This window comes from Idiotropiscis lumnitzeri, chromosome 22 (genome assembly GCF_059441095.1).
Source record: "Idiotropiscis lumnitzeri isolate Australia: NSW breed Sydney's pygmy pipehorse chromosome 22, RoL_Ilum_1.0, whole genome shotgun sequence".
NCBI lineage: Eukaryota > Metazoa > Chordata > Actinopteri > Syngnathiformes > Syngnathidae > Idiotropiscis > Idiotropiscis lumnitzeri.
In genome coordinates, this window is record NC_142412.1 from 861,710 (window position 1) to 932,185 (window position 70,476).

Genomic DNA, 70,476 nt, shown 5'->3' on the forward strand with positions numbered 1-70,476 from the left:
AAAGCAAACACATTCAAGAGAGCATTACCAGTTGCCAGGATGGCAAAGCGGTCTAAGGCGTTGCGTTCAGGTCGCAGTCTCCCCAGGAGGCGTGGGTTCGAATCCCACCTCAGACAGTGCCCATTGAAAGTACCAAGCAAGAACAAAGCAAACACATTCAAGAGAGCATTACCAGTTGCCAGGATGGCGGAGCGGTCTAAGGCGTTGCGTTGAGGTCGCAGTCTCCCCAGGAGGCGTGGGTTCGAATCCCACCTCAGACAGAGCCCATTGAAAGTACCAAGCAAGAACAAAGCAAACACATTCAAGAGAGCATTACCAGGTGCCAGGATGGCGGAGCGGTCTAAGGCGTTGCGTTCAGGTCGCAGTCTCCCCAGGAGGCGTGGGTTCGAATCCCACATCAGACAGAGCCCATTGAAAGTACCAAGCAAGAACAAAGCAAACACATTCAAGAGAGCATTACCAGGTGCCAGGATGGCGGAGCGGTCTAAGGCGTTGCGTTCAGGTCGCAGTCTCCCCAGGAGGCGTGGGTTCGAATCCCGCCTCAGAAAGAGCCCATTGAAAGTACCAAGCAAGAACAAAGCAAACACAGTCAAGAGAGCATTACCAGTTGCCAGGATTGCAGAGCGGTCTAAGGCGTTGCGTTCAGGTCGCAGTCTCCCCTGGAAGCGTGGGTTCGAATCCCGCCTCAGACAGAGCCCATTGAAAGTACCAAGCAAAAACAAAGCAAACACATTCAAGAGAGCATTACCAGTTGCCAGGATGGCGGAGCAGTCTAAGGCGTTGCGTTCAGGTCGCAGTCTCCCCAGGAGGCGTGGGTTCGAATCCCACCTCAGACAGAGCCCATTGAAAGTACCAAGCAATAACAAAGGAAACACGGTCATGAGAGCATTACCAGTTGCCAGGATGGCGGAGCGGTCTAAGGCGTTGCGTTCAGGTCGCAGTCTCCCCAGGAGGCGTGGGTTCGAATCCCACCTCAGACAGTGCCCATTGAACTACCAAGCAAGAACAAAGCAAACACAGTCAAGAGAGCATTACAAGTTGCCAGGATGGCGGAGCGGTCTAAGGCGTTGCGTTCAGGTCGCAGTCTCCCCAGGAGGCGTGGGTTCGAATCCCACCTCAGACAGAGCCAATTGAAAGTACCAAGCAAGAACAAAGCAAACACATTCAAGAGAGCATTACCAGGTGCCAGGATGGCGGAGCGGTCTAAGGCGTTGCGTTCAGGTCGCAGTCTCCCCAGGATGCGTGGGTTCGAATCCCACCTCAGACAGAGCCCATTGAAAGTACCAAGCAAGAACAAAGCAAACACATTCAAGAGAGCATTACCAGGTGCCAGGATGGCGGAGCGGTCTAAGGCGTTGCGTTCAGGTCGCAGTCTCCCCAGGAGGCGTGGGTTCGAATCCCACCTCAGACAGAGCCCATTGAAAGTACCAAGCAAGAACAAAGCAAACACATTCAAGAGAGCATTACCAGGTGCCAGGATGGCGGAGCGGTCTAAGGCGTTGCGTTCAGGTCGCAGTCTCCCCAGGAGGCGTGGGTTCGAATCCCACCTCAGACAGAGCCCATTGAAAGTACCAAGCAAGAACAAAGCAAACACATTCAAGTGAGCATTACCAGGTGCCAGGATGGCGGAGCGGTCTAAGGCGTTGCGTTCAGGTCGCAGTCTCCCCAGGATGCGTGGGTTCGAATCCCACCTCAGACAGAGCCCATTGAAAGTACCAAGCAAGAACAAAGCAAACACATTCAAGAGAGCATTACCAGGTGCCAGGATGGCGGAGCGGTCTACGGCGTTGCGTTCAGGTCGCAGTCTCCCCAGGAGGCGTGGGTTCGAATCCCACCTCAGACAGTGCCCATTGAAACTACCAAGCAAGAACAAAGCAAACACAGTCAAGAGAGCATTACCAGTTGCCAGGATGGCAAAGCGGTCTAAGGCGTTGCGTTCAGGTCGCAGTCTCCCCAGGAGGCGTGGGTTCGAATCCCACCTCAGACAGAGCCCATTGAAAGTACCAAGCAAGAACAAAGCAAACACATTCAAGAGAGCATTACCAGGTGCCAGGATGGCGGAGCGGTCTAAGGCGTTGCGTTCAGGTCGCAGTCTCCCCTGGAAGCGTGGGTTCGAATCCCGCCTCAGACAGAGCCCATTGAAAGTACCAAGCAAAAACAAAGCAAACACATTCAAGAGAGCATTACCAGTTGCCAGGATGGCGGAGCAGTCTAAGGCGTTGCGTTCAGGTCGCAGTCTCCCCAGGAGGCGTGGGTTCGAATCCCACCTCAGACAGAGCCCATTGAAAGTACCAAGCAATAACAAAGGAAACACGGTCATGAGAGCATTACCAGTTGCCAGGATGGCGGAGCGGTCTAAGGCGTTGCGTTCAGGTCGCAGTCTCCCCAGGAGGCGTGGGTTCGAATCCCACCTCAGACAGTGCCCATTGAAACTACCAAGCAAGAACAAAGCAAACACAGTCAAGAGAGCATTACAAGTTGCCAGGATGGCGGAGCGGTCTAAGGCGTTGCGTTCAGGTCGCAGTCTCCCCAGGAGGCGTGGGTTCGAATCCCACCTCAGACAGAGCCCATTGAAAGTACCAAGCAAGAACAAAGCAAACACATTCAAGAGAGCATTACCAGGTGCCAGGATGGCGGAGCGGTCTAAGGCGTTGCGTTCAGGTCGCAGTCTCCCCAGGATGCGTGGGTTCGAATCCCACCTCAGACAGAGCCCATTGAAAGTACCAAGCAAGAACAAAGCAAACACATTCAAGAGAGCATTACCAGGTGCCAGGATGGCGGAGCGGTCTAAGGCGTTGCGTTCAGGTCGCAGTCTCCCCAGGAGGCGTGGGTTCGAATCCCACCTCAGACAGTGCCCATTGAAACTACCAAGCAAGAACAAAGCAAACACAGTCAAGAGAGCATTACCAGTTGCCAGGATGGCAAAGCGGTCTAAGGCGTTGCGTTCAGGTCGCAGTCTCCCCAGGAGGCGTGGGTTCGAATCCCACCTCAGACAGAGCCCATTGAAAGTACCAAGCAAGAACAAAGCAAACACATTCAAGAGAGCATTACCAGTTGCCAGGATGGCAAAGCGGTCTAAGGCGTTGCGTTCAGGTCGCAGTCTCCCCAGGAGGCGTGGGTTCGAATCCCACCTCAGACAGTGCCCATTGAAAGTACCAAGCAAGAACAAAGCAAACACATTCAAGAGAGCATTACCAGTTGCCAGGATGGCGGAGCGGTCTAATGCGTTGCGTTGAGGTCGCAGTCTCCCCAGGAGGCGTGGGTTCGAATCCCACCTCAGACAGAGCCCATTGAAAGTACCAAGCAAGAACAAAGGAAACACGGTCATGAGAGCATTACCAGTTGCCAGGATGGCGGAGCGGTCTAAGGCGTTGCGTTCAGGTCGCAGTCTCCCCAGGAGGCGTGGGTTCGAATCCCACCTCAGACAGTGCCCATTGAAACTACCAAGCAAGAACAAAGCAAACACATTCAAGAGAGCATTACCAGGTGCCAGGATGGCGGAGCGGTCTAAGGCGTTGCGTTCAGGTCGCAGTCTCCCCAGGAGGCGTGGGTTCGAATCCCACATCAGACAGAGCCCATTGAAAGTACCAAGCAATAACAAAGGAAACACGGTCATGAGAGCATTACCAGTTGCCAGGATGGCGGAGCGGTCTAAGGCGTTGCGTTCAGGTCGCAGTCTCCCCAGGAGGCGTGGGTTCGAATCCCACCTCAGACAGTGCCCATTGAAACTACCAAGCAAGAACAAAGCAAACACAGTCAAGAGAGCATTACAAGTTGCCAGGATGGCGGAGCGGTCTAAGGCGTTGCGTTCAGGTCGCAGTCTCCCCAGGAGGCGTGGGTTCGAATCCCACCTCAGACAGAGCCCATTGAAAGTACCAAGCAAGAACAAAGCAAACACATTCAAGAGAGCATTACCAGGTGCCAGGATGGCGGAGCGGTCTAAGGCGTTGCGTTCAGGTCGCAGTCTCCCCAGGATGCGTGGGTTCGAATCCCACCTCAGACAGAGCCCATTGAAAGTACCAAGCAAGAACAAAGCAAACACATTCAAGAGAGCATTACCAGGTGCCAGGATGGCGGAGCGGTCTACGGCGTTGCGTTCAGGTCGCAGTCTCCCCAGGAGGCGTGGGTTCGAATCCCACCTCAGACAGTGCCCATTGAAACTACCAAGCAAGAACAAAGCAAACACAGTCAAGAGAGCATTACCAGTTGCCAGGATGGCAAAGCGGTCTAAGGCGTTGCGTTCAGGTCGCAGTCTCCCCAGGAGGCGTGGGTTCGAATCCCACCTCAGACAGAGCCCATTGAAAGTACCAAGCAAAAACAAAGCAAACACATTCAAGAGAGCATTACCAGTTGCCAGGATGGCGGAGCAGTCTAAGGCGTTGCGTTCAGGTCGCAGTCTCCCCAGGAGGCGTGGGTTCGAATCCCACCTCAGACAGAGCCCATTGAAAGTACCAAGCAATAACAAAGGAAACACGGTCATGAGAGCATTACCAGTTGCCAGGATGGCGGAGCGGTCTAAGGCGTTGCGTTCAGGTCGCAGTCTCCCCAGGAGGCGTGGGTTCGAATCCCACCTCAGACAGTGCCCATTGAAACTACCAAGCAAGAACAAAGCAAACACAGTCAAGAGAGCATTACAAGTTGCCAGGATGGCGGAGTGGTCTAAGGCGTTGCGTTCAGGTCGCAGTCTCCCCAGGAGGCGTGGGTTCGAATCCCACCTCAGACAGAGCCCATTGAAAGTACCAAGCAAGAACAAAGCAAACACATTCAAGAGAGCATTACCAGGTGCCAGGATGGCGGAGCGGTCTAAGGCGTTGCGTTCAGGTCGCAGTCTCCCCAGGATGCGTGGGTTCGAATCCCACCTCAGACAGAGCCCATTGAAAGTACCAAGCAAGAACAAAGCAAACACATTCAAGAGAGCATTACCAGGTGCCAGGATGGCGGAGCGGTCTAAGGCGTTGCGTTCAGGTCGCAGTCTCCCCAGGAGGCGTGGGTTCGAATCCCACCTCAGACAGTGCCCATTGAAACTACCAAGCAAGAACAAAGCAAACACAGTCAAGAGAGCATTACCAGTTGCCAGGATGGCAAAGCGGTCTAAGGCGTTGCGTTCAGGTCGCAGTCTCCCCAGGAGGCGTGGGTTCGAATCCCACCTCAGACAGAGCCCATTGAAAGTACCAAGCAAGAACAAAGCAAACACATTCAAGAGAGCATTACCAGTTGCCAGGATGGCAAAGCGGTCTAAGGCGTTGCGTTCAGGTCGCAGTCTCCCCAGGAGGCGTGGGTTCGAATCCCACCTCAGACAGTGCCCATTGAAAGTACCAAGCAAGAACAAAGCAAACACATTCAAGAGAGCATTACCAGTTGCCAGGATGGCGGAGCGGTCTAAGGCGTTGCGTTGAGGTCGCAGTCTCCCCAGGAGGCGTGGGTTCGAATCCCACCTCAGACAGAGCCCATTGAAAGTACCAAGCAAGAACAAAGCAAACACATTCAAGAGAGCATTACCAGGTGCCAGGATGGCGGAGCGGTCTAAGGCGTTGCGTTCAGGTCGCAGTCTCCCCAGGAGGCGTGGGTTCGAATCCCACATCAGACAGAGCCCATTGAAAGTACCAAGCAAGAACAAAGCAAACACATTCAAGAGAGCATTACCAGGTGCCAGGATGGCGGAGCGGTCTAAGGCGTTGCGTTCAGGTCGCAGTCTCCCCAGGAGGCGTGGGTTCGAATCCCACATCAGACAGAGCCCATTGAAAGTACCAAGCAAGAACAAAGCAAACACATTCAAGAGAGCATTACCAGTTGCCAGGATGGCGGAGCAGTCTAAGGCGTTGCGTTCAGGTCGCAGTCTCCCCAGGAGGCGTGGGTTCGAATCCCACCTCAGACAGTGCCCATTGAAACTACCAAGCAAGAACAAAGCAAACACAGTCAAGAGAGCATTACAAGTTGCCAGGATGGCGGAGCGGTCTAAGGCGTTGCGTTCAGGTCGCAGTCTCCCCAGGAGGCGTGGGTTCGAATCCCACCTCAGACAGAGCCCATTGAAAGTACCAAGCAAGAACAAAGCAAACACATTCAAGAGAGCATTACCAGGTGCCAGGATGGCGGAGCGGTCTAAGGCGTTGCGTTCAGGTCGCAGTCTCCCCAGGATGCGTGGGTTCGAATCCCACCTCAGACAGAGCCCATTGAAAGTACCAAGCAAGAACAAAGCAAACACATTCAAGAGAGCATTACCAGGTGCCAGGATGGCGGAGCGGTCTAAGGCGTTGCGTTCAGGTCGCAGTCTCCCCAGGAGGCGTGGGTTCGAATCCCACCTCAGACAGTGCCCATTGAAACTACCAAGCAAGAACAAAGCAAACACAGTCAAGAGAGCATTACCAGTTGCCAGGATGGCAAAGCGGTCTAAGGCGTTGCGTTCAGGTCGCAGTCTCCCCAGGAGGCGTGGGTTCGAATCCCACCTCAGACAGAGCCCATTGAAAGTACCAAGCAAGAACAAAGCAAACACATTCAAGAGAGCATTACCAGTTGCCAGGATGGCAAAGCGGTCTAAGGCGTTGCGTTCAGGTCGCAGTCTCCCCAGGAGGCGTGGGTTCGAATCCCACCTCAGACAGTGCCCATTGAAAGTACCAAGCAAGAACAAAGCAAACACATTCAAGAGAGCATTACCAGTTGCCAGGATGGCGGAGCGGTCTAATGCGTTGCGTTGAGGTCGCAGTCTCCCCAGGAGGCGTGGGTTCGAATCCCACCTCAGACAGAGCCCATTGAAAGTACCAAGCAAGAACAAAGGAAACACGGTCATGAGAGCATTACCAGTTGCCAGGATGGCGGAGCGGTCTAAGGCGTTGCGTTCAGGTCGCAGTCTCCCCAGGAGGCGTGGGTTCGAATCCCACCTCAGACAGTGCCCATTGAAACTACCAAGCAAGAACAAAGCAAACACATTCAAGAGAGCATTACCAGGTGCCAGGATGGCGGAGCGGTCTAAGGCGTTGCGTTCAGGTCGCAGTCTCCCCAGGAGGCGTGGGTTCGAATCCCACATCAGACAGAGCCCATTGAAAGTACCAAGCAATAACAAAGGAAACACGGTCATGAGAGCATTACCAGTTGCCAGGATGGCGGAGCGGTCTAAGGCGTTGCGTTCAGGTCGCAGTCTCCCCAGGAGGCGTGGGTTCGAATCCCACCTCAGACAGTGCCCATTGAAACTACCAAGCAAGAACAAAGCAAACACAGTCAAGAGAGCATTACAAGTTGCCAGGATGGCGGAGCGGTCTAAGGCGTTGCGTTCAGGTCGCAGTCTCCCCAGGAGGCGTGGGTTCGAATCCCACCTCAGACAGAGCCCATTGAAAGTACCAAGCAAGAACAAAGCAAACACATTCAAGAGAGCATTACCAGGTGCCAGGATGGCGGAGCGGTCTAAGGCGTTGCGTTCAGGTCGCAGTCTCCCCAGGATGCGTGGGTTCGAATCCCACCTCAGACAGAGCCCATTGAAAGTACCAAGCAAGAACAAAGCAAACACATTCAAGAGAGCATTACCAGGTGCCAGGATGGCGGAGCGGTCTACGGCGTTGCGTTCAGGTCGCAGTCTCCCCAGGAGGCGTGGGTTCGAATCCCACCTCAGACAGTGCCCATTGAAACTACCAAGCAAGAACAAAGCAAACACAGTCAAGAGAGCATTACCAGTTGCCAGGATGGCAAAGCGGTCTAAGGCGTTGCGTTCAGGTCGCAGTCTCCCCAGGAGGCGTGGGTTCGAATCCCACCTCAGACAGAGCCCATTGAAAGTACCAAGCAAAAACAAAGCAAACACATTCAAGAGAGCATTACCAGTTGCCAGGATGGCGGAGCAGTCTAAGGCGTTGCGTTCAGGTCGCAGTCTCCCCAGGAGGCGTGGGTTCGAATCCCACCTCAGACAGAGCCCATTGAAAGTACCAAGCAATAACAAAGGAAACACGGTCATGAGAGCATTACCAGTTGCCAGGATGGCGGAGCGGTCTAAGGCGTTGCGTTCAGGTCGCAGTCTCCCCAGGAGGCGTGGGTTCGAATCCCACCTCAGACAGTGCCCATTGAAACTACCAAGCAAGAACAAAGCAAACACAGTCAAGAGAGCATTACAAGTTGCCAGGATGGCGGAGTGGTCTAAGGCGTTGCGTTCAGGTCGCAGTCTCCCCAGGAGGCGTGGGTTCGAATCCCACCTCAGACAGAGCCCATTGAAAGTACCAAGCAAGAACAAAGCAAACACATTCAAGAGAGCATTACCAGGTGCCAGGATGGCGGAGCGGTCTAAGGCGTTGCGTTCAGGTCGCAGTCTCCCCAGGATGCGTGGGTTCGAATCCCACCTCAGACAGAGCCCATTGAAAGTACCAAGCAAGAACAAAGCAAACACATTCAAGAGAGCATTACCAGGTGCCAGGATGGCGGAGCGGTCTAAGGCGTTGCGTTCAGGTCGCAGTCTCCCCAGGAGGCGTGGGTTCGAATCCCACCTCAGACAGTGCCCATTGAAACTACCAAGCAAGAACAAAGCAAACACAGTCAAGAGAGCATTACCAGTTGCCAGGATGGCAAAGCGGTCTAAGGCGTTGCGTTCAGGTCGCAGTCTCCCCAGGAGGCGTGGGTTCGAATCCCACCTCAGACAGAGCCCATTGAAAGTACCAAGCAAGAACAAAGCAAACACATTCAAGAGAGCATTACCAGTTGCCAGGATGGCAAAGCGGTCTAAGGCGTTGCGTTCAGGTCGCAGTCTCCCCAGGAGGCGTGGGTTCGAATCCCACCTCAGACAGTGCCCATTGAAAGTACCAAGCAAGAACAAAGCAAACACATTCAAGAGAGCATTACCAGTTGCCAGGATGGCGGAGCGGTCTAAGGCGTTGCGTTGAGGTCGCAGTCTCCCCAGGAGGCGTGGGTTCGAATCCCACCTCAGACAGAGCCCATTGAAAGTACCAAGCAAGAACAAAGCAAACACATTCAAGAGAGCATTACCAGGTGCCAGGATGGCGGAGCGGTCTAAGGCGTTGCGTTCAGGTCGCAGTCTCCCCAGGAGGCGTGGGTTCGAATCCCACATCAGACAGAGCCCATTGAAAGTACCAAGCAAGAACAAAGCAAACACATTCAAGAGAGCATTACCAGGTGCCAGGATGGCGGAGCGGTCTAAGGCGTTGCGTTCAGGTCGCAGTCTCCCCAGGAGGCGTGGGTTCGAATCCCGCCTCAGAAAGAGCCCATTGAAAGTACCAAGCAAGAACAAAGCAAACACAGTCAAGAGAGCATTACCAGTTGCCAGGATTGCAGAGCGGTCTAAGGCGTTGCGTTCAGGTCGCAGTCTCCCCTGGAAGCGTGGGTTCGAATCCCGCCTCAGACAGAGCCCATTGAAAGTACCAAGCAAAAACAAAGCAAACACATTCAAGAGAGCATTACCAGTTGCCAGGATGGCGGAGCAGTCTAAGGCGTTGCGTTCAGGTCGCAGTCTCCCCAGGAGGCGTGGGTTCGAATCCCACCTCAGACAGAGCCCATTGAAAGTACCAAGCAATAACAAAGGAAACACGGTCATGAGAGCATTACCAGTTGCCAGGATGGCGGAGCGGTCTAAGGCGTTGCGTTCAGGTCGCAGTCTCCCCAGGAGGCGTGGGTTCGAATCCCACCTCAGACAGTGCCCATTGAACTACCAAGCAAGAACAAAGCAAACACAGTCAAGAGAGCATTACAAGTTGCCAGGATGGCGGAGCGGTCTAAGGCGTTGCGTTCAGGTCGCAGTCTCCCCAGGAGGCGTGGGTTCGAATCCCACCTCAGACAGAGCCAATTGAAAGTACCAAGCAAGAACAAAGCAAACACATTCAAGAGAGCATTACCAGGTGCCAGGATGGCGGAGCGGTCTAAGGCGTTGCGTTCAGGTCGCAGTCTCCCCAGGATGCGTGGGTTCGAATCCCACCTCAGACAGAGCCCATTGAAAGTACCAAGCAAGAACAAAGCAAACACATTCAAGAGAGCATTACCAGGTGCCAGGATGGCGGAGCGGTCTAAGGCGTTGCGTTCAGGTCGCAGTCTCCCCAGGATGCGTGGGTTCGAATCCCACCTCAGACAGAGCCCATTGAAAGTACCAAGCAAGAACAAAGCAAACACATTCAAGAGAGCATTACCAGGTGCCAGGATGGCGGAGCGGTCTAAGGCGTTGCGTTCAGGTCGCAGTCTCCCCAGGAGGCGTGGGTTCGAATCCCACCTCAGACAGTGCACATTGAAACTACCAAGCAAGAACAAAGCAAACACAGTCAAGAGAGCATTACCAGTTGCCAGGATGGCAAAGCTGTCTAAGGCGTTGCGTTCAGGTCGCAGTCTCCCCAGGAGGCGTGGGTTCGAATCCCACCTCAGACAGAGCCCATTGAAAGTACCAAGCAAGAACAAAGCAAACACATTCAAGAGAGCATTACCAGGTGCCAGGATGGCGGAGCGGTCTAAGGCGTTGCGTTCAGGTCGCAGTCTCCCCAGGAGGCGTGGGTTCGAATCCCACCTCAGACAGAGCCCATTGAAAGTACCAAGCAAGAACAAAGCAAACACATTCAAGTGAGCATTACCAGGTGCCAGGATGGCGGAGCGGTCTAAGGCGTTGCGTTCAGGTCGCAGTCTCCCCAGGATGCGTGGGTTCGAATCCCACCTCAGACAGAGCCCATTGAAAGTACCAAGCAAGAACAAAGCAAACACATTCAAGAGAGCATTACCAGGTGCCAGGATGGCGGAGCGGTCTACGGCGTTGCGTTCAGGTCGCAGTCTCCCCAGGAGGCGTGGGTTCGAATCCCACCTCAGACAGTGCCCATTGAAACTACCAAGCAAGAACAAAGCAAACACAGTCAAGAGAGCATTACCAGTTGCCAGGATGGCAAAGCGGTCTAAGGCGTTGCGTTCAGGTCGCAGTCTCCCCAGGAGGCGTGGGTTCGAATCCCACCTCAGACAGAGCCCATTGAAAGTACCAAGCAAGAACAAAGCAAACACATTCAAGAGAGCATTACCAGGTGCCAGGATGGCGGAGCGGTCTAAGGCGTTGCGTTCAGGTCGCAGTCTCCCCTGGAAGCGTGGGTTCGAATCCCGCCTCAGACAGAGCCCATTGAAAGTACCAAGCAAAAACAAAGCAAACACATTCAAGAGAGCATTACCAGTTGCCAGGATGGCGGAGCAGTCTAAGGCGTTGCGTTCAGGTCGCAGTCTCCCCAGGAGGCGTGGGTTCGAATCCCACCTCAGACAGAGCCCATTGAAAGTACCAAGCAAGAACAAAGGAAACACGGTCATGAGAGCATTACCAGTTGCCAGGATGGCGGAGCGGTCTAAGGCGTTGCGTTCAGGTCGCAGTCTCCCCAGGATGCGTGGGTTCGAATCCCACCTCAGACAGAGCCCATTGAAAGTACCAAGCAAGAACAAAGCAAACACATTCAAGAGAGCATTACCAGGTGCCAGGATGGCGGAGCGGTCTAAGGCGTTGCGTTCAGGTCGCAGTCTCCCCAGGAGGCGTGGGTTCGAATCCCACCTCAGACAGTGCCCATTGAAACTACCAAGCAAGAACAAAGCAAACACAGTCAAGAGAGCATTACCAGTTGCCAGGATGGCAAAGCGGTCTAAGGCGTTGCGTTCAGGTCGCAGTCTCCCCAGGAGGCGTGGGTTCGAATCCCACCTCAGACAGAGCCCATTGAAAGTACCAAGCAAGAACAAAGCAAACACATTCAAGAGAGCATTACCAGTTGCCAGGATGGCAAAGCGGTCTAAGGCGTTGCGTTCAGGTCGCAGTCTCCCCAGGAGGCGTGGGTTCGAATCCCACCTCAGACAGTGCCCATTGAAAGTACCAAGCAAGAACAAAGCAAACACATTCAAGAGAGCATTACCAGTTGCCAGGATGGCGGAGCGGTCTAATGCGTTGCATTGAGGTCGCAGTCTCCCCAGGAGGCGTGGGTTCGAATCCCACCTCAGACAGAGCCCATTGAAAGTACCAAGCAAGAACAAAGGAAACACGGTCATGAGAGCATTACCAGTTGCCAGGATGGCGGAGCGGTCTAAGGCGTTGCGTTCAGGTCGCAGTCTCCCCAGGAGGCGTGGGTTCGAATCCCACCTCAGACAGTGCCCATTGAAACTACCAAGCAAGAACAAAGCAAACACATTCAAGAGAGCATTACCAGGTGCCAGGATGGCGGAGCGGTCTAAGGCGTTGCGTTCAGGTCGCAGTCTCCCCAGGAGGCGTGGGTTCGAATCCCACATCAGACAGAGCCCATTGAAAGTACCAAGCAATAACAAAGGAAACACGGTCATGAGAGCATTACCAGTTGCCAGGATGGCGGAGCGGTCTAAGGCGTTGCGTTCAGGTCGCAGTCTCCCCAGGAGGCGTGGGTTCGAATCCCACCTCAGACAGTGCCCATTGAAACTACCAAGCAAGAACAAAGCAAACACAGTCAAGAGAGCATTACAAGTTGCCAGGATGGCGGAGCGGTCTAAGGCGTTGCGTTCAGGTCGCAGTCTCCCCAGGAGGCGTGGGTTCGAATCCCACCTCAGACAGAGCCCATTGAAAGTACCAAGCAAGAACAAAGCAAACACATTCAAGAGAGCATTACCAGGTGCCAGGATGGCGGAGCGGTCTAAGGCGTTGCGTTCAGGTCGCAGTCTCCCCAGGATGCGTGGGTTCGAATCCCACCTCAGACAGAGCCCATTGAAAGTACCAAGCAAGAACAAAGCAAACACATTCAAGAGAGCATTACCAGGTGCCAGGATGGCGGAGCGGTCTACGGCGTTGCGTTCAGGTCGCAGTCTCCCCAGGAGGCGTGGGTTCGAATCCCACCTCAGACAGTGCCCATTGAAACTACCAAGCAAGAACAAAGCAAACACAGTCAAGAGAGCATTACCAGTTGCCAGGATGGCAAAGCGGTCTAAGGCGTTGCGTTCAGGTCGCAGTCTCCCCAGGAGGCGTGGGTTCGAATCCCACCTCAGACAGAGCCCATTGAAAGTACCAAGCAAGAACAAAGCAAACACATTCAAGAGAGCATTACCAGGTGCCAGGATGGCGGTGCGGTCTAAGGCGTTGCGTTCAGGTCGCAGTCTCCCCTGGAAGCGTGGGTTCGAATCCCGCCTCAGACAGAGCCCATTGAAAGTACCAAGCAAAAACAAAGCAAACACATTCAAGAGAGCATTACCAGGTGCCAGGATGGCGGAGCGGTCTAAGGCGTTGCGTTCAGGTCGCAGTCTCCCCAGGAGGCGTGGGTTCGAATCCCACCTCAGACAGTGCACATTGAAACTACCAAGCAAGAACAAAGCAAACACAGTCAAGAGAGCATTACCAGTTGCCAGGATGGCAAAGCTGTCTAAGGCGTTGCGTTCAGGTCGCAGTCTCCCCAGGAGGCGTGGGTTCGAATCCCACCTCAGACAGAGCCCATTGAAAGTACCAAGCAAGAACAAAGCAAACACATTCAAGAGAGCATTACCAGGTGCCAGGATGGCGGAGCGGTCTAAGGCGTTGCGTTCAGGTCGCAGTCTCCCCAGGAGGCGTGGGTTCGAATCCCACCTCAGACAGAGCCCATTGAAAGTACCAAGCAAGAACAAAGCAAACACATTCAAGTGAGCATTACCAGGTGCCAGGATGGCGGAGCGGTCTAAGGCGTTGCGTTCAGGTCGCAGTCTCCCCAGGATGCGTTTGTTCGAATCCCACCTCAGACAGAGCCCATTGAAAGTACCAAGCAAGAACAAAGCAAACACATTCAAGAGAGCATTACCAGGTGCCAGGATGGCGGAGCGGTCTAAGGCATTGCGTTCAGGTCGCAGTCTCCCCAGGAGGCGTGGGTTCGAATCCCACCTCAGACAGTGCCCATTGAAACTACCAAGCAAGAACAAAGCAAACACAGTCAAGAGAGCATTACCAGTTGCCAGGATGGCAAAGCGGTCTAAGGCGTTGCGTTCAGGTCGCAGTCTCCCCAGGAGGCGTGGGTTCGAATCCCACCTCAGACAGAGCCCATTGAAAGTACCAAGCAAGAACAAAGCAAACACATTCAAGAGAGCATTACCAGTTGCCAGGATGGCAAAGCGGTCTAAGGCGTTGCGTTCAGGTCGCAGTCTCCCCAGGAGGCGTGGGTTCGAATCCCACCTCAGACAGTGCCCATTGAAAGTACCAAGCAAGAACAAAGCAAACACATTCAAGAGAGCATTACCAGTTGCCAGGATGGCGGAGCGGTCTAAGGCGTTGCGTTGAGGTCGCAGTCTCCCCAGGAGGCGTGGGTTCGAATCCCACCTCAGACAGAGCCCATTGAAAGTACCAAGCAAGAACAAAGGAAACACGGTCATGAGAGCATTACCAGTTGCCAGGATGGCAAAGCGGTCTAAGGCGTTGCGTTCAGGTCGCAGTCTCCCCAGGAGGCGTGGGTTCGAATCCCACCTCAGACAGTGCCCATTGAAAGTACCAAGCAAGAACAAAGCAAACACATTCAAGAGAGCATTACCAGTTGCCAGGATGGCGGAGCGGTCTAAGGCGTTGCGTTGAGGTCGCAGTCTCCCCAGGAGGCGTGGGTTCGAATCCCACCTCAGACAGAGCCCATTGAAAGTACCAAGCAAGAACAAAGCAAACACATTCAAGAGAGCATTACCAGGTGCCAGGATGGCGGAGCGGTCTAAGGCGTTGCGTTCAGGTCGCAGTCTCCCCAGGAGGCGTGGGTTCGAATCCCACCTCAGACAGAGCCCATTGAAAGTACCAAGCAAGAACAAAGGAAACACGGTCATGAGAGCATTACCAGTTGCCAGGATGGCGGAGCGGTCTAAGGCGTTGCGTTCAGGTCGCAGTCTCCCCAGGATGCGTGGGTTCGAATCCCACCTCAGACAGAGCCCATTGAAAGTACCAAGCAAGAACAAAGCAAACACATTCAAGAGAGCATTACCAGGTGCCAGGATGGCGGAGCGGTCTAAGGCGTTGCGTTCAGGTCGCAGTCTCCCCAGGAGGCGTGGGTTCGAATCCCGCCTCAGAAAGAGCCCATTGAAAGTACCAAGCAAGAACAAAGCAAACACAGTCAAGAGAGCATTACCAGTTGCCAGGATTGCAGAGCGGTCTAAGGCGTTGCGTTCAGGTCGCAGTCTCCCCTGGAAGCGTGGGTTCGAATCCCGCCTCAGACAGAGCCCATTGAAAGTACCAAGCAAAAACAAAGCAAACACATTCAAGAGAGCATTACCAGTTGCCAGGATGGCGGAGCAGTCTAAGGCGTTGCGTTCAGGTCGCAGTCTCCCCAGGAGGCGTGGGTTCGAATCCCACCTCAGACAGAGCCCATTGAAAGTACCAAGCAATAACAAAGGAAACACGGTCATGAGAGCATTACCAGTTGCCAGGATGGCGGAGCGGTCTAAGGCGTTGCGTTCAGGTCGCAGTCTCCCCAGGAGGCGTGGGTTCGAATCCCACCTCAGACAGTGCCCATTGAACTACCAAGCAAGAACAAAGCAAACACAGTCAAGAGAGCATTACAAGTTGCCAGGATGGCGGAGCGGTCTAAGGCGTTGCGTTCAGGTCGCAGTCTCCCCAGGAGGCGTGGGTTCGAATCCCACCTCAGACAGAGCCAATTGAAAGTACCAAGCAAGAACAAAGCAAACACATTCAAGAGAGCATTACCAGGTGCCAGGATGGCGGAGCGGTCTAAGGCGTTGCGTTCAGGTCGCAGTCTCCCCAGGATGCGTGGGTTCGAATCCCACCTCAGACAGAGCCCATTGAAAGTACCAAGCAAGAACAAAGCAAACACATTCAAGAGAGCATTACCAGGTGCCAGGATGGCGGAGCGGTCTAAGGCGTTGCGTTCAGGTCGCAGTCTCCCCAGGAGGCGTGGGTTCGAATCCCACCTCAGACAGTGCACATTGAAACTACCAAGCAAGAACAAAGCAAACACAGTCAAGAGAGCATTACCAGTTGCCAGGATGGCAAAGCTGTCTAAGGCGTTGCGTTCAGGTCGCAGTCTCCCCAGGAGGCGTGGGTTCGAATCCCACCTCAGACAGAGCCCATTGAAAGTACCAAGCAAGAACAAAGCAAACACATTCAAGAGAGCATTACCAGGTGCCAGGATGGCGGAGCGGTCTAAGGCGTTGCGTTCAGGTCGCAGTCTCCCCAGGAGGCGTGGGTTCGAATCCCACCTCAGACAGAGCCCATTGAAAGTACCAAGCAAGAACAAAGCAAACACATTCAAGTGAGCATTACCAGGTGCCAGGATGGCGGAGCGGTCTAAGGCGTTGCGTTCAGGTCGCAGTCTCCCCAGGATGCGTGGGTTCGAATCCCACCTCAGACAGAGCCCATTGAAAGTACCAAGCAAGAACAAAGCAAACACATTCAAGAGAGCATTACCAGGTGCCAGGATGGCGGAGCGGTCTACGGCGTTGCGTTCAGGTCGCAGTCTCCCCAGGAGGCGTGGGTTCGAATCCCACCTCAGACAGTGCCCATTGAAACTACCAAGCAAGAACAAAGCAAACACAGTCAAGAGAGCATTACCAGTTGCCAGGATGGCAAAGCGGTCTAAGGCGTTGCGTTCAGGTCGCAGTCTCCCCAGGAGGCGTGGGTTCGAATCCCACCTCAGACAGAGCCCATTGAAAGTACCAAGCAAGAACAAAGCAAACACATTCAAGAGAGCATTACCAGGTGCCAGGATGGCGGAGCGGTCTAAGGCGTTGCGTTCAGGTCGCAGTCTCCCCTGGAAGCGTGGGTTCGAATCCCGCCTCAGACAGAGACCATTGAAAGTACCAAGCAAAAACAAAGCAAACACATTCAAGAGAGCATTACCAGTTGCCAGGATGGCGGAGCAGTCTAAGGCGTTGCGTTCAGGTCGCAGTCTCCCCAGGAGGCGTGGGTTCGAATCCCACCTCAGACAGAGCCCATTGAAAGTACCAAGCAATAACAAAGGAAACACGGTCATGAGAGCATTACCAGTTGCCAGGATGGCGGAGCGGTCTAAGGCGTTGCGTTCAGGTCGCAGTCTCCCCAGGAGGCGTGGGTTCGAATCCCACCTCAGACAGTGCCCATTGAAACTACCAAGCAAGAACAAAGCAAACACAGTCAAGAGAGCATTACCAGTTGCCAGGATGGCGGAGCGGTCTAAGGCGTTGCGTTCAGGTCGCAGTCTCCCCAGGAGGCGTGGGTTCGAATCCCACCTCAGACAGTGCCCATTGAAACTACCAAGCAAGAACAAAGCAAACACAGTCAAGAGAGCATTACAAGTTGCCAGGATGGCGGAGCGGTCTAAGGCGTTGCGTTCAGGTCGCAGTCTCCCCAGGAGGCGTGGGTTCGAATCCCACCTCAGACAGAGCCCATTGAACGTACCAAGCAAGAACAAAGCAAACACATTCAAGAGAGCATTACCAGGTGCCAGGATGGCGGAGCGGTCTAAGGCGTTGCGTTCAGGTCGCAGTCTCCCCAGGATGCGTGGGTTCGAATCCCACCTCAGACAGAGCCCATTGAAAGTACCAAGCAAGAACAAAGCAAACACATTCAAGAGAGCATTACCAGGTGCCAGGATGGCGGAGCGGTCTAAGGCGTTGCGTTCAGGTCGCAGTCTCCCCAGGAGGCGTGGGTTCGAATCCCACCTCAGACAGTGCCCATTGAAACTACCAAGCAAGAACAAAGCAAACACAGTCAAGAGAGCATTACCAGTTGCCAGGATGGCAAAGCGGTCTAAGGCGTTGCGTTCAGGTCGCAGTCTCCCCAGGAGGCGTGGGTTCGAATCCCACCTCAGACAGAGCCCATTGAAAGTACCAAGCAAGAACAAAGCAAACACATTCAAGAGAGCATTACCAGTTGCCAGGATGGCAAAGCGGTCTAAGGCGTTGCGTTCAGGTCGCAGTCTCCCCAGGAGGCGTGGGTTCGAATCCCACCTCAGACAGTGCCCATTGAAAGTACCAAGCAAGAACAAAGCAAACACATTCAAGAGAGCATTACCAGTTGCCAGGATGGCGGAGCGGTCTATTGCGTTGCATTGAGGTCGCAGTCTCCCCAGGAGGCGTGGGTTCGAATCCCACCTCAGACAGAGCCCATTGAAAGTACCAAGCAAGAACAAAGGAAACACGGTCATGAGAGCATTACCAGTTGCCAGGATGGCGGAGCGGTCTAAGGCGTTGCGTTCAGGTCGCAGTCTCCCCAGGAGGCGTGGGTTCGAATCCCACCTCAGACAGTGCCCATTGAAACTACCAAGCAAGAACAAAGCAAACACATTCAAGAGAGCATTACCAGGTGCCAGGATGGCGGAGCGGTCTAAGGCGTTGCGTTCAGGTCGCAGTCTCCCCAGGAGGCGTGGGTTCGAATCCCACATCAGACAGAGCCCATTGAAAGTACCAAGCAATAACAAAGGAAACACGGTCATGAGAGCATTACCAGTTGCCAGGATGGCGGAGCGGTCTAAGGCGTTGCGTTCAGGTCGCAGTCTCCCCAGGAGGCGTGGGTTCGAATCCCACCTCAGACAGAGCCCATTGAAAGTACCAAGCAAGAACAAAGCAAACACATTCAAGAGAGCATTACCAGTTGCCAGGATGGCAAAGCGGTCTAAGGCGTTGCGTTCAGGTCGCAGTCTCCCCAGGAGGCGTGGGTTCGAATCCCACCTCGGACAGTGCCCATTGAAAGTACCAAGCAAGAACAAAGCAAACACATTCAAGAGAGCATTACCAGTTGCCAGGATGGCGGAGCGGTCTAAGGCGTTGCGTTGAGGTCGCAGTCTCCCCAGGAGGCGTGGGTTCGAATCCCACCTCAGACAGAGCCCATTGAAAGTACCAAGCAAGAACAAAGCAAACACATTCAAGAGAGCATTACCAGGTGCCAGGATGGCGGAGCGGTCTAAGGCGTTGCGTTCAGGTCGCAGTCTCCCCAGGAGGCGTGGGTTCGAATCCCACATCAGACAGAGCCCATTGAAAGTACCAAGCAAGAACAAAGCAAACACATTCAAGAGAGCATTACCAGGTGCCAGGATGGCGGAGCGGTCTAAGGCGTTGCGTTCAGGTCGCAGTCTCCCCAGGAGGCGTGGGTTCGAATCCCGCCTCAGAAAGAGCCCATTGAAAGTACCAAGCAAGAACAAAGCAAACACAGTCAAGAGAGCATTACCAGTTGCCAGGATTGCAGAGCGGTCTAAGGCGTTGCGTTCAGGTCGCAGTCTCCCCTGGAAGCGTGGGTTCGAATCCCGCCTCAGACAGAGCCCATTGAAAGTACCAAGCAAAAACAAAGCAAACACATTCAAGAGAGCATTACCAGTTGCCAGGATGGCGGAGCAGTCTAAGGCGTTGCGTTCAGGTCGCAGTCTCCCCAGGAGGCGTGGGTTCGAATCCCACCTCAGACAGAGCCCATTGAAAGTACCAAGCAATAACAAAGGAAACACGGTCATGAGAGCATTACCAGTTGCCAGGATGGCGGAGCGGTCTAAGGCGTTGCGTTCAGGTCGCAGTCTCCCCAGGAGGCGTGGGTTCGAATCCCACCTCAGACAGTGCCCATTGAACTACCAAGCAAGAACAAAGCAAACACAGTCAAGAGAGCATTACAAGTTGCCAGGATGGCGGAGCGGTCTAAGGCGTTGCGTTCAGGTCGCAGTCTCCCCAGGAGGCGTGGGTTCGAATCCCACCTCAGACAGAGCCAATTGAAAGTACCAAGCAAGAACAAAGCAAACACATTCAAGAGAGCATTACCAGGTGCCAGGATGGCGGAGCGGTCTAAGGCGTTGCGTTCAGGTCGCAGTCTCCCCAGGATGCGTGGGTTCGAATCCCACCTCAGACAGAGCCCATTGAAAGTACCAAGCAAGAACAAAGCAAACACATTCAAGAGAGCATTACCAGGTGCCAGGATGGCGGAGCGGTCTAAGGCGTTGCGTTCAGGTCGCAGTCTCCCCAGGAGGCGTGGGTTCGAATCCCACCTCAGACAGTGCACATTGAAACTACCAAGCAAGAACAAAGCAAACACAGTCAAGAGAGCATTACCAGTTGCCAGGATGGCAAAGCTGTCTAAGGCGTTGCGTTCAGGTCGCAGTCTCCCCAGGAGGCGTGGGTTCGAATCCCACCTCAGACAGAGCCCATTGAAAGTACCAAGCAAGAACAAAGCAAACACATTCAAGAGAGCATTACCAGGTGCCAGGATGGCGGAGCGGTCTAAGGCGTTGCGTTCAGGTCGCAGTCTCCCCAGGAGGCGTGGGTTCGAATCCCACCTCAGACAGAGCCCATTGAAAGTACCAAGCAAGAACAAAGCAAACACATTCAAGTGAGCATTACCAGGTGCCAGGATGGCGGAGCGGTCTAAGGCGTTGCGTTCAGGTCGCAGTCTCCCCAGGATGCGTGGGTTCGAATCCCACCTCAGACAGAGCCCATTGAAAGTACCAAGCAAGAACAAAGCAAACACATTCAAGAGAGCATTACCAGGTGCCAGGATGGCGGAGCGGTCTACGGCGTTGCGTTCAGGTCGCAGTCTCCCCAGGAGGCGTGGGTTCGAATCCCACCTCAGACAGTGCCCATTGAAACTACCAAGCAAGAACAAAGCAAACACAGTCAAGAGAGCATTACCAGTTGCCAGGATGGCAAAGCGGTCTAAGGCGTTGCGTTCAGGTCGCAGTCTCCCCAGGAGGCGTGGGTTCGAATCCCACCTCAGACAGAGCCCATTGAAAGTACCAAGCAAGAACAAAGCAAACACATTCAAGAGAGCATTACCAGGTGCCAGGATGGCGGAGCGGTCTAAGGCGTTGCGTTCAGGTCGCAGTCTCCCCTGGAAGTGTGGGTTCGAATCCCGCCTCAGACAGAGACCATTGAAAGTACCAAGCAAAAACAAAGCAAACACATTCAAGAGAGCATTACCAGTTGCCAGGATGGCGGAGCAGTCTAAGGCGTTGCGTTCAGGTCGCAGTCTCCCCAGGAGGCGTGGGTTCGAATCCCACCTCAGACAGAGCCCATTGAAAGTACCAAGCAATAACAAACGAAACACGGTCATGAGAGCATTACCAGTTGCCAGGATGGCGGAGCGGTCTAAGGCGTTGCGTTCAGGTCGCAGTCTCCCCAGGAGGCGTGGGTTCGAATCCCACCTCAGACAGTGCCCATTGAAACTACCAAGCAAGAACAAAGCAAACACAGTCAAGAGAGCATTACAAGTTGCCAGGATGGCGGAGCGGTCTAAGGCGTTGCGTTCAGGTCGCAGTCTCCCCAGGAGGCGTGGGTTCGAATCCCACCTCAGACAGAGCCCATTGAACGTACCAAGCAAGAACAAAGCAAACACATTCAAGAGAGCATTACCAGGTGCCAGGATGGCGGAGCGGTCTAAGGCGTTGCGTTCAGGTCGCAGTCTCCCCAGGATGCGTGGGTTCGAATCCCACCTCAGACAGAGCCCATTGAAAGTACCAAGCAAGAACAAAGCAAACACATTCAAGAGAGCATTACCAGGTGCCAGGATGGCGGAGCGGTCTAAGGCGTTGCGTTCAGGTCGCAGTCTCCCCAGGAGGCGTGGGTTCGAATCCCACCTCAGACAGTGCCCATTGAAACTACCAAGCAAGAACAAAGCAAACACAGTCAAGAGAGCATTACCAGTTGCCAGGATGGCAAAGCGGTCTAAGGCGTTGCGTTCAGGTCGCAGTCTCCCCAGGAGGCGTGGGTTCGAATCCCACCTCAGACAGAGCCCATTGAAAGTACCAAGCAAGAACAAAGCAAACACATTCAAGAGAGCATTACCAGTTGCCAGGATGGCAAAGCGGTCTAAGGCGTTGCGTTCAGGTCGCAGTCTCCCCAGGAGGCGTGGGTTCGAATCCCACCTCAGACAGTGCCCATTGAAAGTACCAAGCAAGAACAAAGCAAACACATTCAAGAGAGCATTACCAGTTGCCAGGATGGCGGAGCGGTTTATTGCGTTGCATTGAGGTCGCAGTCTCCCCAGGAGGCGTGGGTTCGAATCCCACCTCAGACAGAGCCCATTGAAAGTACCAAGCAAGAACAAAGGAAACACGGTCATGAGAGCATTACCAGTTGCCAGGATGGCGGAGCGGTCTAAGGCGTTGCGTTCAGGTCGCAGTCTCCCCAGGAGGCGTGGGTTCGAATCCCACCTCAGACAGTGCCCATTGAAACTACCAAGCAAGAACAAAGCAAACACATTCAAGAGAGCATTACCAGGTGCCAGGATGGCGGAGCGGTCTAAGGCGTTGCGTTCAGGTCGCAGTCTCCCCAGGAGGCGTGGGTTCGAATCCCACATCAGACAGAGCCCATTGAAAGTACCAAGCAATAACAAAGGAAACACGGTCATGAGAGCATTACCAGTTGCCAGGATGGCGGAGCGGTCTAAGGCGTTGCGTTCAGGTCGCAGTCTCCCCAGGAGGCGTGGGTTCGAATCCCACCTCAGACAGTGCCCATTGAAACTACCAAGCAAGAACAAAGCAAACACAGTCAAGAGAGCATTACAAGTTGCCAGGATGGCGGAGCGGTCTAAGGCGTTGCGTTCAGGTCGCAGTCTCCCCAGGAGGCGTGGGTTCGAATCCCACCTCAGACAGAGCCCATTGAAAGTACCAAGCAAGAACAAAGCAAACACATTCAAGAGAGCATTACCAGGTGCCAGGATGGCGGAGCGGTCTAAGGCGTTGCGTTCAGGTCGCAGTCTCCCCAGGATGCGTGGGTTCGAATCCCACCTCAGACAGAGCCCATTGAAAGTACCAAGCAAGAACAAAGCAAACACATTCAAGAGAGCATTACCAGGTGCCAGGATGGCGGAGCGGTCTACGGCGTTGCGTTCAGGTCGCAGTCTCCCCAGGAGGCGTGGGTTCGAATCCCACCTCAGACAGTGCCCATTGAAACTACCAAGCAAGAACAAAGCAAACACAGTCAAGAGAGCATTACCAGTTGCCAGGATGGCAAAGCGGTCTAAGGCGTTGCGTTCAGGTCGCAGTCTCCCCAGGAGGCGTGGGTTCGAATCCCACCTCAGACAGAGCCCATTGAAAGTACCAAGCAAGAACAAAGCAAACACATTCAAGAGAGCATTACCAGGTGCCAGGATGGCGGTGCGGTCTAAGGCGTTGCGTTCAGGTCGCAGTCTCCCCTGGAAGCGTGGGTTCGAATCCCGCCTCAGACAGAGCCCATTGAAAGTACCAAGCAAAAACAAAGCAAACACATTCAAGAGAGCATTACCAGGTGCCAGGATGGCGGAGCGGTCTAAGGCGTTGCGTTCAGGTCGCAGTCTCCCCAGGAGGCGTGGGTTCGAATCCCACCTCAGACAGTGCACATTGAAACTACCAAGCAAGAACAAAGCAAACACAGTCAAGAGAGCATTACCAGTTGCCAGGATGGCAAAGCTGTCTAAGGCGTTGCGTTCAGGTCGCAGTCTCCCCAGGAGGCGTGGGTTCGAATCCCACCTCAGACAGAGCCCATTGAAAGTACCAAGCAAGAACAAAGCAAACACATTCAAGAGAGCATTACCAGGTGCCAGGATGGCGGAGCGGTCTAAGGCGTTGCGTTCAGGTCGCAGTCTCCCCAGGAGGCGTGGGTTCGAATCCCACCTCAGACAGAGCCCATTGAAAGTACCAAGCAAGAACAAAGCAAACACATTCAAGTGAGCATTACCAGGTGCCAGGATGGCGGAGCGGTCTAAGGCGTTGCGTTCAGGTCGCAGTCTCCCCAGGATGCGTTTGTTCGAATCCCACCTCAGACAGAGCCCATTGAAAGTACCAAGCAAGAACAAAGCAAACACATTCAAGAGAGCATTACCAGGTGCCAGGATGGCGGAGCGGTCTAAGGCGTTGCGTTCAGGTCGCAGTCTCCCCAGGAGGCGTGGGTTCGAATCCCACCTCAGACAGTGCCCATTGAAACTACCAAGCAAGAACAAAGCAAACACAGTCAAGAGAGCATTACCAGTTGCCAGGATGGCAAAGCGGTCTAAGGCGTTGCGTTCAGGTCGCAGTCTCCCCAGGAGGCGTGGGTTCGAATCCCACCTCAGACAGAGCCCATTGAAAGTACCAAGCAAGAACAAAGCAAACACATTCAAGAGAGCATTACCAGTTGCCAGGATGGCAAAGCGGTCTAAGGCGTTGCGTTCAGGTCGCAGTCTCCCCAGGAGGCGTGGGTTCGAATCCCACCTCAGACAGTGCCCATTGAAAGTACCAAGCAAGAACAAAGCAAACACATTCAAGAGAGCATTACCAGTTGCCAGGATGGCGGAGCGGTCTAAGGCGTTGCGTTGAGGTCGCAGTCTCCCCAGGAGGCGTGGGTTCGAATCCCACCTCAGACAGAGCCCATTGAAAGTACCAAGCAAGAACAAAGGAAACACGGTCATGAGAGCATTACCAGTTGCCAGGATGGCGGAGCGGTCTAAGGCGTTGCGTTCAGGTCGCAGTCTCCCCAGGAGGCGTGGGTTCGAATCCCACCTCAGACAGAGCCCATTGAAAGTACCAAGCAAGAACAAAGCAAACACATTCAAGAGAGCATTACCAGGTGCCAGGATGGCGGAGCGGTCTACGGCGTTGCGTTCAGGTCGCAGTCTCCCCAGGAGGCGTGGGTTCGAATCCCACCTCAGACAGTGCCCATTGAAACTACCAAGCAAGAACAAAGCAAACACAGTCAAGAGAGCATTACAAGTTGCCAGGATGGCGGAGTGGTCTAAGGCGTTGCGTTCAGGTCGCAGTCTCCCCAGGAGGCGTGGGTTCGAATCCCACCTCAGACAGAGCCCATTGAAAGTACCAAGCAAGAACAAAGCAAACACATTCAAGAGAGCATTACCAGGTGCCAGGATGGCGGAGCGGTCTAAGGCGTTGCGTTCAGGTCGCAGTCTCCCCAGGATGCGTGGGTTCGAATCCCACCTCAGACAGAGCCCATTGAAAGTACCAAGCAAGAACAAAGCAAACACATTCAAGAGAGCATTACCAGGTGCCAGGATGGCGGAGCGGTCTAAGGCGTTGCGTTCAGGTCGCAGTCTCCCCAGGAGGCGTGGGTTCGAATCCCACCTCAGACAGTGCCCATTGAAAGTACCAAGCAAGAACAAAGCAAACACAGTCAAGAGAGCATTACAAGTTTCCAGGATGGCGGAGCGGTCTAAGGCGTTGCGTTCAGGTCGCAGTCTCCCCAGGAGGCGTGGGTTCGAATCCCACATCAGACAGAGCCCATTGAAAGTACCAAGCAATAACAAAGGAAACACGGTCATGAGAGCATTACCAGTTGCCAGGATGGCGGAGCGGTCTAAGGCGTTGCGTTCAGGTCGCAGTCTCCCCAGGAGGCGTGGGTTCGAATCCCACCTCAGACAGAGCCCATTGAAAGTACCAAGCAAGAACAAAGCAAACACATTCAAGAGAGCATTACCAGTTGCCAGGATGGCAAAGCGGTCTAAGGCGTTGCGTTCAGGTCGCAGTCTCCCCAGGAGGCGTGGGTTCGAATCCCACCTCGGACAGTGCCCATTGAAAGTACCAAGCAAGAACAAAGCAAACACATTCAAGAGAGCATTACCAGTTGCCAGGATGGCGGAGCGGTCTAAGGCGTTGCGTTGAGGTCGCAGTCTCCCCAGGAGGCGTGGGTTCGAATCCCACCTCAGACAGAGCCCATTGAAAGTACCAAGCAAGAACAAAGCAAACACATTCAAGAGAGCATTACCAGGTGCCAGGATGGCGGAGCGGTCTAAGGCGTTGCGTTCAGGTCGCAGTCTCCCCAGGAGGCGTGGGTTCGAATCCCACATCAGACAGAGCCCATTGAAAGTACCAAGCAAGAACAAAGCAAACACATTCAAGAGAGCATTACCAGGTGCCAGGATGGCGGAGCGGTCTAAGGCGTTGCGTTCAGGTCGCAGTCTCCCCAGGAGGCGTGGGTTCGAATCCCACCTCAGACAGAGCCCATTGAAAGTACCAAGCAAGAACAAAGCAAACACATTCAAGAGAGCATTACCAGGTGCCAGGATGGCGGAGCGGTCTAAGGCGTTGCGTTCAGGTCGCAGTCTCCCCTGGAAGCGTGGGTTCGAATCCCGCCTCAGACAGAGCCCATTGAAAGTACCAAGCAAAAACAAAGCAAACACATTCAAGAGAGCATTACCAGTTGCCAGGATGGCGGAGCAGTCTAAGGCGTTGCGTTCAGGTCGCAGTCTCCCCAGGAGGCGTGGGTTCGAATCCCACCTCAGACAGAGCCCATTGAAAGTACCAAGCAATAACAAAGGAAACACGGTCATGAGAGCATTACCAGTTGCCAGGATGGCGGAGCGGTCTAAGGCGTTGCGTTCAGGTCGCAGTCTCCCCAGGAGGCGTGGGTTCGAATCCCACCTCAGACAGTGCCCATTGAAACTACCAAGCAAGAACAAAGCAAACACAGTCAAGAGAGCATTACCAGTTGCCAGGATGGCAAAGCGGTCTAAGGCGTTGCGTTCAGGTCGCAGTCTCCCCAGGAGGCGTGGGTTCGAATCCCACCTCAGACAGTGCACATTGAAACTACCAAGCAAGAACAAAGCAAACACAGTCAAGAGAGCATTACAAGTTGCCAGGATGGCGGAGTGGTCTAAGGCGTTGCGTTCAGGTCGCAGTCTCCCCAGGAGGCGTGGGTTCGAATCCCACCTCAGACAGAGCCCATTGAAAGTACCAAGCAAGAACAAAGCAAACACATTCAAGAGAGCATTACCAGGTGCCAGGATGGCGGAGCGGTCTAAGGCGTTGCGTTCAGGTCGCAGTCTCCCCAGGAGGCGTGGGTTCGAATCCCACCTCAGACAGAGCCCATTGAAAGTACCAAGCAAGAACAAAGCAAACACATTCAAGTGAGCATTACCAGGTGCCAGGATGGCGGAGCGGTCTAAGGCGTTGCGTTCAGGTCGCAGTCTCCCCAGGATGCGTTTGTTCGAATCCCACCTCAGACAGAGCCCATTGAAAGTACCAAGCAAGAACAAAGCAAACACATTCAAGAGAGCATTACCAGGTGCCAGGATGGCGGAGCGGTCTAAGGCGTTGCGTTCAGGTCGCAGTCTCCCCAGGAGGCGTGGGTTCGAATCCCACCTCAGACAGTGCCCATTGAAACTACCAAGCAAGAACAAAGCAAACACAGTCAAGAGAGCATTACCAGTTGCCAGGATGGCAAAGCGGTCTAAGGCGTTGCGTTCAGGTCGCAGTCTCCCCAGGAGGCGTGGGTTCGAATCCCACCTCAGACAGAGCCCATTGAAAGTACCAAGCAAGAACAAAGCAAACACATTCAAGAGAGCATTACCAGTTGCCAGGATGGCAAAGCGGTCTAAGGCGTTGCGTTCAGGTCGCAGTCTCCCCAGGAGGCGTGGGTTCGAATCCCACCTCAGACAGTGCCCATTGAAAGTACCAAGCAAGAACAAAGCAAACACATTCAAGAGAGCATTACCAGTTGCCAGGATGGCGGAGCGGTCTAAGGCGTTGCGTTGAGGTCGCAGTCTCCCCAGGAGGCGTGGGTTCGAATCCCACCTCAGACAGAGCCCATTGAAAGTACCAAGCAAGAACAAAGGAAACACGGTCATGAGAGCATTACCAGTTGCCAGGATGGCGGAGCGGTCTAAGGCGTTGCGTTCAGGTCGCAGTCTCCCCAGGAGGCGTGGGTTCGAATCCCACCTCAGACAGAGCCCATTGAAAGTACCAAGCAAGAACAAAGCAAACACATTCAAGAGAGCATTACCAGGTGCCAGGATGGCGGAGCGGTCTACGGCGTTGCGTTCAGGTCGCAGTCTCCCCAGGAGGCGTGGGTTCGAATCCCACCTCAGACAGTGCCCATTGAAACTACCAAGCAAGAACAAAGCAAACACAGTCAAGAGAGCATTACCAGTTGCCAGGATGGCAAAGCGGTCTAAGGCGTTGCGTTCAGGTCGCAGTCTCCCCAGGAGGCGTGGGTTCGAATCCCACCTCAGACAGAGCCCATTGAAAGTACCAAGCAAGAACAAAGCAAACACATTCAAGAGAGCATTACCAGGTGCCAGGATGGCGGAGCGGTCTAAGGCGTTGCGTTCAGGTCGCAGTCTCCCCTGGAAGCGTGGGTTCGAATCCCGCCTCAGACAGAGCCCATTGAAAGTACCAAGCAAAAACAAAGCAAACACATTCAAGAGAGCATTACCAGTTGCCAGGATGGCGGAGCAGTCTAAGGCGTTGCGTTCAGGTCGCAGTCTCCCCAGGAGGCGTGGGTTCGAATCCCACCTCAGACAGAGCCCATTGAAAGTACCAAGCAATAACAAAGGAAACACGGTCATGAGAGCATTACCAGTTGCCAGGATGGCGGAGCGGTCTAAGGCGTTGCGTTCAGGTCGCAGTCTCCCCAGGAGGCGTGGGTTCGAATCCCACCTCAGACAGTGCCCATTGAAACTACCAAGCAAGAACAAAGCAAACACAGTCAAGAGAGCATTACAAGTTGCCAGGATGGCGGAGCGGTCTAAGGCGTTGCGTTCAGGTCGCAGTCTCCCCAGGAGGCGTGGGTTCGAATCCCACCTCAGACAGAGCCCATTGAAAGTACCAAGCAAGAACAAAGCAAACACATTCAAGAGAGCATTACCAGGTGCCAGGATGGCGGAGCGGTCTAAGGCGTTGCGTTCAGGTCGCAGTCTCCCCAGGATGCGTGGGTTCGAATCCCACCTCAGACAGAGCCCATTGAAAGTACCAAGCAAGAACAAAGCAAACACATTCAAGAGAGCATTACCAGGTGCCAGGATGGCGGAGCGGTCTAAGGCGTTGCGTTCAGGTCGCAGTCTCCCCAGGAGGCGTGGGTTCGAATCCCACCTCAGACAGTGCCCATTGAAACTACCAAGCAAGAACAAAGCAAACACAGTCAAGAGAGCATTACCAGTTGCCAGGATGGCAAAGCGGTCTAAGGCGTTGCGTTCAGGTCGCAGTCTCCCCAGGAGGCGTGGGTTCGAATCCCACCTCAGACAGAGCCCATTGAAAGTACCAAGCAAGAACAAAGGAAACACGGTCATGAGAGCATTACCAGTTGCCAGGATGGCGGAGCGGTCTAAGGCGTTGCGTTCAGGTCGCAGTCTCCCCAGGAGGCGTGGGTTCGAATCCCACCTCAGACAGTGCCCATTGAAACTACCAAGCAAGAACAAAGCAAACACATTCAAGAGAGCATTACCAGTTGCCAGGATGGCAAAGCGGTCTAAGGCGTTGCGTTCAGGTCGCAGTCTCCCCAGGAGGCGTGGGTTCGAATCCCACCTCAGACAGTGCCCATTGAAACTACCAAGCAAGAACAAAGCAAACACAGTCAAGAGAGCATTACCAGTTGCCAGGATGGCAAAGCTGTCTAAGGCGTTGCGTTCAGGTCGCAGTCTCCCCAGGAGGCGTGGGTTCGAATCCCACCTCAGACAGAGCCCATTGAAAGTACCAAGCAAGAACAAAGCAAACACATTCAAGAGAGCATTACCAGGTGCCAGGATGGCGGAGCGGTCTAAGGCGTTGCGTTCAGGTCGCAGTCTCCCCAGGAGGCGTGGGTTCGAATCCCACCTCAGACAGAGCCCATTGAAAGTACCAAGCAAGAACAAAGCAAACACATTCAAGTGAGCATTACCAGGTGCCAGGATGGCGGAGCGGTCTAAGGCGTTGCGTTCAGGTCGCAGTCTCCCCAGGATGCGTTTGTTCGAATCCCACCTCAGACAGAGCCCATTGAAAGTACCAAGCAAGAACAAAGCAAACACATTCAAGAGAGCATTACCAGGTGCCAGGATGGCGGAGCGGTCTAAGGCGTTGCGTTCAGGTCGCAGTCTCCCCAGGAGGCGTGGGTTCGAATCCCACCTCAGACAGTGCCCATTGAAACTACCAAGCAAGAACAAAGCAAACACAGTCAAGAGAGCATTACCAGTTGCCAGGATGGCAAAGCGGTCTAAGGCGTTGCGTTCAGGTCGCAGTCTCCCCAGGAGGCGTGGGTTCGAATCCCACCTCAGACAGAGCCCATTGAAAGTACCAAGCAAGAACAAAGCAAACACATTCAAGAGAGCATTACCAGTTGCCAGGATGGCAAAGCGGTCTAAGGCGTTGCGTTCAGGTCGCAGTCTCCCCAGGAGGCGTGGGTTCGAATCCCACCTCAGACAGTGCCCATTGAAAGTACCAAGCAAGAACAAAGCAAACACATTCAAGAGAGCATTACCAGTTGCCAGGATGGCGGAGCGGTCTAAGGCGTTGCGTTGAGGTCGCAGTCTCCCCAGGAGGCGTGGGTTCGAATCCCACCTCAGACAGAGCCCATTGAAAGTACCAAGCAAGAACAAAGGAAACACGGTCATGAGAGCATTACCAGTTGCCAGGATGGCGGAGCGGTCTAAGGCGTTGCGTTCAGGTCGCAGTCTCCCCAGGAGGCGTGGGTTCGAATCCCACCTCAGACAGAGCCCATTGAAAGTACCAAGCAAGAACAAAGCAAACACATTCAAGAGAGCATTACCAGGTGCCAGGATGGCGGAGCGGTCTACGGCGTTGCGTTCAGGTCGCAGTCTCCCCAGGAGGCGTGGGTTCGAATCCCACCTCAGACAGTGCCCATTGAAACTACCAAGCAAGAACAAAGCAAACACAGTCAAGAGAGCATTACCAGTTGCCAGGATGGCAAAGCGGTCTAAGGCGTTGCGTTCAGGTCGCAGTCTCCCCAGGAGGCGTGGGTTCGAATCCCACCTCAGACAGAGCCCATTGAAAGTACCAAGCAAGAACAAAGCAAACACATTCAAGAGAGCATTACCAGGTGCCAGGATGGCGGAGCGGTCTAAGGCGTTGCGTTCAGGTCGCAGTCTCCCCTGGAAGCGTGGGTTCGAATCCCGCCTCAGACAGAGCCCATTGAAAGTACCAAGCAAAAACAAAGCAAACACATTCAAGAGAGCATTACCAGTTGCCAGGATGGCGGAGCAGTCTAAGGCGTTGCGTTCAGGTCGCAGTCTCCCCAGGAGGCGTGGGTTCGAATCCCACCTCAGACAGAGCCCATTGAAAGTACCAAGCAATAACAAAGGAAACACGGTCATGAGAGCATTACCAGTTGCCAGGATGGCGGAGCGGTCTAAGGCGTTGCGTTCAGGTCGCAGTCTCCCCAGGAGGCGTGGGTTCGAATCCCACCTCAGACAGTGCCCATTGAAACTACCAAGCAAGAACAAAGCAAACACAGTCAAGAGAGCATTACAAGTTGCCAGGATGGCGGAGCGGTCTAAGGCGTTGCGTTCAGGTCGCAGTCTCCCCAGGAGGCGTGGGTTCGAATCCCACCTCAGACAGAGCCCATTGAAAGTACCAAGCAAGAACAAAGCAAACACATTCAAGAGAGCATTACCAGGTGCCAGGATGGCGGAGCGGTCTAAGGCGTTGCGTTCAGGTCGCAGTCTCCCCAGGATGCGTGGGTTCGAATCCCACCTCAGACAGAGCCCATTGAAAGTACCAAGCAAGAACAAAGCAAACACATTCAAGAGAGCATTACCAGGTGCCAGGATGGCGGAGCGGTCTAAGGCGTTGCGTTCAGGTCGCAGTCTCCCCAGGAGGCGTGGGTTCGAATCCCACCTCAGACAGTGCCCATTGAAACTACCAAGCAAGAACAAAGCAAACACAGTCAAGAGAGCATTACCAGTTGCCAGGATGGCAAAGCGGTCTAAGGCGTTGCGTTCAGGTCGCAGTCTCCCCAGGAGGCGTGGGTTCGAATCCCACCTCAGACAGAGCCCATTGAAAGTACCAAGCAAGAACAAAGCAAACACATTCAAGAGAGCATTACCAGTTGCCAGGATGGCAAAGCGGTCTAAGGCGTTGCGTTCAGGTCGCAGTCTCCCCAGGAGGCGTGGGTTCGAATCCCACCTCAGACAGTGCCCATTGAAAGTACCAAGCAAGAACAAAGCAAACACATTCAAGAGAGCATTACCAGTTGCCAGGATGGCGGAGCGGTCTAAGGCGTTGCGTTGAGGTCGCAGTCTCCCCAGGAGGCGTGGGTTCGAATCCCACCTCAGACAGAGCCCATTGAAAGTACCAAGCAAGAACAAAGGAAACACGGTCATGAGAGCATTACCAGTTGCCAGGATGGCGGAGCGGTCTAAGGCGTTGCGTTCAGGTCGCAGTCTCCCCAGGAGGCGTGGGTTCGAATCCCACCTCAGACAGAGCCCATTGAAAGTACCAAGCAAGAACAAAGCAAACACATTCAAGAGAGCATTACCAGGTGCCAGGATGGCGGAGCGGTCTACGGCGTTGCGTTCAGGTCGCAGTCTCCCCAGGAGGCGTGGGTTCGAATCCCACCTCAGACAGTGCCCATTGAAACTACCAAGCAAGAACAAAGCAAACACAGTCAAGAGAGCATTACAAGTTGCCAGGATGGCGGAGTGGTCTAAGGCGTTGCGTTCAGGTCGCAGTCTCCCCAGGAGGCGTGGGTTCGAATCCCACCTCAGACAGAGCCCATTGAAAGTACCAAGCAAGAACAAAGCAAACACATTCAAGAGAGCATTACCAGGTGCCAGGATGGCGGAGCGGTCTAAGGCGTTGCGTTCAGGTCGCAGTCTCCCCAGGATGCGTGGGTTCGAATCCCACCTCAGACAGAGCCCATTGAAAGTACCAAGCAAGAACAAAGCAAACACATTCAAGAGAGCATTACCAGGTGCCAGGATGGCGGAGCGGTCTAAGGCGTTGCGTTCAGGTCGCAGTCTCCCCAGGAGGCGTGGGTTCGAATCCCACCTCAGACAGAGCCCATTGAAAGTACCAAGCAAGAACAAAGCAAACACATTCAAGAGAGCATTACCAGTTGCCAGGATGGCAAAGCGGTCTAAGGCGTTGCGTTCAGGTCGCAGTCTCCCCAGGAGGCGTGGGTTCGAATCCCACCTCAGACAGAGCCCATTGAAAGTACCAAGCAAGAACAAAGCAAACACATTCAAGAGAGCATTACCAGGTGCCAGGATGGCGGAGCGGTCTACGGCGTTGCGTTCAGGTCGCAGTCTCCCCAGGAGGCGTGGGTTCGAATCCCACCTCAGACAGTGCCCATTGAAACTACCAAGCAAGAACAAAGCAAACACAGTCAAGAGAGCATTACAAGTTGCCAGGATGGCGGAGTGGTCTAAGGCGTTGCGTTCAGGTCGCAGTCTCCCCAGGAGGCGTGGGTTCGAATCCCACCTCAGACAGAGCCCATTGAAAGTACCAAGCAAGAACAAAGCAAACACATTCAAGAGAGCATTACCAGGTGCCAGGATGGCGGAGCGGTCTAAGGCGTTGCGTTCAGGTCGCAGTCTCCCCAGGATGCGTGGGTTCGAATCCCACCTCAGACAGAGCCCATTGAAAGTACCAAGCAAGAACAAAGCAAACACATTCAAGAGAGCATTACCAGGTGCCAGGATGGCGGAGCGGTCTAAGGCGTTGCGTTCAGGTCGCAGTCTCCCCAGGAGGCGTGGGTTCGAATCCCACCTCAGACAGTGCCCATTGAAAGTACCAAGCAAGAACAAAGCAAACACAGTCAAGAGAGCATTACAAGTTTCCAGGATGGCGGAGCGGTCTAAGGCGTTGCGTTCAGGTCGCAGTCTCCCCAGGAGGCGTGGGTTCGAATCCCACATCAGACAGAGCCCATTGAAAGTACCAAGCAATAACAAAGGAAACACGGTCATGAGAGCATTACCAGTTGCCAGGATGGCGGAGCGGTCTAAGGCGTTGCGTTCAGGTCGCAGTCTCCCCAGGAGGCGTGGGTTCGAATCCCACCTCAGACAGAGCCCATTGAAAGTACCAAGCAAGAACAAAGCAAACACATTCAAGAGAGCATTACCAGTTGCCAGGATGGCAAAGCGGTCTAAGGCGTTGCGTTCAGGTCGCAGTCTCCCCAGGAGGCGTGGGTTCGAATCCCACCTCGGACAGTGCCCATTGAAAGTACCAAGCAAGAACAAAGCAAACACATTCAAGAGAGCATTACCAGTTGCCAGGATGGCGGAGCGGTCTAAGGCGTTGCGTTGAGGTCGCAGTCTCCCCAGGAGGCGTGGGTTCGAATCCCACCTCAGACAGAGCCCATTGAAAGTACCAAGCAAGAACAAAGCAAACACATTCAAGAGAGCATTACCAGGTGCCAGGATGGCGGAGCGGTCTAAGGCGTTGCGTTCAGGTCGCAGTCTCCCCAGGAGGCGTGGGTTCGAATCCCACATCAGACAGAGCCCATTGAAAGTACCAAGCAAGAACAAAGCAAACACATTCAAGAGAGCATTACCAGGTGCCAGGATGGCGGAGCGGTCTAAGGCGTTGCGTTCAGGTCGCAGTCTCCCCAGGAGGCGTGGGTTCGAATCCCGCCTCAGAAAGAGCCCATTGAAAGTACCAAGCAAGAACAAAGCAAACACAGTCAAGAGAGCATTACCAGTTGCCAGGATTGCAGAGCGGTCTAAGGCGTTGCGTTCAGGTCGCAGTCTCCCCTGGAAGCGTGGGTTCGAATCCCGCCTCAGACAGAGCCCATTGAAAGTACCAAGCAAAAACAAAGCAAACACATTCAAGAGAGCATTACCAGTTGCCAGGATGGCGGAGCAGTCTAAGGCGTTGCGTTCAGGTCGCAGTCTCCCCAGGAGGCGTGGGTTCGAATCCCACCTCAGACAGAGCCCATTGAAAGTACCAAGCAATAACAAAGGAAACACGGTCATGAGAGCATTACCAGTTGCCAGGATGGCGGAGCGGTCTAAGGCGTTGCGTTCAGGTCGCAGTCTCCCCAGGAGGCGTGGGTTCGAATCCCACCTCAGACAGTGCCCATTGAACTACCAAGCAAGAACAAAGCAAACACAGTCAAGAGAGCATTACAAGTTGCCAGGATGGCGGAGCGGTCTAAGGCGTTGCGTTCAGGTCGCAGTCTCCCCAGGAGGCGTGGGTTCGAATCCCACCTCAGACAGAGCCAATTGAAAGTACCAAGCAAGAACAAAGCAAACACATTCAAGAGAGCATTACCAGGTGCCAGGATGGCGGAGCGGTCTAAGGCGTTGCGTTCAGGTCGCAGTCTCCCCAGGATGCGTGGGTTCGAATCCCACCTCAGACAGAGCCCATTGAAAGTACCAAGCAAGAACAAAGCAAACACATTCAAGAGAGCATTACCAGGTGCCAGGATGGCGGAGCGGTCTAAGGCGTTGCGTTCAGGTCGCAGTCTCCCCAGGAGGCGTGGGTTCGAATCCCACCTCAGACAGTGCACATTGAAACTACCAAGCAAGAACAAAGCAAACACAGTCAAGAGAGCATTACCAGTTGCCAGGATGGCAAAGCTGTCTAAGGCGTTGCGTTCAGGTCGCAGTCTCCCCAGGAGGCGTGGGTTCGAATCCCACCTCAGACAGAGCCCATTGAAAGTACCAAGCAAGAACAAAGCAAACACATTCAAGAGAGCATTACCAGGTGCCAGGATGGCGGAGCGGTCTAAGGCGTTGCGTTCAGGTCGCAGTCTCCCCAGGAGGCGTGGGTTCGAATCCCACCTCAGACAGAGCCCATTGAAAGTACCAAGCAAGAACAAAGCAAACACATTCAAGTGAGCATTACCAGGTGCCAGGATGGCGGAGCGGTCTAAGGCGTTGCGTTCAGGTCGCAGTCTCCCCAGGATGCGTGGGTTCGAATCCCACCTCAGACAGAGCCCATTGAAAGTACCAAGCAAGAACAAAGCAAACACATTCAAGAGAGCATTACCAGGTGCCAGGATGGCGGAGCGGTCTACGGCGTTGCGTTCAGGTCGCAGTCTCCCCAGGAGGCGTGGGTTCGAATCCCACCTCAGACAGTGCCCATTGAAACTACCAAGCAAGAACAAAGCAAACACAGTCAAGAGAGCATTACCAGTTGCCAGGATGGCAAAGCGGTCTAAGGCGTTGCGTTCAGGTCGCAGTCTCCCCAGGAGGCGTGGGTTCGAATCCCACCTCAGACAGAGCCCATTGAAAGTACCAAGCAAGAACAAAGCAAACACATTCAAGAGAGCATTACCAGGTGCCAGGATGGCGGAGCGGTCTAAGGCGTTGCGTTCAGGTCGCAGTCTCCCCTGGAAGCGTGGGTTCGAATCCCGCCTCAGACAGAGACCATTGAAAGTACCAAGCAAAAACAAAGCAAACACATTCAAGAGAGCATTACCAGTTGCCAGGATGGCGGAGCAGTCTAAGGCGTTGCGTTCAGGTCGCAGTCTCCCCAGGAGGCGTGGGTTCGAATCCCACCTCAGACAGAGCCCATTGAAAGTACCAAGCAATAACAAAGGAAACACGGTCATGAGAGCATTACCAGTTGCCAGGATGGCGGAGCGGTCTAAGGCGTTGCGTTCAGGTCGCAGTCTCCCCAGGAGGCGTGGGTTCGAATCCCACCTCAGACAGTGCCCATTGAAACTACCAAGCAAGAACAAAGCAAACACAGTCAAGAGAGCATTACAAGTTGCCAGGATGGCGGAGCGGTCTAAGGCGTTGCGTTCAGGTCGCAGTCTCCCCAGGAGGCGTGGGTTCGAATCCCACCTCAGACAGAGCCCATTGAACGTACCAAGCAAGAACAAAGCAAACACATTCAAGAGAGCATTACCAGGTGCCAGGATGGCGGAGCGGTCTAAGGCGTTGCGTTCAGGTCGCAGTCTCCCCAGGATGCGTGGGTTCGAATCCCACCTCAGACAGAGCCCATTGAAAGTACCAAGCAAGAACAAAGCAAACACATTCAAGAGAGCATTACCAGGTGCCAGGATGGCGGAGCGGTCTAAGGCGTTGCGTTCAGGTCGCAGTCTCCCCAGGAGGCGTGGGTTCGAATCCCACCTCAGACAGTGCCCATTGAAACTACCAAGCAAGAACAAAGCAAACACAGTCAAGAGAGCATTACCAGTTGCCAGGATGGCAAAGCGGTCTAAGGCGTTGCGTTCAGGTCGCAGTCTCCCCAGGAGGCGTGGGTTCGAATCCCACCTCAGACAGAGCCCATTGAAAGTACCAAGCAAGAACAAAGCAAACACATTCAAGAGAGCATTACCAGTTGCCAGGATGGCAAAGCGGTCTAAGGCGTTGCGTTCAGGTCGCAGTCTCCCCAGGAGGCGTGGGTTCGAATCCCACCTCAGACAGTGCCCATTGAAAGTACCAAGCAAGAACAAAGCAAACACATTCAAGAGAGCATTACCAGTTGCCAGGATGGCGGAGCGGTCTATTGCGTTGCATTGAGGTCGCAGTCACCCCAGGAGGCGTGGGTTCGAATCCCACCTCAGACAGAGCCCATTGAAAGTACCAAGCAAGAACAAAGGAAACACGGTCATGAGAGCATTACCAGTTGCCAGGATGGCGGAGCGGTCTAAGGCGTTGCGTTCAGGTCGCAGTCTCCCCAGGAGGCGTGGGTTCGAATCCCACCTCAGACAGTGCCCATTGAAACTACCAAGCAAGAACAAAGCAAACACATTCAAGAGAGCATTACCAGGTGCCAGGATGGCGGAGCGGTCTAAGGCGTTGCGTTCAGGTCGCAGTCTCCCCAGGAGGCGTGGGTTCGAATCCCACATCAGACAGTGCCCATTGAAACTACCAAGCAAGAACAAAGCAAACACAGTCAAGAGAGCATTACAAGTTGCCAGGATGGCGGAGCGGTCTAAGGCGTTGCGTTCAGGTCGCAGTCTCCCCAGGAGGCGTGGGTTCGAATCCCACCTCAGACAGAGCCCATTGAAAGTACCAAGCAAGAACAAAGCAAACACATTCAAGAGAGCATTACCAGGTGCCAGGATGGCGGAGCGGTCTAAGGCGTTGCGTTCAGGTCGCAGTCTCCCCAGGATGCGTGGGTTCGAATCCCACCTCAGACAGAGCCCATTGAAAGTACCAAGCAAGAACAAAGCAAACACATTCAAGAGAGCATTACCAGGTGCCAGGATGGCGGAGCGGTCTACGGCGTTGCGTTCAGGTCGCAGTCTCCCCAGGAGGCGTGGGTTCGAATCCCACCTCAGACAGTGCCCATTGAAACTACCAAGCAAGAACAAAGCAAACACAGTCAAGAGAGCATTACCAGTTGCCAGGATGGCAAAGCGGTCTAAGGCGTTGCGTTCAGGTCGCAGTCTCCCCAGGAGGCGTGGGTTCGAATCCCACCTCAGACAGAGCCCATTGAAAGTACCAAGCAAGAACAAAGCAAACACATTCAAGAGAGCATTACCAGGTGCCAGGATGGCGGTGCGGTCTAAGGCGTTGCGTTCAGGTCGCAGTCTCCCCTGGAAGCGTGGGTTCGAATCCCGCCTCAGACAGAGCCCATTGAAAGTACCAAGCAAAAACAAAGCAAACACATTCAAGAGAGCATTACCAGGTGCCAGGATGGCGGAGCGGTCTAAGGCGTTGCGTTCAGGTCGCAGTCTCCCCAGGAGGCGTGGGTTCGAATCCCACCTCAGACAGAGCCCATTGAAAGTACCAAGCAAGAACAAAGCAAACACATTCAAGTGAGCATTACCAGGTGCCAGGATGGCGGAGCGGTCTAAGGCGTTGCGTTCAGGTCGCAGTCTCCCCAGGATGCGTTTGTTCGAATCCCACCTCAGACAGAGCCCATTGAAAGTACCAAGCAAGAACAAAGCAAACACATTCAAGAGAGCATTACCAGGTGCCAGGATGGCGGAGCGGTCTAAGGCGTTGCGTTCAGGTCGCAGTCTCCCCAGGAGGCGTGGGTTCGAATCCCACCTCAGACAGTGCCCATTGAAACTACCAAGCAAGAACAAAGCAAACACAGTCAAGAGAGCATTACCAGTTGCCAGGATGGCAAAGCGGTCTAAGGCGTTGCGTTCAGGTCGCAGTCTCCCCAGGAGGCGTGGGTTCGAATCCCACCTCAGACAGAGCCCATTGAAAGTACCAAGCAAGAACAAAGCAAACACATTCAAGAGAGCATTACCAGTTGCCAGGATGGCAAAGCGGTCTAAGGCGTTGCGTTCAGGTCGCAGTCTCCCCAGGAGGCGTGGGTTCGAATCCCACCTCAGACAGTGCCCATTGAAAGTACCAAGCAAGAACAAAGCAAACACATTCAAGAGAGCATTACCAGTTGCCAGGATGGCGGAGCGGTCTAAGGCGTTGCGTTGAGGTCGCAGTCTCCCCAGGAGGCGTGGGTTCGAATCCCACCTCAGACAGAGCCCATTGAAAGTACCAAGCAAGAACAAAGGAAACACGGTCATGAGAGCATTACCAGTTGCCAGGATGGCGGAGCGGTCTAAGGCGTTGCGTTCAGGTCGCAGTCTCCCCAGGAGGCGTGGGTTCGAATCCCACCTCAGACAGAGCCCATTGAAAGTACCAAGCAAGAACAAAGCAAACACATTCAAGAGAGCATTACCAGGTGCCAGGATGGCGGAGCGGTCTACGGCGTTGCGTTCAGGTCGCAGTCTCCCCAGGAGGCGTGGGTTCGAATCCCACCTCAGACAGTGCCCATTGAAACTACCAAGCAAGAACAAAGCAAACACAGTCAAGAGAGCATTACCAGTTGCCAGGATGGCAAAGCGGTCTAAGGCGTTGCGTTCAGGTCGCAGTCTCCCCAGGAGGCGTGGGTTCGAATCCCACCTCAGACAGAGCCCATTGAAAGTACCAAGCAAGAACAAAGCAAACACATTCAAGAGAGCATTACCAGGTGCCAGGATGGCGGAGCGGTCTAAGGCGTTGCGTTCAGGTCGCAGTCTCCCCTGGAAGCGTGGGTTCGAATCCCGCCTCAGACAGAGCCCATTGAAAGTACCAAGCAAAAACAAAGCAAACACATTCAAGAGAGCATTACCAGTTGCCAGGATGGCGGAGCAGTCTAAGGCGTTGCGTTCAGGTCGCAGTCTCCCCAGGAGGCGTGGGTTCGAATCCCACCTCAGACAGAGCCCATTGAAAGTACCAAGCAATAACAAAGGAAACACGGTCATGAGAGCATTACCAGTTGCCAGGATGGCGGAGCGGTCTAAGGCGTTGCGTTCAGGTCGCAGTCTCCCCAGGAGGCGTGGGTTCGAATCCCACCTCAGACAGTGCCCATTGAAACTACCAAGCAAGAACAAAGCAAACACAGTCAAGAGAGCATTACAAGTTGCCAGGATGGCGGAGCGGTCTAAGGCGTTGCGTTCAGGTCGCAGTCTCCCCAGGAGGCGTGGGTTCGAATCCCACCTCAGACAGAGCCCATTGAAAGTACCAAGCAAGAACAAAGCAAACACATTCAAGAGAGCATTACCAGGTGCCAGGATGGCGGAGCGGTCTAAGGCGTTGCGTTCAGGTCGCAGTCTCCCCAGGAGGCGTGGGTTCGAATCCCGCCTCAGAAAGAGCCCATTGAAAGTACCAAGCAAGAACAAAGCAAACACAGTCAAGAGAGCATTACCAGTTGCCAGGATTGCAGAGCGGTCTAAGGCGTTGCGTTCAGGTCGCAGTCTCCCCTGGAAGCGTGGGTTCGAATCCCGCCTCAGACAGAGCCCATTGAAAGTACCAAGCAAAAACAAAGCAAACACATTCAAGAGAGCATTACCAGTTGCCAGGATGGCGGAGCAGTCTAAGGCGTTGCGTTCAGGTCGCAGTCTCCCCAGGAGGCGTGGGTTCGAATCCCACCTCAGACAGAGCCCATTGAAAGTACCAAGCAATAACAAAGGAAACACGGTCATGAGAGCATTACCAGTTGCCAGGATGGCGGAGCGGTCTAAGGCGTTGCGTTCAGGTCGCAGTCTCCCCAGGAGGCGTGGGTTCGAATCCCACCTCAGACAGTGCCCATTGAACTACCAAGCAAGAACAAAGCAAACACAGTCAAGAGAGCATTACAAGTTGCCAGGATGGCGGAGCGGTCTAAGGCGTTGCGTTCAGGTCGCAGTCTCCCCAGGAGGCGTGGGTTCGAATCCCACCTCAGACAGAGCCAATTGAAAGTACCAAGCAAGAACAAAGCAAACACATTCAAGAGAGCATTACCAGGTGCCAGGATGGCGGAGCGGTCTAAGGCGTTGCGTTCAGGTCGCAGTCTCCCCAGGATGCGTGGGTTCGAATCCCACCTCAGACAGAGCCCATTGAAAGTACCAAGCAAGAACAAAGCAAACACATTCAAGAGAGCATTACCAGGTGCCAGGATGGCGGAGCGGTCTAAGGCGTTGCGTTCAGGTCGCAGTCTCCCCAGGAGGCGTGGGTTCGAATCCCACCTCAGACAGTGCACATTGAAACTACCAAGCAAGAACAAAGCAAACACAGTCAAGAGAGCATTACCAGTTGCCAGGATGGCAAAGCTGTCTAAGGCGTTGCGTTCAGGTCGCAGTCTCCCCAGGAGGCGTGGGTTCGAATCCCACCTCAGACAGAGCCCATTGAAAGTACCAAGCAAGAACAAAGCAAACACATTCAAGAGAGCATTACCAGGTGCCAGGATGGCGGAGCGGTCTAAGGCGTTGCGTTCAGGTCGCAGTCTCCCCAGGAGGCGTGGGTTCGAATCCCACCTCAGACAGAGCCCATTGAAAGTACCAAGCAAGAACAAAGCAAACACATTCAAGTGAGCATTACCAGGTGCCAGGATGGCGGAGCGGTCTAAGGCGTTGCGTTCAGGTCGCAGTCTCCCCAGGATGCGTGGGTTCGAATCCCACCTCAGACAGAGCCCATTGAAAGTACCAAGCAAGAACAAAGCAAACACATTCAAGAGAGCATTACCAGGTGCCAGGATGGCGGAGCGGTCTACGGCGTTGCGTTCAGGTCGCAGTCTCCCCAGGAGGCGTGGGTTCGAATCCCACCTCAGACAGTGCCCATTGAAACTACCAAGCAAGAACAAAGCAAACACAGTCAAGAGAGCATTACCAGTTGCCAGGATGGCAAAGCGGTCTAAGGCGTTGCGTTCAGGTCGCAGTCTCCCCAGGAGGCGTGGGTTCGAATCCCACCTCAGACAGAGCCCATTGAAAGTACCAAGCAAGAACAAAGCAAACACATTCAAGAGAGCATTACCAGGTGCCAGGATGGCGGAGCGGTCTAAGGCGTTGCGTTCAGGTCGCAGTCTCCCCTGGAAGCGTGGGTTCGAATCCCGCCTCAGACAGAGACCATTGAAAGTACCAAGCAAAAACAAAGCAAACACATTCAAGAGAGCATTACCAGTTGCCAGGATGGCGGAGCAGTCTAAGGCGTTGCGTTCAGGTCGCAGTCTCCCCAGGAGGCGTGGGTTCGAATCCCACCTCAGACAGAGCCCATTGAAAGTACCAAGCAATAACAAAGGAAACACGGTCATGAGAGCATTACCAGTTGCCAGGATGGCGGAGCGGTCTAAGGCGTTGCGTTCAGGTCGCAGTCTCCCCAGGAGGCGTGGGTTCGAATCCCACCTCAGACAGTGCCCATTGAAACTACCAAGCAAGAACAAAGCAAACACAGTCAAGAGAGCATTACAAGTTGCCAGGATGGCGGAGCGGTCTAAGGCGTTGCGTTCAGGTCGCAGTCTCCCCAGGAGGCGTGGGTTCGAATCCCACCTCAGACAGAGCCCATTGAACGTACCAAGCAAGAACAAAGCAAACACATTCAAGAGAGCATTACCAGGTGCCAGGATGGCGGAGCGGTCTAAGGCGTTGCGTTCAGGTCGCAGTCTCCCCAGGATGCGTGGGTTCGAATCCCACCTCAGACAGAGCCCATTGAAAGTACCAAGCAAGAACAAAGCAAACACATTCAAGAGAGCATTACCAGGTGCCAGGATGGCGGAGCGGTCTAAGGCGTTGCGTTCAGGTCGCAGTCTCCCCAGGAGGCGTGGGTTCGAATCCCACCTCAGACAGTGCCCATTGAAACTACCAAGCAAGAACAAAGCAAACACAGTCAAGAGAGCATTACCAGTTGCCAGGATGGCAAAGCGGTCTAAGGCGTTGCGTTCAGGTCGCAGTCTCCCCAGGAGGCGTGGGTTCGAATCCCACCTCAGACAGAGCCCATTGAAAGTACCAAGCAAGAACAAAGCAAACACATTCAAGAGAGCATTACCAGTTGCCAGGATGGCAAAGCGGTCTAAGGCGTTGCGTTCAGGTCGCAGTCTCCCCAGGAGGCGTGGGTTCGAATCCCACCTCAGACAGTGCCCATTGAAAGTACCAAGCAAGAACAAAGCAAACACATTCAAGAGAGCATTACCAGTTGCCAGGATGGCGGAGCGGTCTATTGCGTTGCATTGAGGTCGCAGTCACCCCAGGAGGCGTGGGTTCGAATCCCACCTCAGACAGAGCCCATTGAAAGTACCAAGCAAGAACAAAGGAAACACGGTCATGAGAGCATTACCAGTTGCCAGGATGGCGGAGCGGTCTAAGGCGTTGCGTTCAGGTCGCAGTCTCCCCAGGAGGCGTGGGTTCGAATCCCACCTCAGACAGTGCCCATTGAAACTACCAAGCAAGAACAAAGCAAACACATTCAAGAGAGCATTACCAGGTGCCAGGATGGCGGAGCGGTCTAAGGCGTTGCGTTCAGGTCGCAGTCTCCCCAGGAGGCGTGGGTTCGAATCCCACATCAGACAGTGCCCATTGAAACTACCAAGCAAGAACAAAGCAAACACAGTCAAGAGAGCATTACAAGTTGCCAGGATGGCGGAGCGGTCTAAGGCGTTGCGTTCAGGTCGCAGTCTCCCCAGGAGGCGTGGGTTCGAATCCCACCTCAGACAGAGCCCATTGAAAGTACCAAGCAAGAACAAAGCAAACACATTCAAGAGAGCATTACCAGGTGCCAGGATGGCGGAGCGGTCTAAGGCGTTGCGTTCAGGTCGCAGTCTCCCCAGGATGCGTGGGTTCGAATCCCACCTCAGACAGAGCCCATTGAAAGTACCAAGCAAGAACAAAGCAAACACATTCAAGAGAGCATTACCAGGTGCCAGGATGGCGGAGCGGTCTACGGCGTTGCGTTCAGGTCGCAGTCTCCCCAGGAGGCGTGGGTTCGAATCCCACCTCAGACAGTGCCCATTGAAACTACCAAGCAAGAACAAAGCAAACACAGTCAAGAGAGCATTACCAGTTGCCAGGATGGCAAAGCGGTCTAAGGCGTTGCGTTCAGGTCGCAGTCTCCCCAGGAGGCGTGGGTTCGAATCCCACCTCAGACAGAGCCCATTGAAAGTACCAAGCAAGAACAAAGCAAACACATTCAAGAGAGCATTACCAGGTGCCAGGATGGCGGTGCGGTCTAAGGCGTTGCGTTCAGGTCGCAGTCTCCCCTGGAAGCGTGGGTTCGAATCCCGCCTCAGACAGAGCCCATTGAAAGTACCAAGCAAAAACAAAGCAAACACATTCAAGAGAGCATTACCAGGTGCCAGGATGGCGGAGCGGTCTAAGCGTTGCGTTCAGGTCGCAGTCTCCCCAGGAGGCGTGGGTTCGAATCCCACCTCAGACAGTGCACATTGAAACTACCAAGCAAGAACAAAGCAAACACAGTCAAGAGAGCATTACCAGTTGCCAGGATGGCAAAGCTGTCTAAGGCGTTGCGTTCAGGTCGCAGTCTCCCCAGGAGGCGTGGGTTCGAATCCCACCTCAGACAGAGCCCATTGAAAGTACCAAGCAAGAACAAAGCAAACACATTCAAGAGAGCATTACCAGGTGCCAGGATGGCGGAGCGGTCTAAGGCGTTGCGTTCAGGTCGCAGTCTCCCCAGGAGGCGTGGGTTCGAATCCCACCTCAGACAGAGCCCATTGAAAGTACCAAGCAAGAACAAAGCAAACACATTCAAGTGAGCATTACCAGGTGCCAGGATGGCGGAGCGGTCTAAGGCGTTGCGTTCAGGTCGCAGTCTCCCCAGGATGCGTTTGTTCGAATCCCACCTCAGACAGAGCCCATTGAAAGTACCAAGCAAGAACAAAGCAAACACATTCAAGAGAGCATTACCAGGTGCCAGGATGGCGGAGCGGTCTAAGGCGTTGCGTTCAGGTCGCAGTCTCCCCAGGAGGCGTGGGTTCGAATCCCACCTCAGACAGTGCCCATTGAAACTACCAAGCAAGAACAAAGCAAACACAGTCAAGAGAGCATTACCAGTTGCCAGGATGGCAAAGCGGTCTAAGGCGTTGCGTTCAGGTCGCAGTCTCCCCAGGAGGCGTGGGTTCGAATCCCACCTCAGACAGAGCCCATTGAAAGTACCAAGCAAGAACAAAGCAAACACATTCAAGAGAGCATTACCAGTTGCCAGGATGGCAAAGCGGTCTAAGGCGTTGCGTTCAGGTCGCAGTCTCCCCAGGAGGCGTGGGTTCGAATCCCACCTCAGACAGTGCCCATTGAAAGTACCAAGCAAGAACAAAGCAAACACATTCAAGAGAGCATTACCAGTTGCCAGGATGGCGGAGCGGTCTAAGGCGTTGCGTTGAGGTCGCAGTCTCCCCAGGAGGCGTGGGTTCGAATCCCACCTCAGACAGAGCCCATTGAAAGTACCAAGCAAGAACAAAGGAAACACGGTCATGAGAGCATTACCAGTTGCCAGGATGGCGGAGCGGTCTAAGGCGTTGCGTTCAGGTCGCAGTCTCCCCAGGAGGCGTGGGTTCGAATCCCACCTCAGACAGAGCCCATTGAAAGTACCAAGCAAGAACAAAGCAAACACATTCAAGAGAGCATTACCAGGTGCCAGGATGGCGGAGCGGTCTACGGCGTTGCGTTCAGGTCGCAGTCTCCCCAGGAGGCGTGGGTTCGAATCCCACCTCAGACAGTGCCCATTGAAACTACCAAGCAAGAACAAAGCAAACACAGTCAAGAGAGCATTACCAGTTGCCAGGATGGCAAAGCGGTCTAAGGCGTTGCGTTCAGGTCGCAGTCTCCCCAGGAGGCGTGGGTTCGAATCCCACCTCAGACAGAGCCCATTGAAAGTACCAAGCAAGAACAAAGCAAACACATTCAAGAGAGCATTACCAGGTGCCAGGATGGCGGAGCGGTCTAAGGCGTTGCGTTCAGGTCGCAGTCTCCCCTGGAAGCGTGGGTTCGAATCCCGCCTCAGACAGAGCCCATTGAAAGTACCAAGCAAAAACAAAGCAAACACATTCAAGAGAGCATTACCAGTTGCCAGGATGGCGGAGCAGTCTAAGGCGTTGCGTTCAGGTCGCAGTCTCCCCAGGAGGCGTGGGTTCGAATCCCACCTCAGACAGAGCCCATTGAAAGTACCAAGCAATAACAAAGGAAACACGGTCATGAGAGCATTACCAGTTGCCAGGATGGCGGAGCGGTCTAAGGCGTTGCGTTCAGGTCGCAGTCTCCCCAGGAGGCGTGGGTTCGAATCCCACCTCAGACAGTGCCCATTGAAACTACCAAGCAAGAACAAAGCAAACACAGTCAAGAGAGCATTACAAGTTGCCAGGATGGCGGAGCGGTCTAAGGCGTTGCGTTCAGGTCGCAGTCTCCCCAGGAGGCGTGGGTTCGAATCCCACCTCAGACAGAGCCCATTGAAAGTACCAAGCAAGAACAAAGCAAACACATTCAAGAGAGCATTACCAGGTGCCAGGATGGCGGAGCGGTCTAAGGCGTTGCGTTCAGGTCGCAGTCTCCCCAGGATGCGTGGGTTCGAATCCCACCTCAGACAGAGCCCATTGAAAGTACCAAGCAAGAACAAAGCAAACACATTCAAGAGAGCATTACCAGGTGCCAGGATGGCGGAGCGGTCTAAGGCGTTGCGTTCAGGTCGCAGTCTCCCCAGGAGGCGTGGGTTCGAATCCCACCTCAGACAGTGCCCATTGAAACTACCAAGCAAGAACAAAGCAAACACAGTCAAGAGAGCATTACCAGTTGCCAGGATGGCAAAGCGGTCTAAGGCGTTGCGTTCAGGTCGCAGTCTCCCCAGGAGGCGTGGGTTCGAATCCCACCTCAGACAGAGCCCATTGAAAGTACCAAGCAAGAACAAAGCAAACACATTCAAGAGAGCATTACCAGTTGCCAGGATGGCAAAGCGGTCTAAGGCGTTGCGTTCAGGTCGCAGTCTCCCCAGGAGGCGTGGGTTCGAATCCCACCTCAGACAGTGCACATTGAAACTACCAAGCAAGAACAAAGCAAACACAGTCAAGAGAGCATTACCAGTTGCCAGGATGGCAAAGCTGTCTAAGGCGTTGCGTTCAGGTCGCAGTCTCCCCAGGAGGCGTGGGTTCGAATCCCACCTCAGACAGAGCCCATTGAAAGTACCAAGCAAGAACAAAGCAAACACATTCAAGAGAGCATTACCAGGTGCCAGGATGGCGGAGCGGTCTAAGGCGTTGCGTTCAGGTCGCAGTCTCCCCAGGAGGCGTGGGTTCGAATCCCACCTCAGACAGAGCCCATTGAAAGTACCAAGCAAGAACAAAGCAAACACATTCAAGTGAGCATTACCAGGTGCCAGGATGGCGGAGCGGTCTAAGGCGTTGCGTTCAGGTCGCAGTCTCCCCAGGATGCGTTTGTTCGAATCCCACCTCAGACAGAGCCCATTGAAAGTACCAAGCAAGAACAAAGCAAACACATTCAAGAGAGCATTACCAGGTGCCAGGATGGCGGAGCGGTCTAAGGCGTTGCGTTCAGGTCGCAGTCTCCCCAGGAGGCGTGGGTTCGAATCCCACCTCAGACAGTGCCCATTGAAACTACCAAGCAAGAACAAAGCAAACACAGTCAAGAGAGCATTACCAGTTGCCAGGATGGCAAAGCGGTCTAAGGCGTTGCGTTCAGGTCGCAGTCTCCCCAGGAGGCGTGGGTTCGAATCCCACCTCAGACAGAGCCCATTGAAAGTACCAAGCAAGAACAAAGCAAACACATTCAAGAGAGCATTACCAGTTGCCAGGATGGCAAAGCGGTCTAAGGCGTTGCGTTCAGGTCGCAGTCTCCCCAGGAGGCGTGGGTTCGAATCCCACCTCAGACAGTGCCCATTGAAAGTACCAAGCAAGAACAAAGCAAACACATTCAAGAGAGCATTACCAGTTGCCAGGATGGCGGAGCGGTCTAAGGCGTTGCGTTGAGGTCGCAGTCTCCCCAGGAGGCGTGGGTTCGAATCCCACCTCAGACAGAGCCCATTGAAAGTACCAAGCAAGAACAAAGGAAACACGGTCATGAGAGCATTACCAGTTGCCAGGATGGCGGAGCGGTCTAAGGCGTTGCGTTCAGGTCGCAGTCTCCCCAGGAGGCGTGGGTTCGAATCCCACCTCAGACAGAGCCCATTGAAAGTACCAAGCAAGAACAAAGCAAACACATTCAAGAGAGCATTACCAGGTGCCAGGATGGCGGAGCGGTCTACGGCGTTGCGTTCAGGTCGCAGTCTCCCCAGGAGGCGTGGGTTCGAATCCCACCTCAGACAGTGCCCATTGAAACTACCAAGCAAGAACAAAGCAAACACAGTCAAGAGAGCATTACCAGTTGCCAGGATGGCAAAGCGGTCTAAGGCGTTGCGTTCAGGTCGCAGTCTCCCCAGGAGGCGTGGGTTCGAATCCCACCTCAGACAGAGCCCATTGAAAGTACCAAGCAAGAACAAAGCAAACACATTCAAGAGAGCATTACCAGGTGCCAGGATGGCGGAGCGGTCTAAGGCGTTGCGTTCAGGTCGCAGTCTCCCCTGGAAGCGTGGGTTCGAATCCCGCCTCAGACAGAGACCATTGAAAGTACCAAGCAAAAACAAAGCAAACACATTCAAGAGAGCATTACCAGTTGCCAGGATGGCGGAGCAGTCTAAGGCGTTGCGTTCAGGTCGCAGTCTCCCCAGGAGGCGTGGGTTCGAATCCCACCTCAGACAGAGCCCATTGAAAGTACCAAGCAATAACAAAGGAAACACGGTCATGAGAGCATTACCAGTTGCCAGGATGGCGGAGCGGTCTAAGGCGTTGCGTTCAGGTCGCAGTCTCCCCAGGAGGCGTGGGTTCGAATCCCACCTCAGACAGTGCCCATTGAAACTACCAAGCAAGAACAAAGCAAACACAGTCAAGAGAGCATTACAAGTTGCCAGGATGGCGGAGCGGTCTAAGGCGTTGCGTTCAGGTCGCAGTCTCCCCAGGAGGCGTGGGTTCGAATCCCACCTCAGACAGAGCCCATTGAACGTACCAAGCAAGAACAAAGCAAACACATTCAAGAGAGCATTACCAGGTGCCAGGATGGCGGAGCGGTCTAAGGCGTTGCGTTCAGGTCGCAGTCTCCCCAGGATGCGTGGGTTCGAATCCCACCTCAGACAGAGCCCATTGAAAGTACCAAGCAAGAACAAAGCAAACACATTCAAGAGAGCATTACCAGGTGCCAGGATGGCGGAGCGGTCTAAGGCGTTGCGTTCAGGTCGCAGTCTCCCCAGGAGGCGTGGGTTCGAATCCCACCTCAGACAGTGCCCATTGAAACTACCAAGCAAGAACAAAGCAAACACAGTCAAGAGAGCATTACCAGTTGCCAGGATGGCAAAGCGGTCTAAGGCGTTGCGTTCAGGTCGCAGTCTCCCCAGGAGGCGTGGGTTCGAATCCCACCTCAGACAGAGCCCATTGAAAGTACCAAGCAAGAACAAAGCAAACACATTCAAGAGAGCATTACCAGTTGCCAGGATGGCAAAGCGGTCTAAGGCGTTGCGTTCAGGTCGCAGTCTCCCCAGGAGGCGTGGGTTCGAATCCCACCTCAGACAGTGCCCATTGAAAGTACCAAGCAAGAACAAAGCAAACACATTCAAGAGAGCATTACCAGTTGCCAGGATGGCGGAGCGGTCTATTGCGTTGCATTGAGGTCGCAGTCTCCCCAGGAGGCGTGGGTTCGAATCCCACCTCAGACAGAGCCCATTGAAAGTACCAAGCAAGAACAAAGGAAACACGGTCATGAGAGCATTACCAGTTGCCAGGATGGCGGAGCGGTCTAAGGCGTTGCGTTCAGGTCGCAGTCTCCCCAGGAGGCGTGGGTTCGAATCCCACCTCAGACAGTGCCCATTGAAACTACCAAGCAAGAACAAAGCAAACACATTCAAGAGAGCATTACCAGGTGCCAGGATGGCGGAGCGGTCTAAGGCGTTGCGTTCAGGTCGCAGTCTCCCCAGGAGGCGTGGGTTCGAATCCCACATCAGACAGAGCCCATTGAAAGTACCAAGCAATAACAAAGGAAACACGGTCATGAGAGCATTACCAGTTGCCAGGATGGCGGAGCGGTCTAAGGCGTTGCGTTCAGGTCGCAGTCTCCCCAGGAGGCGTGGGTTCGAATCCCACCTCAGACAGTGCCCATTGAAACTACCAAGCAAGAACAAAGCAAACACAGTCAAGAGAGCATTACAAGTTGCCAGGATGGCGGAGCGGTCTAAGGCGTTGCGTTCAGGTCGCAGTCTCCCCAGGAGGCGTGGGTTCGAATCCCACCTCAGACAGAGCCCATTGAAAGTACCAAGCAAGAACAAAGCAAACACATTCAAGAGAGCATTACCAGGTGCCAGGATGGCGGAGCGGTCTAAGGCGTTGCGTTCAGGTCGCAGTCTCCCCAGGATGCGTGGGTTCGAATCCCACCTCAGACAGAGCCCATTGAAAGTACCAAGCAAGAACAAAGCAAACACATTCAAGAGAGCATTACCAGGTGCCAGGATGGCGGAGCGGTCTACGGCGTTGCGTTCAGGTCGCAGTCTCCCCAGGAGGCGTGGGTTCGAATCCCACCTCAGACAGTGCCCATTGAAACTACCAAGCAAGAACAAAGCAAACACAGTCAAGAGAGCATTACCAGTTGCCAGGATGGCAAAGCGGTCTAAGGCGTTGCGTTCAGGTCGCAGTCTCCCCAGGAGGCGTGGGTTCGAATCCCACCTCAGACAGAGCCCATTGAAAGTACCAAGCAAGAACAAAGCAAACACATTCAAGAGAGCATTACCAGGTGCCAGGATGGCGGTGCGGTCTAAGGCGTTGCGTTCAGGTCGCAGTCTCCCCTGGAAGCGTGGGTTCGAATCCCGCCTCAGACAGAGCCCATTGAAAGTACCAAGCAAAAACAAAGCAAACACATTCAAGAGAGCATTACCAGGTGCCAGGATGGCGGAGCGGTCTAAGGCGTTGCGTTCAGGTCGCAGTCTCCCCAGGAGGCGTGGGTTCGAATCCCACCTCAGACAGTGCACATTGAAACTACCAAGCAAGAACAAAGCAAACACAGTCAAGAGAGCATTACCAGTTGCCAGGATGGCAAAGCTGTCTAAGGCGTTGCGTTCAGGTCGCAGTCTCCCCAGGAGGCGTGGGTTCGAATCCCACCTCAGACAGAGCCCATTGAAAGTACCAAGCAAGAACAAAGCAAACACATTCAAGAGAGCATTACCAGGTGCCAGGATGGCGGAGCGGTCTAAGGCGTTGCGTTCAGGTCGCAGTCTCCCCAGGAGGCGTGGGTTCGAATCCCACCTCAGACAGAGCCCATTGAAAGTACCAAGCAAGAACAAAGCAAACACATTCAAGTGAGCATTACCAGGTGCCAGGATGGCGGAGCGGTCTAAGGCGTTGCGTTCAGGTCGCAGTCTCCCCAGGATGCGTTTGTTCGAATCCCACCTCAGACAGAGCCCATTGAAAGTACCAAGCAAGAACAAAGCAAACACATTCAAGAGAGCATTACCAGGTGCCAGGATGGCGGAGCGGTCTAAGGCGTTGCGTTCAGGTCGCAGTCTCCCCAGGAGGCGTGGGTTCGAATCCCACCTCAGACAGTGCCCATTGAAACTACCAAGCAAGAACAAAGCAAACACAGTCAAGAGAGCATTACCAGTTGCCAGGATGGCAAAGCGGTCTAAGGCGTTGCGTTCAGGTCGCAGTCTCCCCAGGAGGCGTGGGTTCGAATCCCACCTCAGACAGAGCCCATTGAAAGTACCAAGCAAGAACAAAGCAAACACATTCAAGAGAGCATTACCAGTTGCCAGGATGGCAAAGCGGTCTAAGGCGTTGCGTTCAGGTCGCAGTCTCCCCAGGAGGCGTGGGTTCGAATCCCACCTCAGACAGTGCCCATTGAAAGTACCAAGCAAGAACAAAGCAAACACATTCAAGAGAGCATTACCAGTTGCCAGGATGGCGGAGCGGTCTAAGGCGTTGCGTTGAGGTCGCAGTCTCCCCAGGAGGCGTGGGTTCGAATCCCACCTCAGACAGAGCCCATTGAAAGTACCAAGCAAGAACAAAGGAAACACGGTCATGAGAGCATTACCAGTTGCCAGGATGGCGGAGCGGTCTAAGGCGTTGCGTTCAGGTCGCAGTCTCCCCAGGAGGCGTGGGTTCGAATCCCACCTCAGACAGAGCCCATTGAAAGTACCAAGCAAGAACAAAGCAAACACATTCAAGAGAGCATTACCAGGTGCCAGGATGGCGGAGCGGTCTACGGCGTTGCGTTCAGGTCGCAGTCTCCCCAGGAGGCGTGGGTTCGAATCCCACCTCAGACAGTGCCCATTGAAACTACCAAGCAAGAACAAAGCAAACACAGTCAAGAGAGCATTACCAGTTGCCAGGATGGCAAAGCGGTCTAAGGCGTTGCGTTCAGGTCGCAGTCTCCCCAGGAGGCGTGGGTTCGAATCCCACCTCAGACAGAGCCCATTGAAAGTACCAAGCAAGAACAAAGCAAACACATTCAAGAGAGCATTACCAGGTGCCAGGATGGCGGAGCGGTCTAAGGCGTTGCGTTCAGGTCGCAGTCTCCCCTGGAAGCGTGGGTTCGAATCCCGCCTCAGACAGAGCCCATTGAAAGTACCAAGCAAAAACAAAGCAAACACATTCAAGAGAGCATTACCAGTTGCCAGGATGGCGGAGCAGTCTAAGGCGTTGCGTTCAGGTCGCAGTCTCCCCAGGAGGCGTGGGTTCGAATCCCACCTCAGACAGAGCCCATTGAAAGTACCAAGCAATAACAAAGGAAACACGGTCATGAGAGCATTACCAGTTGCCAGGATGGCGGAGCGGTCTAAGGCGTTGCGTTCAGGTCGCAGTCTCCCCAGGAGGCGTGGGTTCGAATCCCACCTCAGACAGTGCCCATTGAAACTACCAAGCAAGAACAAAGCAAACACAGTCAAGAGAGCATTACAAGTTGCCAGGATGGCGGAGCGGTCTAAGGCGTTGCGTTCAGGTCGCAGTCTCCCCAGGAGGCGTGGGTTCGAATCCCACCTCAGACAGAGCCCATTGAAAGTACCAAGCAAGAACAAAGCAAACACATTCAAGAGAGCATTACCAGGTGCCAGGATGGCGGAGCGGTCTAAGGCGTTGCGTTCAGGTCGCAGTCTCCCCAGGATGCGTGGGTTCGAATCCCACCTCAGACAGAGCCCATTGAAAGTACCAAGCAAGAACAAAGCAAACACATTCAAGAGAGCATTACCAGGTGCCAGGATGGCGGAGCGGTCTAAGGCGTTGCGTTCAGGTCGCAGTCTCCCCAGGAGGCGTGGGTTCGAATCCCACCTCAGACAGTGCCCATTGAAACTACCAAGCAAGAACAAAGCAAACACAGTCAAGAGAGCATTACCAGTTGCCAGGATGGCAAAGCGGTCTAAGGCGTTGCGTTCAGGTCGCAGTCTCCCCAGGAGGCGTGGGTTCGAATCCCACCTCAGACAGAGCCCATTGAAAGTACCAAGCAAGAACAAAGCAAACACATTCAAGAGAGCATTACCAGTTGCCAGGATGGCAAAGCGGTCTAAGGCGTTGCGTTCAGGTCGCAGTCTCCCCAGGAGGCGTGGGTTCGAATCCCACCTCAGACAGTGCACATTGAAACTACCAAGCAAGAACAAAGCAAACACAGTCAAGAGAGCATTACCAGTTGCCAGGATGGCAAAGCTGTCTAAGGCGTTGCGTTCAGGTCGCAGTCTCCCCAGGAGGCGTGGGTTCGAATCCCACCTCAGACAGAGCCCATTGAAAGTACCAAGCAAGAACAAAGCAAACACATTCAAGAGAGCATTACCAGGTGCCAGGATGGCGGAGCGGTCTAAGGCGTTGCGTTCAGGTCGCAGTCTCCCCAGGAGGCGTGGGTTCGAATCCCACCTCAGACAGAGCCCATTGAAAGTACCAAGCAAGAACAAAGCAAACACATTCAAGTGAGCATTACCAGGTGCCAGGATGGCGGAGCGGTCTAAGGCGTTGCGTTCAGGTCGCAGTCTCCCCAGGATGCGTTTGTTCGAATCCCACCTCAGACAGAGCCCATTGAAAGTACCAAGCAAGAACAAAGCAAACACATTCAAGAGAGCATTACCAGGTGCCAGGATGGCGGAGCGGTCTAAGGCGTTGCGTTCAGGTCGCAGTCTCCCCAGGAGGCGTGGGTTCGAATCCCACCTCAGACAGTGCCCATTGAAACTACCAAGCAAGAACAAAGCAAACACAGTCAAGAGAGCATTACCAGTTGCCAGGATGGCAAAGCGGTCTAAGGCGTTGCGTTCAGGTCGCAGTCTCCCCAGGAGGCGTGGGTTCGAATCCCACCTCAGACAGAGCCCATTGAAAGTACCAAGCAAGAACAAAGCAAACACATTCAAGAGAGCATTACCAGTTGCCAGGATGGCAAAGCGGTCTAAGGCGTTGCGTTCAGGTCGCAGTCTCCCCAGGAGGCGTGGGTTCGAATCCCACCTCAGACAGTGCCCATTGAAAGTACCAAGCAAGAACAAAGCAAACACATTCAAGAGAGCATTACCAGTTGCCAGGATGGCGGAGCGGTCTAAGGCGTTGCGTTGAGGTCGCAGTCTCCCCAGGAGGCGTGGGTTCGAATCCCACCTCAGACAGAGCCCATTGAAAGTACCAAGCAAGAACAAAGGAAACACGGTCATGAGAGCATTACCAGTTGCCAGGATGGCGGAGCGGTCTAAGGCGTTGCGTTCAGGTCGCAGTCTCCCCAGGAGGCGTGGGTTCGAATCCCACCTCAGACAGAGCCCATTGAAAGTACCAAGCAAGAACAAAGCAAACACATTCAAGAGAGCATTACCAGGTGCCAGGATGGCGGAGCGGTCTACGGCGTTGCGTTCAGGTCGCAGTCTCCCCAGGAGGCGTGGGTTCGAATCCCACCTCAGACAGTGCCCATTGAAACTACCAAGCAAGAACAAAGCAAACACAGTCAAGAGAGCATTACCAGTTGCCAGGATGGCAAAGCGGTCTAAGGCGTTGCGTTCAGGTCGCAGTCTCCCCAGGAGGCGTGGGTTCGAATCCCACCTCAGACAGAGCCCATTGAAAGTACCAAGCAAGAACAAAGCAAACACATTCAAGAGAGCATTACCAGGTGCCAGGATGGCGGAGCGGTCTAAGGCGTTGCGTTCAGGTCGCAGTCTCCCCTGGAAGCGTGGGTTCGAATCCCGCCTCAGACAGAGCCCATTGAAAGTACCAAGCAAAAACAAAGCAAACACATTCAAGAGAGCATTACCAGTTGCCAGGATGGCGGAGCAGTCTAAGGCGTTGCGTTCAGGTCGCAGTCTCCCCAGGAGGCGTGGGTTCGAATCCCACCTCAGACAGAGCCCATTGAAAGTACCAAGCAATAACAAAGGAAACACGGTCATGAGAGCATTACCAGTTGCCAGGATGGCGGAGCGGTCTAAGGCGTTGCGTTCAGGTCGCAGTCTCCCCAGGAGGCGTGGGTTCGAATCCCACCTCAGACAGTGCCCATTGAAACTACCAAGCAAGAACAAAGCAAACACAGTCAAGAGAGCATTACAAGTTGCCAGGATGGCGGAGCGGTCTAAGGCGTTGCGTTCAGGTCGCAGTCTCCCCAGGAGGCGTGGGTTCGAATCCCACCTCAGACAGAGCCCATTGAAAGTACCAAGCAAGAACAAAGCAAACACATTCAAGAGAGCATTACCAGGTGCCAGGATGGCGGAGCGGTCTAAGGCGTTGCGTTCAGGTCGCAGTCTCCCCAGGATGCGTGGGTTCGAATCCCACCTCAGACAGAGCCCATTGAAAGTACCAAGCAAGAACAAAGCAAACACATTCAAGAGAGCATTACCAGGTGCCAGGATGGCGGAGCGGTCTAAGGCGTTGCGTTCAGGTCGCAGTCTCCCCAGGAGGCGTGGGTTCGAATCCCACCTCAGACAGTGCCCATTGAAACTACCAAGCAAGAACAAAGCAAACACAGTCAAGAGAGCATTACCAGTTGCCAGGATGGCAAAGCGGTCTAAGGCGTTGCGTTCAGGTCGCAGTCTCCCCAGGAGGCGTGGGTTCGAATCCCACCTCAGACAGAGCCCATTGAAAGTACCAAGCAAGAACAAAGCAAACACATTCAAGAGAGCATTACCAGTTGCCAGGATGGCAAAGCGGTCTAAGGCGTTGCGTTCAGGTCGCAGTCTCCCCAGGAGGCGTGGGTTCGAATCCCACCTCAGACAGTGCCCATTGAAAGTACCAAGCAAGAACAAAGCAAACACATTCAAGAGAGCATTACCAGTTGCCAGGATGGCGGAGCGGTCTAATGCGTTGCGTTGAGGTCGCAGTCTCCCCAGGAGGCGTGGGTTCGAATCCCACCTCAGACAGAGCCCATTGAAAGTACCAAGCAAGAACAAAGGAAACACGGTCATGAGAGCATTACCAGTTGCCAGGATGGCGGAGCGGTCTAAGGCGTTGCGTTCAGGTCGCAGTCTCCCCAGGAGGCGTGGGTTCGAATCCCACCTCAGACAGTGCCCATTGAAACTACCAAGCAAGAACAAAGCAAACACATTCAAGAGAGCATTACCAGGTGCCAGGATGGCGGAGCGGTCTAAGGCGTTGCGTTCAGGTCGCAGTCTCCCCAGGAGGCGTGGGTTCGAATCCCACATCAGACAGAGCCCATTGAAAGTACCAAGCAAGAACAAAGCAAACACATTCAAGAGAGCATTACCAGGTGCCAGGATGGCGGAGCGGTCTAAGGCGTTGGGTTCAGGTCGCAGTCTCCCCAGGATGCGTGGGTTCGAATCCCACCTCAGACAGAGCCCATTGAAAGTACCAAGCAAGAACAAAGCAAACACATTCAAGAGAGCATTACCAGGTGCCAGGATGGCGGAGCGGTCTACGGCGTTGCGTTCAGGTCGCAGTCTCCCCAGGAGGCGTGGGTTCGAATCCCACCTCAGACAGTGCCCATTGAAACTACCAAGCAAGAACAAAGCAAACACAGTCAAGAGAGCATTACCAGTTGCCAGGATGGCAAAGCGGTCTAAGGCGTTGCGTTCAGGTCGCAGTCTCCCCAGGAGGCGTGGGTTCGAATCCCACCTCAGACAGAGCCCATTGAAAGTACCAAGCAAGAACAAAGCAAACACATTCAAGAGAGCATTACCAGGTGCCAGGATGGCGGTGCGGTCTAAGGCGTTGCGTTCAGGTCGCAGTCTCCCCTGGAAGCGTGGGTTCGAATCCCGCCTCAGACAGAGCCCATTGAAAGTACCAAGCAAAAACAAAGCAAACACATTCAAGAGAGCATTACCAGTTGCCAGGATGGCGGAGCAGTCTAACGCGTTGCGTTCAGGTCGCAGTCTCCCCAGGAGGCGTGGGTTCGAATCCCACCTCAGACAGAGCCCATTGAAAGTACCAGCAATAACAAAGGAAACACGGTCATGAGAGCATTACCAGTTGCCAGGATGGCGGAGCGGTCTAAGGCGTTGCGTTCAGGTCGCAGTCTCCCCAGGAGGCGTGGGTTCGAATCCCACCTCAGACAGTGCCCATTGAAACTACCAAGCAAGAACAAAGCAAACACAGTCAAGAGAGCATTACAAGTTGCCAGGATGGCGGAGTGGTCTAAGGCGTTGCGTTCAGGTCGCAGTCTCCCCAGGAGGCGTGGGTTCGAATCCCACCTCAGACAGAGCCCATTGAAAGTACCAAGCAAGAACAAAGCAAACACATTCAAGAGAGCATTACCAGGTGCCAGGATGGCGGAGCGGTCTAAGGCGTTGCGTTCAGGTCGCAGTCTCCCCAGGATGCGTGGGTTCGAATCCCACCTCAGACAGAGCCCATTGAAAGTACCAAGCAAGAACAAAGCAAACACATTCAAGAGAGCATTACCAGGTGCCAGGATGGCGGAGCGGTCTAAGGCGTTGCGTTCAGGTCGCAGTCTCCCCAGGAGGCGTGGGTTCGAATCCCACCTCAGACAGTGCCCATTGAAAGTACCAAGCAAGAACAAAGCAAACACAGTCAAGAGAGCATTACAAGTTTCCAGGATGGCGGAGCGGTCTAAGGCGTTGCGTTCAGGTCGCAGTCTCCCCAGGAGGCGTGGGTTCGAATCCCACCTCAGACAGAGCCCATTGAAAGTACCAAGCAAGAACAAAGGAAACACAGTAAAGAGAGCATTACCAGGTGCCAGGATGGCGGAGCGGTCGAAGGCGTTGCGTTCAGGTCGCAGTCTCCCCAGGAGGCGTGGGTTCGAATCCCACCTCAGACAGTGCCCATTGAAAGTACCAAGCAAGAACAAAGCAAACACAGTCAAGAGAGCATTACCAGTTGCCAGGATGGCGGAGCGGTCTAAGGTGTTGCGTTTAGGTCGCAGTCTCCCCAGGAGGCGTGGGTTCGAATCCCACCTCAGACAGAGCCCATTGAAAGTACCAAGCAAGAACAAAGCAAACACATTCAAGAGAGCATTACCAGGTGCCAGGATGGCGGAGCGGTCTAAGGCGTTGCGTTCAGGTCGCAGTCTCCCCAGGAGGCGTGGGTTCGAATCCCACATCAGACAGAGCCCATTGAAAGTACCAAGCAAGAACAAAGCAAACACATTCAAGAGAGCATTACCAGGTGCCAGGATGGCGGAGCGGTCTAAGGCGTTGCGTTCAGGTCGCAGTCTCCCCAGGAGGCGTGGGTTCGAATCCCGCCTCAGAATGAGCCCATTGAAAGTACCAAGCAAGAACAAAGCAAACACAGTCAAGAGAGCATTACCAGTTGCCAGGATTGCAGAGCGGTCTAAGGCGTTGCGTTCAGGTCGCAGTCTCCCCTGGAAGCGTGGGTTCGAATCCCGCCTCAGACAGAGCCCATTGAAAGTACCAAGCAAGAACAAAGCAAACACAGTCAAGAGAGCATTACCAGTTGCCAGGATTGCAGAGCGGTCTAAGGCGTTGCGTTCAGGTCGCAGTCTCCCCTGGAAGCGTGGGTTCGAATCCCGCCTCAGACAGAGCCCATTGAAAGTACCAAGCAAGAACAAAGCAAACACATTCAAGAGAGCATTACCAGGTGCCAGGATGGCGGAGCGGTCTAAGGCGTTGCGTTCAGGTCGCAGTCTCCCCAGGATGCGTGGGTTCGAATCCCACCTCAGACAGAGCCCATTGAAAGTACCAAGCAAGAACAAAGCAAACACATTCAAGAGAGCATTACCAGGTGCCAGGATGGCTGAGCGGTCTAAGGCGTTGCGTTCAGGTCGCAGTCTCCCCAGGAGGCGTGGGTTCGAATCCCACCTCAGACAGTGCACATTGAAACTACCAAGCAAGAACAAAGCAAACACAGTCAAGAGAGCATTACCAGTTGCCAGGATGGCAAAGCTGTCTAAGGCGTTGCGTTCAGGTCGCAGTCTCCCCAGGAGGCGTGGGTTCGAATCCCACCTCAGACAGAGCCCATTGAAAGTACCAAGCAAGAACAAAGCAAACACATTCAAGAGAGCATTACCAGGTGCCAGGATGGCGGAGCGGTCTAAGGCGTTGCGTTCAGGTCGCAGTCTCCCCAGGAGGCGTGGGTTCGAATCCCACCTCAGACAGAGCCCATTGAAAGTACCAAGCAAGAACAAAGCAAACTTATTCAAGTGAGCATTACCAGGTGCCAGGATGGCGGAGCGGTCTAAGGCGTTGCGTTCAGGTCGCAGTCTCCCCAGGATGCGTTTGTTCGAATCCCACCTCAGACAGAGCCCATTGAAACTACCAAGCAAGAACAAAGCAAACACAGTCAAGAGAGCATTACCAGTTGCCAGGATGGCAAAGCGGTCTAAGGCGTTGCGTTCAGGTCGCAGTCTCCCCAGGAGGCGTGGGTTCGAATCCCACCTCAGACAGAGCCCATTGAAAGTACCAAGCAAGAACAAAGCAAACACATTCAAGAGAGCATTACCAGTTGCCAGGATGGCAAAGCGGTCTAAGGCGTTGCGTTCAGGTCGCAGTCTCCCCAGGAGGCGTGGGTTCGAATCCCACCTCAGACAGTGCCCATTGAAAGTACCAAGCAAGAACAAAGCAAACACATTCAAGAGAGCATTACCAGTTGCCAGGATGGCGGAGCGGTCTAAGGCGTTGCGTTGAGGTCGCAGTCTCCCCAGGAGGCGTGGGTTCGAATCCCACCTCAGAAAGAGCCCATTGAAAGTACCAAGCAAGAACAAAGGAAACACGGTCATGAGAGCATTACCAGTTGCCAGGATGGCGGAGCGGTCTAAGGCGTTGCGTTCAGGTCGCAGTCTCCCCAGGAGGCGTGGGTTCGAATCCCACCTCAGACAGTGCCCATTGAAACTACCAAGCAAGAACAAAGCAAACACATTCAAGAGAGCATTACCAGGTGCCAGGATGGCGGAGCGGTCTAAGGCGTTGCGTTCAGGTCGCAGTCTCCCCAGGAGGCGTGGGTTCGAATCCCACATCAGACAGAGCCCATTGAAAGTACCAAGCAATAACAAAGGAAACACGGTCATGAGAGCATTACCAGTTGCCAGGATGGCGGAGCGGTCTAAGGCGTTGCGTTCAGGTCGCAGTCTCCCCAGGATGCGTGGGTTCGAATCCCACCTCAGACAGAGCCCATTGAAAGTACCAAGCAAGAACAAAGCAAACACATTCAAGAGAGCATTACCAGGTGCCAGGATGGCGGAGCGGTCTAAGGCGTTGCGTTCAGGTCGCAGTCTCCCCAGGAGGCGTGGGTTCGAATCCCACCTCAGACAGTGCCCATTGAAACTACCAAGCAAGAACAAAGCAAACACAGTCAAGAGAGCATTACCAGTTGCCAGGATGGCAAAGCGGTCTAAGGCGTTGCGTTCAGGTCGCAGTCTCCCCAGGAGGCGTGGGTTCGAATCCCACCTCAGACAGAGCCCATTGAAAGTACCAAGCAAGAACAAAGCAAACACATTCAAGAGAGCATTACCAGTTGCCAGGATGGCAAAGCGGTCTAAGGCGTTGCGTTCAGGTCGCAGTCTCCCCAGGAGGCGTGGGTTCGAATCCCACCTCAGACAGTGCCCATTGAAAGTACCAAGCAAGAACAAAGCAAACACATTCAAGAGAGCATTACCAGTTGCCAGGATGGCGGAGCGGTCTAAGGCGTTGCGTTGAGGTCGCAGTCTCCCCAGGAGGCGTGGGTTCGAATCCCACCTCAGACAGAGCCCATTGAAAGTACCAAGCAAGAACAAAGGAAACACGGTCATTAGAGCATTACCAGTTGCCAGGATGGCGGAGCGGTCTAAGGCGTTGCGTTCAGGTCGCAGTCTCCCCAGGAGGCGTGGGTTCGAATCCCACCTCAGACAGTGCCCATTGAAACTACCAAGCAAGAACAAAGCAAACACATTCAAGAGAGCATTACCAGGTGCCAGGATGGCGGAGCGGTCTAAGGCGTTGCGTTCAGGTCGCAGTCTCCCCAGGAGGCGTGGGTTCGAATCCCACATCAGACAGAGCCCATTGAAAGTACCAAGCAAGAACAAAGCAAACACATTCAAGAGAGCATTACCAGGTGCCAGGATGGCGGAGCGGTCTACGGCGTTGCGTTCAGGTCGCAGTCTCCCCAGGAGGCGTGGGTTCGAATCCCACCTCAGACAGTGCCCATTGAAACTACCAAGCAATAACAAAGGAAACACGGTCATGAGAGCATTACCAGTTGCCAGGATGGCGGAGCGGTCTAAGGCGTTGCGTTCAGGTCGCAGTCTCCCCAGGAGGCGTGGGTTCGAATCCCACCTCAGACAGTGCCCATTGAAACTACCAAGCAAGAACAAAGCAAACACAGTCAAGAGAGCATTACAAGTTGCCAGGATGGCGGAGCGGTCTAAGGCGTTGCGTTCAGGTCGCAGTCTCCCCAGGAGGCGTGGGTTCGAATCCCACCTCAGACAGAGCCCATTGAAAGTACCAAGCAAGAACAAAGCAAACACATTCAAGAGAGCATTACCAGGTGCCAGGATGGCGGAGCGGTCTAAGGCGTTGCGTTCAGGTCGCAGTCTCCCCAGGATGCGTGGGTTCGAATCCCACCTCAGACAGAGCCCATTGAAAGTACCAAGCAAGAACAAAGCAAACACATTCAAGAGAGCATTACCAGGTGCCAGGATGGCGGAGCGGTCTACGGCGTTGCGTTCAGGTCGCAGTCTCCCCAGGAGGCGTGGGTTCGAATCCCACCTCAGACAGTGCCCATTGAAACTACCAAGCAAGAACAAAGCAAACACAGTCAAGAGAGCATTACCAGTTGCCAGGATGGCAAAGCGGTCTAAGGCGTTGCGTTCAGGTCGCAGTCTCCCCAGGAGGCGTGGGTTCGAATCCCACCTCAGACAGAGCCCATTGAAAGTACCAAGCAAGAACAAAGCAAACACATTCAAGAGAGCATTACCAGGTGCCAGGATGGCGGAGCGGTCTAAGGCGTTGCGTTCAGGTCGCAGTCTCCCCTGGAAGCGTGGGTTCGAATCCCGCCTCAGACAGAGCCCATTGAAAGTACCAAGCAAAAACAAAGCAAACACATTCAAGAGAGCATTACCAGTTGCCAGGATGGCGGAGCAGTCTAAGGCGTTGCGTTCAGGTCGCAGTCTCCCCAGGAGGCGTGGGTTCGAATCCCACCTCAGACAGAGCCCATTGAAAGTACCAAGCAATAACAAAGGAAACACGGTCATGAGAGCATTACCAGTTGCCAGGATGGCGGAGCGGTCTAAGGCGTTGCGTTCAGGTCGCAGTCTCCCCAGGAGGCGTGGGTTCGAATCCCACCTCAGACAGTGCCCATTGAAACTACCAAGCAAGAACAAAGCAAACACAGTCAAGAGAGCATTACAAGTTGCCAGGATGGCGGAGCGGTCTAAGGCGTTGCGTTCAGGTCGCAGTCTCCCCAGGAGGCGTGGGTTCGAATCCCACCTCAGACAGAGCCCATTGAAAGTACCAAGCAAGAACAAAGCAAACACATTCAAGAGAGCATTACCAGGTGCCAGGATGGCGGAGCGGTCTAAGGCGTTGCGTTCAGGTCGCAGTCTCCCCAGGATGCGTGGGTTCGAATCCCACCTCAGACAGAGCCCATTGAAAGTACCAAGCAAGAACAAAGCAAACACATTCAAGAGAGCATTACCAGGTGCCAGGATGGCGGAGCGGTCTAAGGCGTTGCGTTCAGGTCGCAGTCTCCCCAGGAGGCGTGGGTTCGAATCCCACCTCAGACAGAGCCCATTGAAAGTACCAAGCAAGAACAAAGCAAACACATTCAAGAGAGCATTACCAGGTGCCAGGATGGCGGAGCGGTCTAAGGCGTTGCGTTCAGGTCGCAGTCTCCCCAGGATGCGTGGGTTCGAATCCCACCTCAGACAGAGCCCATTGAAAGTACCAAGCAAGAACAAAGCAAACACATTCAAGAGAGCATTACCAGGTGCCAGGATGGCGGAGCGGTCTAAGGCGTTGCGTTCAGGTCGCAGTCTCCCCAGGAGGCGTGGGTTCGAATCCCACCTCAGACAGTGCCCATTGAAAGTACCAAGCAAGAACAAAGCAAACACAGTCAAGAGAGCATTACAAGTTTCCAGGATGGCGGAGCGGTCTAAGGCGTTGCGTTCAGGTCGCAGTCTCCCCAGGAGGCGTGGGTTCGAATCCCACCTCAGACAGAGCCCATTGAAAGTACCAAGCAAGAACAAAGGAAACACAGTAAAGAGAGCATTACCAGGTGCCAGGATGGCGGAGCGGTCGAAGGCGTTGCGTTCAGGTCGCAGTCTCCCCAGGAGGCGTGGGTTCGAATCCCACCTCAGACAGTGCCCATTGAAAGTACCAAGCAAGAACAAAGCAAACACAGTCAAGAGAGCATTACCAGTTGCCAGGATGGCGGAGCGGTCTAAGGTGTTGCGTTTAGGTCGCAGTCTCCCCAGGAGGCGTGGGTTCGAATCCCACCTCAGACAGAGCCCATTGAAAGTACCAAGCAAGAACAAAGCAAACACATTCAAGAGAGCATTACCAGGTGCCAGGATGGCGGAGCGGTCTAAGGCGTTGCGTTCAGGTCGCAGTCTCCCCAGGAGGCGTGGGTTCGAATCCCACATCAGACAGAGCCCATTGAAAGTACCAAGCAAGAACAAAGCAAACACATTCAAGAGAGCATTACCAGGTGCCAGGATGGCGGAGCGGTCTAAGGCGTTGCGTTCAGGTCGCAGTCTCCCCAGGAGGCGTGGGTTCGAATCCCGCCTCAGAATGAGCCCATTGAAAGTACCAAGCAAGAACAAAGCAAACACAGTCAAGAGAGCATTACCAGTTGCCAGGATTGCAGAGCGGTCTAAGGCGTTGCGTTCAGGTCGCAGTCTCCCCTGGAAGCGTGGGTTCCAATCCCGCCTCAGACAGAGCCCATTGAAAGTACCAAGCAAGAACAAAGCAAACACAGTCAAGAGAGCATTACCAGTTGCCAGGATTGCAGAGCGGTCTAAGGCGTTGCGTTCAGGTCGCAGTCTCCCCTGGAAGCGTGGGTTCGAATCCCGCCTCAGACAGAGCCCATTGAAAGTACCAAGCAAAAACAAAGCAAACACATTCAAGAGAGCATTACCAGTTGCCAGGATGGCAGAGCGGTCTAAGGCGCTGCATTCACGTCGCAGTCTCCCCAGGAGTCGTGGGTTCGAATCCCGCCTCAGACAGAGCCCATTGAAAGTACCAAGCAAGAACAAAGCAAACACAGTCAAGAGAGCATTACCAGGTGCCAGGATGGCGGAGCGGTCTAAGGCGTTGCGTTCAGGTCGCAGTCTCCCCAGGAGGCGTGGGTTCGAATCCCACCTCAGACAGTGCCCATTGAAAGTACCTAGCAAGAACAAAGCAAACACATTCAAGAGAGCATTACCAGGTGCCAGGATGGCGGAGCGGTCTATGGCGTTGCGTTCAGGTCGCAGTCTCCCCAGGAGGTGTGGGTTCGAATCCCACATCAGACAGAGCCCATTGAAAGTACCAAGCAAGAACAAAGCAAACACATTCAAGAGAGCATTACCAGGTGCCAGGATGGCGGAGCGGTCTAAGGCGTTGCGTTCAGGTCGCAGTCTCCCCAGGAGGCGTGGGTTCGAATCCCGCCTCAGAAAGAGCCCATTGAAAGTACCAAGCAAGAACAAAGCAAACACAGTCAAGAGAGCATTACCAGTTGCCAGGATTGCAGAGCGGTCTAAGGCGTTGCGTTCAGGTCGCAGTCTCCCCTGGAAGCGTGAGTTCGAATCCCGCCTCAGACAGAGCCCATTGAAAGTACCTAGCAAAAACAAAGCAAACACATTCAAGAGAGCATTACCAGTTGCCAGGATGGCGGAGCAGTCTAAGGCGTTGCGTTCAGGTCGCAGTCTCCCCAGGAGGCGTGGGTTCGAATCCCACCTCAGACAGAGCCCATTGAAAGTACCAAGCAAGAACAAAGCAAACACATTCAAGAGAGCATTACCAGGTGCCAGTATGGCGGAGCGGTCTAAGGCGTTGCGTTCAGGTCGCAGTCTCACCAGGTGGCGTGGGTTCTAATCCCACCTCAGACAGAGCCCATTGAAAGTACCAAGCAAGAACAAAGCAAACACAGTCAAGAGAGCATTACCAGTTGCCAGGATGGCGGAGCGGTCTAAGGCGTTGCATTCAGGTCGCAGTCTCCCCAGGAGGCGTGGGTTCGAATCCCACCTCAGACAGTGCCCATTGAAAGTACCAAGCAAGAACAAAGCAAACACATTCAAGAGAGCATTACCAGGTGCCAGGATGGCGGAGCGGTCTAAGGCGTTGCGTTCAGGTCGCAGTCTCCCCAGGAGGCGTGGGTTCGAATCCCGCCTCAGAATGAGCCCATTGAAAGTACCAAGCAAGAACAAAGCAAACACAGTCAAGAGAGCATTACCAGTTGCCAGGATTGCAGAGCGGTCTAAGGCGTTGCGTTCAGGTCGCAGTCTCCCCTGGAAGCGTGGGTTCGAATCCCGCCTCAGACAGAGCCCATTGAAAGTACCAAGCAAAAACAAAGCAAACACATTCAAGAGAGCATTACCAGTTGCCAGGATGGCAGAGCGGTCTAAGGCGCTGCGTTCACGTCGCAGTCTCCCCAGGAGGCGTGGGTTCGAATCCCACCTCAGACAGAGCCCATTGAAAGTACCAAGCAAGAACAAAGCAAACACATTCAAGAGAGCATTACCAGTTGCCAGGATGGCAAAGCGGTCTAAGGCGTTGCGTTCAGGTCGCAGTCTCCCCAGGAGGCGTGGGTTCGAATCCCACCTCAGACAGTGCCCATTGAAAGTACCAAGCAAGAACAAAGCAAACACATTCAAGAGAGCATTACCAGTTGCCAGGATGGCGGAGCGGTCTAAGGCGTTGCGTTGAGGTCGCAGTCTCCCCAGGAGGCGTGGGTTCGAATCCCACCTCAGACAGAGCCCATTGAAAGTACCAAGCAAGAACAAAGCAAACACATTCAAGAGAGCATTACCAGGTGCCAGGATGGCGGAGCGGTCTAAGGCGTTGCGTTCAGGTCGCAGTCTCCCCAGGAGGCGTGGGTTCGAATCCCATATCAGACAGAGCCCATTGAAAGTACCAAGCAAGAACAAAGCAAACACATTCAAGAGAGCATTACCAGGTGCCAGGATGGCGGAGCGGTCTAAGGCGTTGCGTTCAGGTCGCAGTCTCCCCAGGAGGCGTGGGTTCGAATCCCGCCTCAGACAGAGCCCATTGAAAGTACCAAGCAAGAACAAAGCAAACACATTCAAGAGAGCATTACCAGGTGCCAGGATGGCGGAGCGGTCTACGGCGTTGCGTTCAGGTCGCAGTCTCCCCTGGAAGCGTGAGTTCGAATCCCGCCTCAGACTGAGCCCATTGAAAGTACCAAGCAAAAACAAAGCAAACACATTCAAGAGAGCATTACCAGTTGCCAGGATGGCGGAGCAGTCTAAGGCGTTGCGTTCAGGTCGCAGTCTCCCCAGGAGGCGTGGGTTCGAATCCCACCTCAGACAGAGCCCATTGAAAGTACCAAGCAATAACAAAGGAAACACGGTCATGAGAGCATTACCAGTTGCCAGGATGGCGGAGCGGTCTAAGGCGTTGCGTTCAGGTCGCAGTCTCCCCAGGAGGCGTGGGTTCGAATCCCACCTCAGACAGAGCCCATTGAAAGTACCAAGCAAGAACAAAGCAAACACATTCAAGAGAGCATTACCAGGTGCCAGGATGGCGGAGCGGTCTACGGCGTTGCGTTCAGGTCGCAGTCTCCCCTGGAAGCGTGAGTTCGAATCCCGCCTCAGACTGAGCCCATTGAAAGTACCAAGCAAAAACAAAGCAAACACATTCAAGAGAGCATTACCAGTTGCCAGGATGGCAGAGCGGTCTAAGGCGCTGCGTTCACGTCGCAGTCTCCCCAGGAGTCGTGGGTTCGAATCCCGCCTCAGACAGAGCCCATTGAAAGTACCAAGCAAGAACAAAGCAAACACATTCAAGAGAGCATTACCAGGTGCCAGGATGGCGGAGCGGTCTAAGGCGTTGCGTTCAGGTCGCAGTCTCCCCAGGAGGGGTGGGTTCGAATCCCACCTCAGACAGAGCCCATTGAAAGAACCAAGCAAGAACAAAGCAAACACATTCAAGAGAGCATTACCAGGTGTCAGGATGGCGGAGCGGTCTAAGGCGTTGCGTTCAGGTCGCAGTCTCCCCAGGAGGCGTGGGTTCGAATCCCACCTCAGACAGTGCCCATTGAAAGTACCAAGCAAGAACAAAGCAAACACAGTCAAGAGAGCATTACCAGGTGCCAGGATGGCGGAGCGGTCTAAGGCGTTGCGTTCAGGTCGCAGTCTCCCCAGGAGGCGTGGGTTCGAATCCCACCTCAGACAGTGCCCATTGAAAGTACCAAGCAAGAACAAAGCAAACACATTCAAGAGAGCATTACCAGGTGCCAGGATGGCGGAGCGGTCTACGGCGTTGCGTTCAGGTCGCAGTCTCCCCTGGAAGCGTGAGTTCGAATCCCGCCTCAGACTGAGCCCATTGAAAGTACCAAGCAAAAACAAAGCAAACACATTCAAGAGAGCATTACCAGTTGCCAGGATGGCGGAGCAGTCTAAGGCGTTGCGTTCAGGTCGCAGTCTCCCCAGGAGGCGTGGGTTCGAATCCCACCTCAGACAGAGCCCATTGAAAGTACCAAGCAATAACAAAGGAAACACGGTCATGAGAGCATTACCAGTTGCCAGGATGGCGGAGCGGTCTAAGGCGTTGCGTTCAGGTCGCAGTCTCCCCAGGAGGCGTGGGTTCGAATCCCACCTCAGACAGAGCCCATTGAAAGTACCAAGCAAGAACAAAGCAAACACATTCAAGAGAGCATTACCAGGTGCCAGGATGGCGGAGCGGTCTACGGCGTTGCGTTCAGGTCGCAGTCTCCCCTGGAAGCGTGAGTTCGAATCCCGCCTCAGACTGAGCCCATTGAAAGTACCAAGCAAAAACAAAGCAAACACATTCAAGAGAGCATTACCAGTTGCCAGGATGGCAGAGCGGTCTAAGGCGCTGCGTTCACGTCGCAGTCTCCCCAGGAGTCGTGGGTTCGAATCCCGCCTCAGACAGAGCCCATTGAAAGTACCAAGCAAGAACAAAGCAAACACATTCAAGAGAGCATTACCAGGTGCCAGGATGGCGGAGCGGTCTAAGGCGTTGCGTTCAGGTCGCAGTCTCCCCAGGAGGGGTGGGTTCGAATCCCACCTCAGACAGAGCCCATTGAAAGAACCAAGCAAGAACAAAGCAAACACATTCAAGAGAGCATTACCAGGTGCCAGGATGGCGGAGCGGTCTAAGGCGTTGCGTTCAGGTCGCAGTCTCCCCAGGAGGCGTGGGTTCGAATCCCACCTCAGACAGTGCCCATTGAAAGTACCAAGCAAGAACAAAGCAAACACAGTCAAGAGAGCATTACCAGGTGCCAGGATGGCGGAGCGGTCTAAGGCGTTGCGTTCAGGTCGCAGTCTCCCCAGGAGGCGTGGGTTCGAATCCCACCTCAGACAGTGCCCATTGAAAGTACCAAGCAAGAACAAAGCAAACACATTCAAGAGAGCATTACCAGGTGCCAGGATGGCGGAGCGGTCGGTCTATGGCGTTGCGTTCAGGTCGCAGTCTCCCCAGGAGGCGTGGGTTCGAATCCCACCTCAGACAGAGCCCATTGAAAGTACCAAGCAAGAACAAAGCAAACACATTCAAGAGAGCATTACCAGGTGCCAGGATGGCGGAGCGGTCTACGGCGTTGCGTTCAGGTCGCAGTCTCCCCAGGAGGCGTGGGTTCGAATCCCACCTCAGACAGAGCCCATTGAAAGTACCAAGCAAGAACAAAGCAAACACATTCAAGAGAGCATTACCAGGTGCCAGGATGGCGGAGCGGTCTACGGCGTTGCGTTCAGGTCGCAGTCTCCCCTGGAAGCGTGAGTTCGAATCCCGCCTCAGACTGAGCCCATTGAAAGTACCAAGCAAAAACAAAGCAAACACATTCAAGAGAGCATTACCAGTTGCCAGGATGGCGGAGCAGTCTAAGGCGTTGCGTTCAGGTCGCAGTCTCCCCAGGAGGCGTGGGTTCGAATCCCACCTCAGACAGAGCCCATTGAAAGTACCAAGCAATAACAAAGGAAACACGGTCATGAGAGCATTACCAGTTGCCAGGATGGCGGAGCGGTCTAAGGCGTTGCGTTCAGGTCGCAGTCTCCCCAGGAGGCGTGGGTTCGAATCCCACCTCAGACAGTGCCCATTGAAAGTACCAAGCAAGAACAAAGCAAACACAGTCAAGAGAGCATTACCAGTTGCCAGGATGGCGGAGCGGTCTAAGGTGTTGCGTTTAGGTCGCAGTCTCCCCAGGAGGCGTGGGTTCGAATCCCACCTCAGACAGAGCCCATTGAAAGTACCAAGCAAGAACAAAGCAAACACATTCAAGAGAGCATTACTAGGTGCCAGGATGGCGGAGCGGTCTAAGGCGTTGGGTTCAGGTCGCAGTCTCCCCAGGAGGCGTGGGTTCGAATCCCACCTCAGACAGTGCCCATTGAAAGTACCAAGCAAGCACAAAGCAAACACAGTCAAGAGAGCATTACCAGTTGCCAGGATGGTGGAGCGGTCTAAGGCGTTGCGTTCAGGTCGCAGTCTCCCCAGGAGGCGTGGGTTCGAATCCCACCTCAGACAGTGCCCATTGAAACTACCAAGCAAGAACAAAGCAAACACAGTCAAGAGAGCATTACAAGTTGCCAGGATGGCGGAGCGGTTTAAGGCGTTGCGTTCAGGTCGCAGTCTCCCCAGGAGGCGTGGGTTTGAATCCCACCTCAGACAGAGCCCATTGAAAGTACCAAGCAAGAACAAAGCAAACACATTCAAGAGAGCATTACCAGGTGCCAGGATGGCGGAGCGGTCTAAGGCGTTGCGTTCAGGTCGCAGTCTCCCCAGGATGCGTGGGTTCGAATCCCACCTCAGACAGAGCCCATTGAAAGTACCAAGCAAGAACAAAGCAAACACATTCAAGAGAGCATTACCAGGTGCCAGGATGGCGGAGCGGTCTAAGGTGTTGCGTTTAGGTCGCAGTCTCCCCAGGAGGCGTGGGTTCGAATCCCACCTCAGACAGAGCCCATTGAAAGTACCAAGCAAGAACAAAGCAAACACATTCAAGAGAGCATTACCAGGTGCCAGGATGGCGGAGCGGTCTAAGGCGTTGCGTTCAGGTCGCAGTCTCCCCAGGAGGCGTGGGTTCGAATCCCACATCAGACAGAGCCCATTGAAAGTACCAAGCAAGAACAAAGCAAACACAGTCAAGAGAGCATTACCAGTTGCCAGGATGGCGGAGCGGTCTAAGGTGTTGCGTTTAGGTCGCAGTCTCCCCAGGAGGCGTGGGTTCGAATCCCACCTCAGACAGAGCCCATTGAAAGTACCAAGCAAAAACAAAGCAAACACATTCAAGAGAGCATTACCAGTTGCCAGGATGGCGGAGCAGTCTAAGGCGTTGC